The following is a 65,695-nucleotide window of genomic DNA, read 5'->3' on the forward strand; positions in this document are numbered from 1 at the left end:
AAGGATAACTATATTGTGTGGCGGAATAATATTGGGAACACAAGAGTGAGGATATTACTGCGCCACACAATATAGTTATCCCTCTTACCTGCTTAGAAATGCACCACGTTTTATTTTGTCTCTCCATACTTGGTCGTGTGACTACTCGTGTAACTGTATTTTAATAGGGAAAACATGGAGGTGTTTGGTCGCTTATAACTTCATCTCTGTTTGGATCCTTTAATGCAATTAGTTCAATACTGAGTGCAAATGCCAAATTAAACTCAAAAGAAAACAATGATCAAGGTTTACAAAAATATACAACAATAGGAGTTTCTCAGACTTCGCCCTTTATGTACAATAGTAGAGGGTCCCAGATATTGTCATAGTATTTCAACTTATCAATGTTGCGATACCTGATCCTTTCAAGGCTTAGAATATTCCCCATTTCCCTTAACCACATTTCATAGCTAGGAGCAGTGTCACTTTTCCACATATGCAGAATTCTTTTTTTCGCCACAACCTTGCCCAAAGAAACAGCTTGAGCTTGATGCGTATTATCCAAAAGTAGAGACCCTGTCCCTCCCAAGACCGCAACAGGCGGGTCTGGGTGTAAGTTCTTCTTAAAAGCTTCTTAAAAAACATTGGAAAATATCAGACCAGTAAGATGAAAACTTTGTGCAAGACCAAAAAGTATGAGCAAGTGTTCCCTCTGAAACTTTACATCTGTTACAAAGTGGGGATGTAGATGGGTCAATCTTATGCACCTTGGTCCTACAATAGTACAGACGGTGTAGTGTCTTAAACTGTATCAAGTTATGTCGGACATTCACTGAACAATCATTAATATTTGCCAGACATTGTTGCCAAAACCCCTCACCTATTTCCTCATTTAACTCACTGGCCCATGCCTGTCTATGTGAAGAGGATTCCTTAGGCATAATTATTTTTTAACCAAGGACCAAACGAAACATGCAGGAGATGTAGTTCACCCCTACCTTCAGTATTCCCAGAGAAATTCCACACTAAGTTTTTGTATTAGGTAGGTGGACAGGCTGCCCCTGCTTTTGTGTCTAGTTTCTGGAGCCTGTGTTGTGTTGCCTACAGAGACCTTTTTTATATATACAGTGTACAAGGAACACATGTCAAAGTGGTCGTGAGGAGATGATTGCTGAATGGCTTGTGTTATGGGCTTGTAATCGCATAGATGAACATGATCTCAGGCGTTTACTTCCCCTGTTGTAAATAGTTTTACCAAGTTGCCTTTTTTTGTTGTAAAAAATGTGAATAAAAAACCCCATGTAAAATACTTATTGAAACAAATTGTTTTTAATTCAGACGCATTTCAAAGTGCAAGGTGTGAGTAAAGTGTTGCCACTGTTTCACATCTTACAAAAGGTACACCGATAATAAAAAATAAATGGGATTACAAAGAATCTGTGCCCTGCTGATTTTGAATAGATCGATCAAGTCATTGATCCATTTAAAAAAAAAAAAAAAAAAAAAAACGTGGTAAAAGAATGTCTTCTCCAAATTGTGTCCAGGCAGCCAATTGCCATCTTAGACCCTGTTTATATGACAACGCTGGTCGTTTTTGTCTTCACCACATTCACACCTTTAACGATACCGGTTAAAAAAACATTTGCGCTTACACACAGGTGAAAACGCCAAGTTGCACAGAAGAAGCACGCCAGTGGGTGTTCCCGACCGTAGCTATGCAAATGCCCTTCCTCGTCAATGTGCACGCTCAAAATCTAAACAGCAATGTAAGCAGGGCTGCCAAGTCTCACGCTTTGAGCTTGACAGTCACGCAATTTGACCCATTCTCACACAACACGCCATACTTGACATTTATCACGCTTATGTTCCCCTTTCAGTATATATTATTATTTTCAGGATATTAAACTTTGGTCCTTGTCTTACCTTGCCGTAGTTCGAGCAACTCTGATTGACTGACCGCAATAACCAACCACGGAAGGCAAAACGCAATATAAACCAATCAGAAGCAACTTAAAGCAGGTCTTGGCATTGAGCGCTGAGTCCCACATTAAAAAAGTTCTCCTACTTGCTAGATTTTGTTCACTGATTATTCGCTGTTTCTCCTTGAGTTTCCAAGTTAACATGTAGCCTACTGTTGTAAGGCTGCTATAAGTCTATAATTGTCCTATATTTGTTGCAGAGCTGTAACATTTATTTGCCTCTCCTCTTGGTCAGTTAGCCTAACACTTGAAAAAGCGACTCTAATCAGAGCTGCCAAGTGTCACGCTTTGAGAGTGACAGTCAAAAAATGTTTCGCCTGGCAGCCCTGATGTAAGATATGTCAAGCACATTCTACATCGTGGATGTTTGCACAACCATTGAGAGCTAATGCACAGTATTGCTTTTCAGTTTCTGTCTTGTAATGTTATTGTATATGGCCCCGTAGAATAATATTGAATGTCTATCAGAACTGCCCGCCGCCGAAACACCTGAAGCAACCCTGTATTTCCCATGCACGGTTAATATAGGTGACTATTTTCGCCTACATTATTTACTGAAATGTAAAGGAGGCCAGCGTGCCAGTAGCTACTGGTATCAGACACTACAAATGATTTAGGGTAGGCTTTTTTATTTACTTGGGCTCCGCAAAGCACAGGGCAGTCTGTGGGGCAGTGTATTTCGAGGCATTTGTGAGATGTTTCGTTTGGATTATTAAGTTTCATGTCGTTGAAAGTGTCGGGATTTCCACCAGCTGTTTGTGAGAGAATTCGTTGAACATGCTCTGTCTGTGCTGAATTAAATCGAGTTATTTGCATCGCGGCCACAAGTAGGCCTAGACTAGGCTATATGCTGTGTGCGTATTAGACTATAGCCTAACTCCTGCGCAAACAAAATGTGTGCGCGTAGGCTCTGCGTTAAGTTTTTTTTTTTTTTTTTTTTTTAAAGATATTTTTTTGGCCTTTTATGCCTTTAATCAGATAGGACAGTGTAGGGTGACAGGAAACGAGTGGGAGAGAGAGTAGGGTGGGATCTGGAAAGGACCACGGGGCGGGAATCGAACCCGGGTCGCCGGCGTGCGGTGCAGGTGCCCCAGCCATTCGCGCCACGACTGGGGCCTGGCTCTGCATTAAGTTGATTACGGCTACGTGTTCATTAACTCTTCTAGCAGGGGGAGGTAGTGGATTTAAAAGTAGCCAAGAGACTATTTTGGCGCAGGTTATTGTTAATGCGTTGTCGCTGGTCGTCGAAATCATGCTGAATTGCAACGTTTTGTTCCAGGATTGTCATCAAATGCAGCAGTGCAGCAGTGAGGCAGCACACACACGGCTCCGTGATCCAGCATTGTTGTTGTTCTGCCAAGGGTCTAGTCAGGTGAGGTCAAGCGCGGGGGCTGTACTAGAGGTTCGAGGTGGGGCTATGTCGTCATAAAAACCCCAGATGTGCCTTTACACGGCAAAACGAAAACGGGGTTTTCAAAAACCATCGTTTTCAGCCTCCAAAACGGCGCCGTCGTGTAAACGAAAGGCCTAACTGATGAAAAAAAAACAGTTTTTGAAAAAACGTTGTCGCGTAAACAGGCCCTTAGATCCAGGTTGAAGAACTGTTGATTTCAAGGCAGTGCTACCTGAAAGGTTTGAGTTATGTGCCTTGAAGACAAAGGTGGGGGCCAAAAAGACCATCAAGCACCTGAGTGATGTATAAAAAAACATGACCCCACATTAGACTTTGTAATGTTCAGACAGACTGAGACAGACCATGAACACGTATCTATTTAAACCTATATCGCAATACAACCCAGTCTTTCCAAAAAACTGCTATCACTGCTAGCCTACAGTCCTCAGGACAGAGGAGCTATGTCTAGATCGAGCTGGATTGGACTGGATCCACATTAGGGCGGACACACCTCTGACTCTCTCCTGCTGCTGCATCACAAACTTGTAAATGCCATTGGCAGCTCGCCTTAGACAGTACACACACACACACATACACACACACACACACACACACACACACACACACACACACACACACACACACACACACACACACACACACTTAACCACAGATTAACTCAGATGTACAGTTATGCACCACTGGACTTGTATTTCACCCATATATTTGCAGATAATCTGAACTGAATTTTCACTACTTTAACCCAGAACCACTAAGACATACATGTGAGAGCGGTTTTGTTCTGACTCCCTTTAACATCAATATATCTATTTTTAATACCACATTCTCTCTGAAGTTCTTGGTTCGATCTGTCTTTTCTATAACATATATTTGGCTATTTCTGCATTAGGGAGAATAAAGTCAGCCATGGTGTATAACAGGAAGTACATCAAGTTATTCATTTATCTTCAGTACAGGTAGAGACCATGAATTTCAGATGTCAACAGGTAGGCAAAACACATCCCTCCTCTGGGCCTCCCATCCAAAGCAGGTGGGATGTGGGGATGGGTTCCCAGAGAAAATCAACAGGGAGTCCAATGAGAGAATGACGCTTTATTCATCATTTCTCAACGAATGACTCTCGTGTCCTGGTCATGAAACTATAGATAGCCACGTAATATATTTTGTTTTCCACACCTTTTAAAGGATTTGAAGCGGATTGTTATTGCTTTTACGCGTTTGGGTAGCTTTGCGCAATTACGCGCGCCATGAGTAATTGTTTTCATTATTTAGAATTATTTAATAGGCCTAAGTTGAAAAGTGAAGCCTAATATCATATCTCATTGTTTTAGGTTGACATTTGATAAATAATTGAAAAGCATGCAATTTCCATGGACTTTACTTTAAAAAAAAATGTAGGCATTGAGTAGATGCACAAACGCTTGTTAGGACGGGAAGATGGGGAAGACGGGGGTATTCACATCCACTTAAGGCTGTGTGAATCTGGCATCAGGCCATGTCAGTTCACATGTGATTTGATGGAGCAGCCCCGCCTACCCACCAACTGAGAGGAGGCGTGTTTTATTGTCGTTTTGAACATGCTTAACCAGAAGACGCCAAAAGAGTCGGGGTCTGACAGGAGTTGCTGATAGGCGTCGAAGTTTAGGTTTGGCTACAGATACTTCGAGAGTAACTCAGAGTGACTAAGTCCAGTGAAGGAGGCTGTAGCCTAGCTTGCCCAGCCTGCTAGTTGTCGTTGTCGACATTTCATCACTCACCAGCTTTATTAACTTCATCATTCTGCAAGCTACACCATGTCGCTGGGTGGTAAGTGCCGTTGTATTGCGTATTCTATGGATCAAAGCCGCATGCCTTTGTCCCCGCGGTTACGTGTTCAAAAAGTTAGAACGGACACTGATCACGCCAATGTATAGTCGAAGATGGGCAAGCCTCGTTATTCATTATGAGTAGGCTAGTTATTATATCGTTATTGGGCAGTGAGTTGTCATTAGCCCAAGCTGTGGTAAATGCGAAAAACGCGATCTTTTTGTCAGGACCGGATTTCGAAGCTACTAAGTCCAGGGAAGTAGGCTAGTTTGCCCATTCGGCTAGTCAACTTCGTTGTCGACATTTTATCGCTCACCAGCTTTATTAACTACATAATTCTGCAAACTAACCATGTCGCTGGGTGGTGATTGTGCCTTTCGTTGATTATTCTACGGATTAAAGCCGCATGCATCATGTGTACTCGTCCCCGTGATGTACAAAAAGTTGGAACGCGGGGGCGGGTCAAGCCCATCGACAGTATGTACCTGAAGATGGGCAAACATTGCTATGATTAGCTTATGCTATGCTATGTATAATAGTCCGCTAAGATGACGGCGTGCTTTTACATTCTGTCAGACTCATAAGCTATCAGAGCAGCCTTGTCCGTTCTCTAGTGGATTTCATTGAACGTGAAAGCAGACGTAGATCTGCGTTCTGAACTTCTGATTTTTGGATGCAAGGGTTCGATATGTGTGATGCACTACAAGGCTATTTGTTTCTTAGCAGAAGCCATGAAACGGTAAAGGTCAAATTATTTATTTAAGAAGACATTTAAGAAGTTGGGTTTTTTTGTTGACTTTGCCTCGCGTTCGCCTCCAGTTTGACATGTCAGGATTTTACGATAATGGTAGCAATCTCGTGATGCTGATATTGATTTAATTTCTGCGCGTATTTCTCTGAACACAACAGTAACGATAGACATGTCTATGTCAGCGCTTAATTCGTTAAATAAGAGGTACTGGAGTCCGCGCGTCTGTCTAACTATACGAACACAGCTGTCAAAATCCACTTTTATGTCTCTGAATAAAACATACATTTTTATATTTGGTATTGCTAATGCGTTTATCCCAGTTAATTTGTCTCATTTGGACATCAGCCTACTGACTGTAAAGGTGACGCGGCGCAGTAGGCTGAACGGAGTGTGATTTTATTCCAGGCCTAATTATTGCCGGTAAACGATATCAGTTTATTAAAGAGTTCATTAAAGAGGGGTTTTTTTTTTTTGCAAATTGCAAGATTGCAAATTGTTATCTCAAAACCAATTCTATTTCACCAAATATAAATGTAGTGCAGGCCTTTACCGTTACAACGCACAAATAGGGAGCAGGGAATCCCAAACGGTAGGCTACGCGAGCTGCTTGGGGGTATGAAAAGGGCTATGGCGGAGGTGTGTTTAAAAGTTTTTTAAATCGTTTGTAATTAATTCATGAATAAATAAATAATTTCGAATCAGGCCATAGGGATATGGAAACATGAAATCAAAGAACATGATTTGTAAACTCATAGGCTATGTTTTCATTAAAAGGGCGGCTTATTAAACATGATACCTGGAATATGTTAGAATGTGTTTCTTTTTAATGTGTCAGATGGTGGGGATACGCGAGCCAAGTCAGGATGTAGAAGGTCCACGGGGGAAAAGTTTGGGAACTGCTGGCCTTTTCAATCAAATTATCGTATGCTGAAATCGTTATAGCCTACTCGCTTAGGACGTGATTAGACAGGACGGGGTTAGGCGTAAACAACCCCCAATTTTTACCTCCAGCTTTTCAAAGGCCTAAGGAGAATAAACATTAATTAAAAAATATTAAAAGGAGTTTCAGATTAACATGTTCACTTTCAAAGTGTCCTTATCACTGCAATATCTGTATAAAAAAAGGATAGGGCACCTTATAATGTATGTTGGGGGTGCCAACTAGTTTGAGGGTTATGTAAAGAATAAAACATATTCAGCGCACACTACAAAACAAATCCCCTTAATTTCACCCTTTATAAATGCCTTACTTTTGAAAGGAGAAAAGCCTTCTGAATTCCCCCATTGTTTTTTCGATTTCCCCCTTAATTTCCCCTCTTAATCAAGAACTCCCAGAATTACATCTCAAAACAGCATGTTACATCGAGATGATACTCTTGTGATCTCCATTGCGGCAGATCCAATTTACGTTATGCTGCCCCATTTAATTGGGAACGTATTTGAGCGCACACAAAAGGGAGAGAGCACGGCAGATTTCAGATGGCTTGTCATTGTTGACAAGTGATGGGATACAAGGAGGTTTTATTTGTCACATGCATATTGCATATGATTACTAAAGTAACGAATGCACTGAAATTGTCAATATATTTTTTATTAGAAACATGCAGCCCACCAGCCAATTTTCAAGACCCAATGTGGCGCTTGAAATACAGGGTCAGTCTCAAGACGCACTAGTTATTTTAACTATTCACTTGGTCACCTTGAGTGATTTAATGAATAATCAGTGGTGTAGTGGTCCCTGGAGAAGTGGGTATACTCTCGGTTTTCACCTTAATAAATAAATAAATAAATTGTCCAGAAAAAAAGCCCTGTTCTCGAAACAGTGACATGTAGACCAGGGGTGGGCATTCCCCCCCCCCCCCCCCCCCCCCCCCCCCAAGGGGCCACATGAGAAACTGGTACTGTTGAGGAGGGCCGAACTCAAAACACAGAACTCAAGTCTGAACTCAATTCTGTTCAATTATATTCTGTTCTTGTTTAACATTAAGTAAATCATATGGTTTTGGTTACTATAGTAAGAACAGGTGAAAATGTGAGGGAGACATAGCCTAATAAAAACAGCAATATGTATGTCCAGTATTTAATCCTCATTCTAAAAAAAAATTGACATTGATATGTTTTTTTTTCCCCAGTTTACAAAGACTGGTACAAAGAATAGTAGCTACTATTGCCTAGGCTATAATTGGGCTAGCTAGGCCATGGAAATGTGAAGGAGTCAGTACAAACATGTGCCTCCATTTGATCAACACTCAGCAATTTGTCAAAGACCATCATTAAATGGTACTATAGCCTACATACAGAGCAAATGTGGAGCAGACAATAGTAGGCTATGTCAGTATAATCAACATTCACAAATAAAACTTTTTTGTGAATGTAGGGTGTTTTTGCTTTAATGCACTGATTGGTCAACTCGCTCTGCTGTGTGTTGATCCGGCTGCTCCAAGCAACCTGTGGGTAACGTCGCTAGTTCGCTAACATAAGCTTTGCAAATAAACTCAGACATATTTTGGTTACAATTACGGGGTATTCCGATTGTAAACTGTCTGTCAGTAACATTTTGAAATCAACTATTCGTATCGCCACCAAGCAGCAGTAAGAGTTCGACATTCTGGCTACCGTTGCGCTGGTAAGCGACGCAAACAAAACTTTGACAGGTTGTCACCGCCGATGCAACTGCATTGTGTCGATGCGAAACTACTCACCAGCACATCAGTGAGGGTGTCGTATGCATCCACGCACAAACGTATGGGTGTAAGAAAGCTTTACAAATAAAAGCAACGATGTTGATTTGCGTGCATTATCTCTATGATAGGCTCTTGGCTACTGTTTTTTCATGGACCTTACGCGGGCCGGTCTGGGAAAGGCATCAAGGGGGTTTAGAAGTGGGTATCCGCGATGTTGACTGAAAAATAAGTGGGTATACGCCGTATACCTGCGTATACCCTGGACTACACCACTGTGAATAATCATATAGCCTAGTTAGTTGGTCGGTATTTCACCCAGACAGAACTAAAAATATTCTTTTTTGCACTTTCAAAGTGAAATTGCCCTTGGGCAGCAGGTTGTCTACTCCTGGCATAAGCCTAGAATGCTATTCAAATAGCTGGAAACCGTTATGTTGCATCTCTACTTAGGCCTAATAGGGCTCGGGCACACGCGTCGCATTCTAGGAATATATCCGCCATGTTGGTAGCGCACCAAACGTAATAATCAATTCATTCAGACACAGAAGACAAGAAGCAGAAAATGTATAGTATTAGCGATTATTTTCCTCTTGCGATTGTGGGTTGGGCTGTTACACCCCACTACACAGCAACATACGACCAAGAAGGCAAAAACTTAGTAACAGGCGGGAGTAAATCCATAGTAATCCATAGTAAACTAAGGAGTGAGGCTGCCAATATGGCTGCCCGTAAAGTTTCACGTCATGATCCCAAGCCCTAATTCCATGAACTTTGCCCTGGTGCATGACCTGGTGCACAGCTGTTCAAATCTCTACTCTTTATCAGGAGAATGTCCAACTCTCATTAACCCACTGGGCTGAGAAAGGATATTGAAAAAAGCCTGTTTTGAAAATATTGTATATTTATAAATGTTGTGCTATTGGAAGACATTAGCCTGCATTCCCTTAAATACCAAATAGCACTGTCAACACGTTGGCTGATTCTTTAAAGAATTAGGCTACCAATTCCTGCCATTGGCACAAAGTGAATCAAAAGTTTGATTTGATATCTTTATCATTCTTCATAAGATGGTTGATGAGTCAAACCTTTATAAGGTGGTTGTAAAGAAGTTCCTAACAAATATTTCCACTTTACAGCGAGAATCGCAGCAGTCGTCCGGGATGTCTGGACCACACTGAGATGCTGCATCTGTAGGGTGCCTCATGATGCAGGTAAAATAGTTTGTGATTCAAGCAACACATTATTGTGATTTACTGCTGCCAATAGTCACCTTAACAAAGGCTGATTTATACTTGTTTTGTATTGTTCATCTGTATCACACACTAACTACATTATTAACAGATATCCTTTTTATTCTTACCACAGATGGGACATTGCAACTCTCTGTTGAGGAGACTGACCCTTATCATGGAAGCTCAGTACGGCCCTTTGTGGATGTAGCCGTCATTCAACCCGAAATAAGTCTAATAACCATTCCAATGACTCCGAAGCTGATTAGTTAAGGCAAATTAAGCTAAAAAAAAACTTGCACAGTACACCTTCAAGCTGCCTCAGCCTGGCTACTTGTTAGAGCCATAGATAATAATTAATATTTGTTTATTTTTTGTATGAGTATTTTTATAATGTATATATCATATATCATCATAAAAAGAAAGAATAATCTCATCTAGAGTTAATGGTAAATTGAAAAATGTTAAAATTAAAAAGGACTAAAAAGGACTTAATTTGATAGCGTGCGTAAAAACGCATTTTGGCTTGAAGAACGTTAGAAGAGAAATGGATGGACTGGAGAGCACGGTTGCACACAGTTTTTTGACCGTGCTTGTCGTGTTGAGAAATCATACTGGAAAAACTGTAATAGGAGGAAACCTTTAGTTAATTGGTTATGTAAATGGAAATTTTGCAAACCTTTTTGTAACCCACTTTCCCATAAATGGGGTTCCCCTAAGGAATTTCTGGAATATCATGTAATTTTGATTAAGCCTATTCCAGACATGGAAAGTCAGGGAATTTAACCATGTTTGAGGCAAAGTCATGGAATATCAGGGAATGTTGTTGTAGCATTTTAAAATCTACTTGCCAAAGTATATTAAGTCTAACACAAATATATCCATGCAGAATTTGTGTATATCTGGTCATAAGCTTTGCTGCTTGCTTGAGTAGTTATGGTTAGCCCAACTTCGTTTATTCCATGTCCATTTGTTCCTCTTAAGGCGGGGATCACATTAGCCAGTGGCAAGCGTAACGCAACGCTCAGACCATAATAATTATCCAAAACATTCTATCTCCTTCCTAAGTTCAATCTTTGTTGCTACGTTCTTAGACAAATCTGATTGGTCAACATACCGTTCCGCAGCCGAACCATAGAGAAACCTGCCGCTTGCCGCTGGCTAGTGTGATCCCCGCCTAAATCAAGTTGTTCTGAAATCTTTGGCCAGTATATTGTACCCTTCATTGTGAGTCATGGAATTTTTTTTTTTTTTTTCGGTCAAGGAAGGTCATGTAACTCTACATTTCACTTAGAGCCTGTTCACACTAGTCATTAGAATGCGTCTTGGGCAAATCTGATTGCAAGTGTCTCGTTCTAAAGACTGGTGTGAACAATGACCAAAACGGTTTGGAATCAGATTGTTCTTAACCACATGTGGAGGTAGTTTAAGACGCATGTATCCACATATGTTCTGTAGTGTGAACGCTCAATCCGTCCTTATGCGTCTTCGTCCATGATGATAAACCAATAGATAAACATTCTAAATTCTAAAGTTACATTCTACAGGTAAATCCGAATGCAAGTGATCAGCTGAGACGCATATTAGAATACTGGTGTGAACGAAATGCGTCTTGGCTGATCACTTGCAATCAGATTTGCCCAAGACGCATTTAATGACTAGTGTGAACAGGCTTTTAGAGTTGGGAACCCTGCAAACCCTGCAAAATCTGACTTATCTATGTACTGTATAGCCCTTGTTTTTAATGGCTGCTCTGTTCTGGATTTTATGAATGGTATATCCATGGCTTTCCATGTTAGCTTATGGAAGGACAGGGGCTCCCAGGGAAAGAGTGAGTGGAAGAGGTTAGCCTCTCTGTGAGTCCTCTCAAGTGGCTGTTTAGTGGGCTGCTGTTTTCTTTGCCATCTTTGCCAGTTGATACATTTGAGCCCTTTTATATTTATTGAAGATGTATAAAAGAATATATATTTAAAATATTGACATATCAGTGTGGTACATAACTGAAATTCATTTGGATCTAAATCAAAATAATTACAATATGTCAAAATCTGTATATCTAATATATTAACGATGATCTTCCCCTGTTGTAAATTATGTTTGATAATGTGGCCTTTTATACTTTAAATAGATGTTCATTAAAAAAAATAAACAGATCAAATACTTTGTGAAACAAATTCTTTTTATTCAGATGTGGCAAATTGCACGGTACAAAGTGTGAAAAATAGTCAATATCTGCATTGTTTCACACCCTACAAAAAGGTACACTAGTTAATAGGAAATGGAATTATAAAGAATGTGTGCCCTGTTGATAACAGAGATGACAAACTAAAGTGGTTTTCTTCACAATAAAAACATAAACAATTTGTTGTACTGGTTTATTAGTGTACATAAACAGTTCTTTTTGTAGGTTTGAATTCTCAATTGTAGTCATTATTAGGCACTTTATTCAACCTAACTCCTAAAACATTCTGAATGTACACTACATCAAGGCCATTAACGCATCTGAAGGGCAGCTGTAAAAATGCTAGGGACCTAAAACAGGAAATGGAGGGACTTTGTCTATTGTATGAATGTAGTCACAGTGCCAATGGAAGGGTAGTAGACTTGAGTCACAGTCGGCGCAGATGGTTAGAACAGGCTATCAACATCTCCCATCTCAACAACTACTGTCTTCAGCTGGGTGTAGTACTCAATGGTCACCTGACCGTTCTCCCTGCCAAAGCCTGTTTTGGGATGGAAAAACAAAGTCAGCCATGGTAAAAGAACTTCTACTACATCTTGTTTCAGGCAACCAACTGCCAACTTCAATCCACAGCTTTTGTTTTGTACCTGACATCTTGTAGCCACCGAAGGGGACCTCCACTGGGCTGACATTGTAGTTGTTGATGAAGCAGGTTCCCGCCTGCAGGTTTTCGGCCACACGGTGAGCACGGGCGACATCCCTACAGGTGAGAGATGATGGAGCAGAGATTAGAATGCACTTTAACACAACGACTTCAGGGTACTCTAATAGTTATCAATGAGAAGCCAAGGAGGAATGACGGTCAATTGGCTTTGAATAAATATGGAGGAGCGAGTAAATGGTCTATCCCAGTTTCTCCTCTACTGGGTCATTGTTATGAACCATTGTTAGGAAAACCACCCGTTTCTCCCTTTGAAATCGGACCGCTGGAATGCTGGCAGGGATCTGAGCGAACATTGAGAATGATTGTTATGTAATGAAGGGAGTGTAGGAGGGAAACGAGGAGGGCGTGTATTGAGGAAGAGTATCTCGTAGGGCTCGCGTTTTTCCCGCTGATTTCAATCAACCGCGTCTTGCACCAGCCAAGGAGGATCTCTTTGTAGTGGTCATGGTCATTCTATATATGTATCTATGGTCATGGCCTCCTGGTTCTGCTCCAATTGTAATGTAATATCCCCCCAGGCATGGGCGGAGGGTGGTCCTGATGTTTAGGAAGGCTGCCTGACCAACTTTTATATTTCTCTCGTTGTTGAGTAGCCTGATGGTACTCACAGTACGTACAGACACACCTGCAGGCGCGCCTGGCCTGATGATAATGATCAATAGTGAGAACTGGCTGCAGCTACTGCTGCAAGAGCTGCGTTCATTCTGAAATCATCTATTTAAGCAATAAGCTCTGAGAGGCTAGATCTTGCAAGATTTCATGAAACAAAGGCACAGCAACGAAAAATGTTACGATGTATTCTTCTTAGATAATCATTCTTCCGCCAAGAAATACATTTCCTCCATATGAATGGTTGCCATGCAACATCAAGACGCAGCTACTCTAACTTTTGTGCAAGTTGTGGTAGCGCATTACGAACAAAATGCGTTCAAGGTGTATGTTTGTGATGGATCTTACAACGGCATCGAAAGCGATTCAGCCAATCATAATCAAGGACCGGAACTATCCATTTTAGAAAATAATATTCACGCGTCATGCAGTGGCGGTTCTAGACTGAATTACTCCCCAGGCGAGATCCTCCACGAGCGCCCCCATGAGTGTTTTTTGACGCACTTTGCGTCAGTCGGGCTCATATGGGTTAAGCGCTCGTGCCGCCCCATACAAGATGCCGCCCCGGGCGACCGCCCGGTTCGCCCGTACCTAAAACCGCCACTGGTGTCATGTACTGTAAGAGTGGCACAGACTGCCAGAGATGCAGAGGGTTGTAACGGTCATGAACACGATTTATGTGTGAAAGCAGTACAAAATGTCCTTCATGTTAAGTGATGCACTGATCTGGTTGATTGACTGTTCAGTCATTGCTTGAGCATATACACTATTGACATGAACTCATGTATATATCCCATGCCCAGTTTTTTCCCAAAATGTGTAGTATATTGCAGCATATATTGTAGTAGTGTAGTATATCGTCAAGTATTAGTATGAATAGATCATGGATCACTTAAATTAATCACTCTCAGGCTCTCTCTTACACAAAAGATACCGGATGATGAATCAAACTGAAACATCTGACACCGCTCTAGTCATAACACTAACAAATCAATGGCTTCAGGGAGCGGTTATGATGGCATGGAGTGTTTATGTGGTTTTCACTTTTGTATGATGAAACCCAGATATACAGCACGTGTCTTACTCAGGGTAAAACAATGTGACAAGGCCTGTAGATGCAGCTACACAAACAATGTGCATTTTAAGGGAACCTACCTAGTGAAGACGCCAGAGGCTAACCCATAGGTGGAATTGTTGGCTCTCTGCAGAACCTCGTCCTCCGTGTCGAAGGGCAACACGGACATGACGGGCCCAAAGATCTCCTCCTTCACACAGGTCATGTCGTCTCTGCAGTTGTCTATAAGCACAGGATTCATTAAATCCATCATTGCAACGGAAACATTTAGAGAACGCTGAAGAACATGTTTTCTTCTCTGAAAACATTTACCACTGTGTTGGCAGTTAGCAGTTGTTGATGACAAAGCTGTGTCTGATCAAGTTGAATAAATAGTAAATATCATGTATCTATTTCTTATCTTCATAAAATCCATCATTATAAAATAGGGGCCAAACAGGACCCAAACATGCAGCAGATTAAATGTAATGGAACTTTCTGCCGCATTCTAAGTATATCTTGTTGATTACTATTGTTGACGGAGTACAGCCGACAAGACGACACATAGTGAAAATGTTACCCACCCAGCACACATGGAGACATGAAGTAGCCCCCCTTCAGTTTTGGATCACTTGGCATAAACGGCTCTCCTCCACAAAGCACCTTGGCTCCCTAATGTGTCCAATCACAATGAATAACACGCAGAGATGAAGTGACCAAACATAATTTCAATTTCAAATAAAACATATTTCAGCCCAACATCACAGCGTTTGATTGCCAAAATCACAGAGTTATGCCAAGATAGCAATGGGTTAAAAAATAATAACAATAATCATGCACTAACTCCCCCCACTTCACTGCATCATAGGAAGCCACACTCCCTACAGCCCACCACCCTCTGGATCATCAGTATGCCACTGCCCCACACACACAACACACTGGCACTTTTTCCATTTTGGAGAGACTAAGTATCTGTGTGGTACTGTACCTGTTTCTTAGCCCCGTCGATGTAGGCCAGCACCTTGTCGAACTGTGGCCTGCTGATCAGGGCGCCCATGCGGGTACCCTCCAGCTGAGGGTCTCCCAGAGGGATGGCCTTGGTCCTCTTCACCACCTCCTCCAGGAACTGCGGCATGATGTCTTTCTGGACGTACACTCGGGTACCGTTACAGCACACCTGAGAGCAGTAGGCAGCAGAAAATAACCTCTGGTCAAAATTCCCATGCCTACATTTCTGCATTTCATTAAGTTTGTTTGACTTTCAACTACTTGAAGTCAACTAAACTCAACAGCATCAAAAGCACATGGTATTCTTGTCCATTCAAGAAATTATATAAAACACTTAAATTGCAATGAATATTGTCATTCAAAATCTCTCCAATCATGAAAAAGGAAATGTCATTGTTCAGAGCTTCTCCAGCATTTCTGTTAACTTGTCCAACTTCACACACCTGGCCCTGAGTCAGGAAGTTAGCCATCAGTGCACCTTTCACAGCATTCTCCAGCTCACAGTCTTTAAAGATGATCAGAGGAGACTTCCCTCCCAGTTCTAAGGTCACCTGCTTTACCCCTTTAGAGGACATCTCCATGATCTAAGAGAATGGAGACACACAGCAAGGTTTTAGTTATTTTAATGCAGTTCTACTGTAGTCGTGATGCCCATCTGTAAATAACACAAGAAATACTCAACAACAACAATCTAAATGAAAATGTCGAGATCTAAATACAATTCCCAGCTGAACTAGTAAACTAACTTCACTTACACCACCACACTTGGAAACCCCCTTTCTGTCCAAAGTAGATCATTAAAAAAGCTTCTGGCTCCCTCTTGTGTATGAGAGTGGTGGTGAACCACTCTACAGTAGATAATACATGTAAAGGTATTCCTCCCATGAAGAGTACTTTACCTTCTTTCCGGTCGGGACGCTGCCTGTAAAAGACACCTTAGCCACTGTTGGATGGTGGCATAACAGGGTCCCTGTCTCTGCCCCACCTTGGACCACGTTAAAGAGCCCCTCTGGTACTCCAGCTTCCTTATAGATCTCTGCCAGTATGACTGCTGTGACTGGAGTCATTGGGGAGGGTTTGAACACCATGGCATTACCTGAAAGCAAGATACAGAGACATACAATTACAATTAAAACTGGGCCTGTAGTCCCTGCAGGCTTACCGTACTTAAAACAAACCAAACTATGCCTTCAAGACCAAGGTACCCACCAAACAGTTACATCCCTATAGAATAGAATAGGATAGAATAGAATATATACTTTTTTGATCCCGTGAGGGAAATTCAGTTCTCTGCATTTAACCCAATTTAACCGAATTAGTGAACACACAGCACACAGTGAACACACAGTGAGGTGAATTACACAACCCAGAGCAGTGAGCTGCCTGCACAACCAGCGGCACTCGGGGAGCAGTGAGGGGTTAGGTGCCTTGCTCAAGGGCACTTCAGCCGTGGTGGACTGGTCGGGGATCGACCCGGCAACCCTCCGGTTACAAGCCCGATGCGCTAACCAGTACACCACGGCTGCCCCTATAGTTACTAGAACATGCAACATGAATTCCAATCACAGACAGATGGGCACTTGTGATTACATTTCTTAGGGGAGTTTAGAAATTATTATCATATACAGTATAATTATTATTATTATAATTATTATTATCATATGAAACCAAACCAAACCAAATTATTTTGCAACATTATAACAAGTTATTCTCTGTTGCAGAAAGAACTATATGTCTTTAAGCTAATAACAGCAGGAGACTATAGTGATGTTGTGACGGAGCATACCACAAGCCAATGCAGGGGCAGACTTCCAGGCTGCGATCTGGAAGGGGTAGTTCCAGGCACCAATACCCGCACAGACACCCAGAGGCTCACGGCGGGTATAGGCAAAGGAGCCACCTGGGAGCTGGATGTGCTGGCCTGGGAAATGACACGAGGACCAATGAGAAATACAGACACACATTTTAACATGTAATTTTTTTTTTTAAATAGACATTAAAATAGAAAGTAAAACCACTAGTACACTCTAATTTGAGCAAATATCTATTAATGTGTATGCTTTAAATAACAATATACAGTATATTGTCAGGAAGCAGACTGTATATCCAGTAAGATATTGTAATACTTAGCTACTGAGGCCCATGAGCTAAAGACAGACTTCATCAAGATAAGAGTAAGCTCACAAACAAAAATGCAGTCATTTGCACTCGGTTGCAGTGTGAAATGCTAACTTTAAGGCTACAACGTCTGTTGGGGAGGATCCCAACTCTTGCATAATTCTGGGGTGGGAGGGTGCGAGCAGCAAGAGTTCAAACCAGATGTAAAGCATGTGATGGACAGATAGGAGTAACCAGTTGAAAATGAGGTCGCTTGATAATGCCCTATTTCTTAATACTGTCCGATTGGTCGGGAATATAAAGTGCATATCTTTGTGTCTGGCAAAAATCCAGGTCGAGAGAGATATTTCCCTGACTGCTGTAAAATGTTGCTCAATCCTTGAACGTGGCTTCTGTTCTGCATGGTCAGCATGAGAGGCTAGTCTTGATAACTCCCCAGCATGCACCCAATACACGTTGCAAACCACCAACACGAAGTTAAATACTTATACTAAAACCAAAACTATGCGCAGCCTATTCAGAATTTTCAGGCGATTTAGCAAAGTTTATTTAGACGTCTATTTAGACTTTTGAACATGTATGTCCCCTTTTCATCCACTATAGCCTTATGCAAATTCAGGAGAACTTTAAATAGAGCAAAAGTCATCTTATCCCAAAAGACTTTTGTGCCTGCTTGAACACTTGCCAACCTCTATCCTTATTGAAAGATCAGAGAAATTACTACAAGATTGAGATGTAGAGGGATGAGTGAGTGGAACAATGAAGCGAAAGACATGAGCCCATGAGCTAAAGACAGACTCCATCAAGATAGTGTAAGGGGCGTACTCATGCTGGGCACGGTTCACTTGTACTGTGCCGGAGCACGGTTCTCTCCCAGTCTTAGTCCACACTCACACTGCACCAAGGCACGGTTGAGCTGATGTGCTCTAGAATCTTTGCAAAGGGCGCAATCCGTGCCTGGGTACGTTACGGCGTGATCACACTGGTCAAACGAACGGGACTCTGGGGTTTATACGTACTCGGGAACAGTACGGATGGCACAGTGGGTGGACACCCTATTACACAAGTCCATGAGCTAGAGAAGTTTGACTCTTTGGACACCTACCTGACAAAGTTGGGGCAATGCCAGCGTAGTATTCTATGCATTGCCATGCAATGTCTATATCCACTTGGGCTTCTGTGATGGATTTTCCATTGTTGACCACTTCCACTCTGGCTATCTCATCTCTGCGCTCCTGTTGAGAACAGTGGCCAATGAAGAAGCATGTGACACTGCAGCTGACCATTTTACAATAAGGTAAAAAAAAAAAAAAAATCTTCAAAAAATGTCTTTCATTATGAAGTACATCAGTACATTTTGAAGACAAATAACAGTAAACTCCATCAAAACCAATACACTATGAAGTAAGGTAACAAATGAATGGCAGAGTGGAGCCTATAGGCCCTAGACCCATAGACTATGGGCTATAGTATGTGCAAATATGTGAAGGATTCCTGCAAATGTTTACCCTAATGATGCGAGCTGCTTCCAGCATGATGCGGGCTCTCTCCATGCCAGCCAGCTTGCTCCATTTTAGGAAGGCGGAGTGGGCGCTCTTGATGGCCTGGTCAACCTCCTCCTCTCCACAAGGCACCAGGTCACAGAGCACACGGCCTATAGCAGGGAGTGACCATCAGAATGAATAAGCCAGGCAAGATCGTGCATTCCTGAAATCTCATGATCTGTAGGCTATTCTAAGACTTACAAAAGACAACAGATATGGATATGGCCTGGGTTTGCGCAGTGAGAAACACGAGGTACCATATTAGCACTTCAAAAGCAAAGCTTTCATGTGCCTTGTAATGATTTCATGAATCAAGCTTCTGTGATTCTTTCCCTGGTCATCAAAAGCAATTCTGCCCTCAAGTCACCTAGTCAGCTCAGCTCACACAACCACGCCCACCAGACAGACAGACAGCGTGAAACAGAGTTAATCAATACATAGACTAAGTCATTTCGCAAAAGGTTATAAATCCCACATGGTGAAAATCCCATCACCTAGATCGCCGCAAACATAGATATGAAGAATTAATGAATAACAAGCCGTTGTTCTTCAGTCTTTTAAAACTCGGTCTGTGTTAGTGTGATTTTATGAAGGCTATGAGTAACAATGTTAATCTTACCGGTTGCAGGTTCGTAAACAGGTTCAACATTCTTCACTTCCTTTGGTTTTACCCTGCTACCATTCCAGAAATTCAGCGGCTCCTTCACCACTAGGGTGCCCGTAGAGACGTTGCAGAACTCGGGGAGCTGAAGAAGAGATTTCTGGGCCATTTTCTGTTAGACGAAGACACCTATAACAAAAAAAAATGTGATTCAAGAGGACTTGGGTGTAATAACACGGTAGATAAACGCAAGTCCAGTTCACTATAATAACACGTTTAGAATCGAGTGAACACATAAGCAACGCAACCAAACATTTCACCTTAAGTGAGTATTTGCTTACTGTTCAGCTTTAATCTAGGCTATATCTGGGTAACTGGGTTGGTTGTATGAAAAAAAAACATTAAAAAGGTAGGCTATATGCATAGAAAAGCATTAGTTTCAATTCTTCAAGCTATAGCTGCAACATTGTTAACATGCAGGCTATCAGTCATAGCCATAGTCGAGGTATAACGCAGTCCGAGTCCCAGGGCCATAACCGTATTCAGGAGCGGACGTGACGTACGTATTACTTGGATGTGATTGGTCGATGACCTACAATCGTGACTGCATCCGCCGCAAAATTAATCCCGCGGTCTTTTCACCACAGCCAAAACGCAGAAGCAACGTGGATTTTACGTGCCTACGTTTATGTCAAACACATCGTGATTGGCTCATGAAGGAGCAGATACGTGAAACACGCTGCACATAGCCATATGGAGAAAGGTAGGAAACATCGTTTTTTCTCGTCCCTCAAATTTAATAATAGTTTGTTTTTTTATGTCGATCAAAATAATATTTACTGGTCAAAAGACTTTCACATGTGTAAATGCTGGAAAGGGCGATCTTTAGCCCAATTCAAAGTAAAATGACTTAGGTGTAAGTAGGTTAGCCAACAATAACGTTATCCTACGTTATCCTACGTGGTAATTAGCTTAATAAATTATTGTTCTCGTTGGTTATATGTTAACAATAACGTTATCCTACGTTATCCTACGTGGTAATTAGCTTAATAAATTATTGTTCTCGTTGGTTATATGTTATATCCAACTCTTGGCTCTAACAACATATTAAAAAGCTGTGTAACACACTGAAATGTAAACTCTCAAATTGTAGATAGGCCTACATGGGAAATGAATGGCTAAATGCAATGACTATTCAATATGTTTGCATTTGAAATTTGTCTCATGTAAAAAGACGTGCAAAATACTGCAACATCTACTTTATAGCTATAAACAAAGTCCTTTAAGTGTCTCTGCTATAAATCAGTGGAATACTGATACTGGGGGGTGTTGATTTATTAATTGATTAATTTATTAATGTGACTGCTGAGCCTGTATCTTGTCATGGTTTTTCTTAAATTAAATCTAAAACATTACTATTGTTAAGTATTTTGCTAATTGGTATTATCTGTTAAGGGTCAAATAATTTTGCCTTGTTTTTCTGTTGTTTCTGTCCAGTAGGTGAGTGTTGATCATTTGTTTGGTACCTATTCCCCCAAGAGGGGTGCCAGTGTCCTGATGCTGACCAGTGCCACCGGTTCCGCCACTTGGTTCCTGCTGGAGCCTTAGCACCAACTGGATGAGGGGACTCCTCTCTGTGTTGAATTCCCGGCTGTCTAAGGCTTTGAAGTGGTATGATATGGGGTCACTAATCCTCAAATGCTGCCAGAAGGCTCTCTTTTCAATTTTATTCAAAAGTATCTGTCAATGTAAAGCACACAGAAGGGTGGAATATATCTTATTATGCCATAAATGGCACCTGCTCCTCACAAGCATTCCAAAAATATATGATTTAGGCTACTTAATGTGATCTGTCTTGTTACACCCTAAAAACTACCACTACTCAAAAGTGTCCGTCAATGCAAACTTAATGTGATCTGTCTTCATGTTACAGGAGAGTGGTGTCAAACTACAAGACCGCCAGCATGTAAACAAGGCCTTGTTTGTCCTTGTTTGGCTACTCACCACTCTTCTAATTCCTGAAGAGGCTGAAGCATGCTGGCCTTGACACCTCAGTCCTTGCTTCCATTAACAGCTGTGTTATGGTCTACTGCAACGGGTGGATAAGGAGGGCAAATGACAGGTATTTTACATCACTTTTACATTACTTTTACTGTCATATTTAGAAAATACTCAAAAAGGTAAAACTTTACTTTTTTGATATCAAAACTTACACCTGGCTTGACATAGTTGGATTGGCGTTAGTGAAACGAGTTGCGCAAGGATGACCAGACAACGCTATTCGCTTTATCACTTATCTTGGATGTCTTAATTCTGCTTTTGTGAAACCCCACTGCTGTTGTTGTCTGTTGTTGTTGTTGTTGTTCTGTGGTGTATGTGTTATTGTTGTGTGCACTGGTAGTGACGTTGTTGTGTGTTGTTTTTTGGTGGGCTGATGGTTGTTGTAGACTGTTTTTGAAAAAGAACACTAACTGTAGGCATATCAATGCTCTTGGATGGGGATTTTTGTTGTTGTTGTTGTTGTGTGATCGTTGTTGTTGTTGTGTGATCATTGTTGTGTGATCGTTGTTGTTGTGTGATGTGTGATGTGTGATCATTGTTGTTTTTGTTGTTGTGTGATAGTTGTATGATTGTTGTTGTTGTTGTGTGATCGTTGTTGTTGTGTGATTGTTCTTGTGTGATGTTGTTGTGTGATTGTTGTTGCTGTGTGTGATCGTGTTGTTGTTGTTGTGTGATTGTTGTTGTTATTGTGTGATCGTTGTTGTAGTGTGATTGTTGTTATTGTGTGATCATTGGTGTAGTGTGATCGTTGTTATTGAGTGATCGTTGTTATTGTGTGATCATTGTTGTTGTGTGATTGTTGTTGTTGTGTGATCCTTGTTGTTGTGTAATCCTTGTTGTTGTTGTTGTGTGATCATTGTTGTTGTTGTTGTTGTTGTTGTGTGATCATTGTTGTGTGAAAGTCGTTGTTGATGTTGTTGTTGTGTGAACGTTGTTGTTGTGTGATGATTGTTGTTGTTGTTGTTGTGTGATCATTGTTGTTGTGTGATTGTTGATGTTGTGTGATGTGTGATCATTGTTGTTGTTGTTGTTGTGTGATCATTGTTGTGTGATCGTTGTTATTGTGTGATTGTTCTTGTGTGATGTTGTTGTGTGATTGTTCTTGTTGTTGTATGATTGTTGTTGTTGTGTGATCGTGTTGTTGTTGTTGTGTGATTGTTGTTGTTATTGTGTGATCATTGTTCTAGTGTGATCGTTGTTATTGTGTGATCATTGTTGTTGTTGTGTGATCGTTGTGTGATTGTTGTTGTTGTGTGATCATTGTTGTTATTGTTGTTGTAGTGTGATCCTTGTTGTTGTTGTTGTGTGATCATTGTTGTTGTTGTTGTTGTTGTTGTGTGATCATTGTTGTGTGAAAGTCGTTGTTGATGTTGTTGTTGTGTGAACGTTGTTGTTGTGTGATGATTGTTGTTGTGTGATCATTGTTGTTGTGTGATTGTTGATGTTGTGTGATGTGTGATCATTGTTGTTGTTGTTGTTGTGTGATCATTGTTGTGTGATCGTTGTTATTGTGTGATTGTTCTTGTGTGATGTTGTTGTGTGATTGTTCTTGTTGTTGTATGATTGTTGTTGTTGTGTGATCGTGTTGTTGTTGTTGTGTGATTGTTGTTGTTATTGTGTGATCATTGTTCTAGTGTGATCGTTGTTATTGTGTGATCATTGTTGTTGTTGTGTGATCGTTGTGTGATTGTTGTTGTTGTGTGATCATTGTTGTTATTGTTGTTGTAGTGTGATCCTTGTTGTTGTTGTTGTGTGATCGTTGTTGTTGTTGTTGTTGTTGTTGTGTGGTCATTGTTGTGTGAAAGTCGTTGTTGATGTTGTTGTTGTGTGATTGTTGTTGTTGTGTGATGATTGTTGTTGTTGTTGTTGTGTGATCATTGTTGTTGTGTGATTGTTGATGTTGTGTGATGTGTGATCATTGTTGTTGTTGTTGTTGTGTGATCATTGTTGTGTGATCGTTGTTATTGTGTGATTGTTCTTGTGTGATGTTGTTGTGTGATTGTTGTTGTTGTTGTATGATTGTTGTTGTTGTGTGATCGTGTTGTTGTTGTTGTGTGATTGTTGTTGTTATTGTGTGATCATTGTTCTAGTGTGATCGTTGTTATTGTGTGATCATTGTTGTTGTTGTGTGATCGTTGTGTGATTGTTGTTGTTGTGTGATCATTGTTGTTATTGTTGTTGTAGTGTGATCCTTGTTGTTGTTGTTGTGTGATCATTGTTGTGTGAACGTTGTTGTTGTTGTTGTGTGATCATTGTTGTGTGAACGTTGTTGTTGTTGTTGTTGTTGTGTGAACATAGTTGTTGTTGTGTGATTGTTGTTGTTGTTGTTGTTGTTGTGTGATTGTTGTTGTTGTGTGATCGTTGTTGTTGTTGTTGTGTGATCGTTGCTGTAGTAGTGCTTCAGTGATGGTCTTTTCACGTTCTGTGTGTTTTGTTTCCCTCTGTTTGCAGGCAGTGTGCTGTGAGGACTGCTGCCCTGATTCATACGGAAGAACCAAGCCCGCAAGATGGTGTTATCAAGCACACAGAAGGGGGGAATATAGCTTATTGTACCTTAAATGACAAGTACTCATCACAAGCATTCCAAAAATATATGATATAGGCTACTTAATGTGATCTGTCTTCGAGTTACACCCTATAAACTACCAACACTGTCAAAAGTGTCCGTCAATGCAAACGGTGGCATCCTCCTGGCAGATGGTGTTATCAAGCACACAGAAGGGTGGAATATAGTTTATTGTACCTTAAATGACAAGTACTCATCACAAGCATTCCAAAAATGTATGATTTAGGCTACTTAATGTGATCTGTCTTCGAGTTACACCCTACAAACTACCAACACTGTCAAAAGTGTCAGTCAATGCAAACGGTCGCGTCCTCCTGGCAGATGGTGTTATGAAGCACACAGAAGGGTGGAATATAGCTTATTGTACCTTAAATGACAAGCACTCATCACAAGCATTCCAAAAATATATGATTTAAATTACTTAATGTGATCTGTCTTCGAGTTACACCCTAAAAACTACCAACACTGTCAAAAGTGTCCGTCAATGCAAACGGTGGCATCCTCCTGGCAGATGGTGTTATCAAGCACACAGAAGGGTGGAATATAGCTTATTGTACTTTAAATGACAAGTACTCATCACAAGCATTCCAAAAATATATGATTTAGGCTACTTAATGTGATCTGTCTTCGAGTTACACCCTAAAAACTACCAACACTGTCAAAAGTGTCCGTGAATGCAAACGGTGGCATCCTCCTGGCAGATGGTGTTATCAAGCACACAGAAGGGTGGAATATAGCTTATTGTACTTTAAATGACAAGCACTCATCACAAGCATTCCAAAAATATATGATTTAAATTACTTAATGTGATCTGTCTTCGAGTTACACCCTAAAAACTACCAACACTGTCAAAAGTGTCCGTCAATGCAAACGGTGGCATCCTCCTGGCAGATGGTGTTATCAAGCACACAGAAGGGTGGAATATAGCTTATTGTACTTTAAATGACAAGTACTCATCACAAGCATTCCAAAAATATATGATTTAGGCTACTTAATGTGATCTGTCTTCGAGTTACACCCTAAAAACTACCAACACTGTCAAAAGTGTCCGTGAATGCAAACGGTGGCATCCTCCTGGCAGATGGTGTTATCAAGCACACAGAAGGGTGGAATATAGCTTATTGTACTTTAAATGACAAGTACTCATCACAAGCATTCCAAAAATATATGATTTAAATTACTTAATGTGATCTGTCTTCGAGTTACACCCTAAAAACTACCAACACTGTCAAAAGTGTCCGTCAATGCAAACGGTGGCATCCTCCTGGCAGATGGTGTTATCAAGCACACAGAAGGGTGGAATATAGCTTATTGTACTTTAAATGACAAGTACTCATCACAAGCATTCCAAAAATATATGATTTAGGCTACTTAATGTGATCTGTCTTCGAGTTACACCCTAAAAACTACCAACACTGTCAAAAGTGTCCGTGAATGCAAACGGTGGCATCCTCCTGGCAGATGGTGTTATCAAGCACACAGAAGGGTGGAATATAGCTTATTGTACTTTAAATGACAAGCACTCATCACAAGCATTCCAAAAATATATGATTTAAATTACTTAATGTGATCTGTCTTCGAGTTACACCCTAAGAACTACCAACACTGTCAAAAGTGTCCGTCAATGCAAACGGTGGCATCCTCCTGGCAGATGGTGTTATCAAGCACACAGAAGGGTGGAATATAGCTTATTGTACTTTAAATGACAAGTACTCATCACAAGCATTCCAAAAATATATGATTTAGGCTACTTAATGAAATCTGTCTTCGAGTTACACCCTAAAAACTACCAACACTGTCAAAAGTGTCCGTGAATGCAAACGGTGGCATCCTCCTGGCAGATGGTGTTATCAAGCACACAGAAGGGTGGAATATAGCTTATTGTACTTTAAATGACAAGTACTCATCACAAGCATTCCAAAAATATATGATATAGGCTACTTAATGTGATCTGTCTTCGAGTTACACCCTAAAAACTACCAACACTGTCAAAAGTGTCCGTCAATGCAAACGGTGGCATCCTCCTGGCAGATGGTGTTATCAAGCACACAGAAGGGTGGAATATAGCTTATTGTACTTTAAATGACAAGTACTCATCACAAGCATTCCAAAAATATATGATTTAAATTACTTAATGTGATCTGTCTTCGAGTTACACCCTAAAAACTACCAACACTGTCAAAAGTGTCCGTCAATGCAAACGGTCGTGTCCTCCTGGCAGATGGTGTTATCAAGCACACAGAAGGGTGGAATATAGTTTATTGTACCTTAAATGACAAGTACTCATCACAAACATTCCAAAAATATATGATTTAAATTACTTAATGTGATCTGTCTTCGAGTTACACCCTAAAAACTACCAACACTGTCAAAAGTGTCCGTCAATGCAAACGGTGGCATCCTCCTGGCAGATGGTGTTATCAAGCACACAGAAGGGTGGAATATAGCTTATTGTACCTTAAATGACAAGTACTCATCACAAGCATTCCAAAAATATATGATTTAGGCTACTTAATATGATCTGTCTTCGAGTTACACCCTAAAAACTACCGGTGTTCAAAAGTATCCGTCAATGCAAACGGTCACGGCCCACTGGCAGATGGTGTTAATAAGCACACAGAAGGGTGGAATATAGCTTATTATAGCTTAAATCACATCTACATTCTACAGGCATTCCAAGAATATATGGTTTAGGCTACTTACATTTATCTGTCCCCATGTTACACCCTAAAAGCTACCCGTGTTCAAAAGCATCCGTCGATGCAAACGGTCACGGCCCACTGGCAGATGGTGTTAACAAGCACACAGAAGGGTGGAATATAACTTATTATAGCTTAAATCACATCTACACTCTACAGGCATTCCAAAAATATATGATTGAGGCCACTTAAACTGATCTGTCCCCATGTTACACCCAGAATTGGTAATGCCTTTTTTTCTGTTACTGGTAATTTAGGCCCATGGCATCTTGAGGCCTTTTGGACAGAGGAGAGGACGACCGAGCTGGTTAACCTCTACACAAATAGATGCACGTCAAGTGGTATGTATAACTGAAAGTTTTTTCTGTGTCAATCCTTTCTTGAAGTTCAAACATGGAACCTTAACATTTGTTTTTAATGACACTACTGTGTACTGTCTTACAGATGCTTTGGGGAGTGAGACCGCCGGTATACCCACCTACAGTATATTGATCCTGACATCAGTGCCAAATATTTCTTGATAATAATAATAATAATAATACCTCAGTTTTTTATAGCGCTTTTCTGGGTACCCAAAGACGCTTGATGGCAATTGGTCGAAAAAAGCACGGTATGACCGGCATTCTATGTTTTCATTTTCCTTTTTTAAAGATGGAAATGATGCAGACTACTGTGTCTGATTACACTTTAACACCTTTCTACCTCAACACTAATTCAGGGTGTATCATGGCCCAAATATGCTGAGGAATGCAGGCTGCCTTGGTGGGCTTAGGAGTTGCCTTTCACTTCAGTCAGTGACGGTACGTTAATATTGAATAACCAACTCTTACTGGTACAACTGCATGCACACAACTGTTACATCATGATTTGGCTTGTCATAAGAGAATGATCAAAAACAATAATGATTGCATAGCCTAAGTTGGCCATGCCTGTCTTGCTATTAACCTATGCAAATCTCTGCTTATTTTATTTTGACAATTGAATTCATGTTGGACAAACAACTCATTATTCATAGGTTCAGTAAGTGTATGTAATATTTTGTCTGGTGAGTGTAACTTTGTTTCTGACTCTTTTGTGATTTTGATACATTTTCATGCTTTGTTTGCCATTTTTAAAGGAAAAGGTCCAGGACGTAAGGCTTTTACAGCTGAAAAGCTGAGACAGCTTGTGCAGTCCTACAATGCACATGTCAATGATCAGCTGTTTGTTGAGGCAGCGGCAGCAGATGCAGCACCAACACCACCAGCAGCAGCAGTGGCAGGAGCAGCACCACCAGCACCACCAGCACCACCAGCACTATAAATGCCAGCAGCGGCAGATTATAAAGAAGGATAACAATTAATACATGAAATTAGAGTGGGAAGTTGTGCTTTTATGTTTCATGTTTATGGTTTTATATATATATGCACCTTACTTGAGCGTCTCTACAAATTCATTATACTGCAATGCAATTACAATAAAGGCATTAATTTGTCATTTCAGTTTGTATTACTACATTCATTTAGCCTGGGTGCCAGCCAAACTTAGCCCTTTCCACAACATTTCAGGTCGGGAAGTTCGGTCTGGAATTGCTCCATTGTGGCACAAATATGCTCGAACCAGAGCTGTTCGGACCAATGTGTGTGTATGTTTGTAAAAGACATAGATTCATCTGAATGCTGTAGACTGTCTTAGTAAACATACATTCATGATTTGCATAGACAGGCAGACCTTGATTGCACCTTAGGGTTACGTGAGTTATGTTCATATAGACTGCACTCTGGCTATGGTCAGACAGTTTTGCATGCGCACAAGTTGATGACTCGGACCAACCACCTCAGAATACAAATTTTCTGCTTGTTTCTCATGTTTACATGTGTTGTGATAAATAAACATGATTTGCAGGTCAGTTTTGACCTACAGTATGTGACAGCCTTGAAAAGTACCATCCAGACAGCTATTCGGTTTAGTTTTCAGACAGTTTTGTATGCACACAAGTTGATGAACCATTAAAATAAATATTTGGATGTGTGTTGTGCGAAATTTCAATGATTTCACTGAAACCCAATTTCACTGATCGTACATGCAATGGGGGTTTTGATCCACAAGACAGCTTTAGAAATTGACGCTAGAGAGCATATTTTTCACATAAATCGATACACAAAAGTTCTTAAATCATACCCAAATCATTAAAACATCCATATTTTGACTGTTTATGATACACAGAGGTGTGCTGTACTGAAATAAACCTCATTTCTGATCATACGTGCTGTGGGAATTTTGATCCACAAGACAGCTTTAGAAATTGACGTTAGAGAGCATATTTGTCACATAAGTTGATACACAAAAGTTCTTAAATCATACCCAAACCATTAAAACATCCATACTTTGATTGATTATGATACACAGAGGTGTGCTGTACTGAAACAAATCCAATTTCACTGATCTTACCTGCTGTGGGAATTTTGATCCACAAGACATCTTCAGAAACTGATGTTCAGAGAGCATATTTTTCACATAAGTTGATACACAAAAGTTCTTAAATCATACCCAAACCATTAAAACATCCATATTTTGACTGATTATGATACACAGAAGTGTGCTGTACTGAAACAAATCCAATTCCACTGATCTCACCTGCTGTAGGAATTTTGATCCACAAGACATCTTCAGAAACTGATGCTCAGAGAGCATATTTTTCACATAAGTTGATACACAAAAGTTCCTAAATCATACCCAAACCATTAATACATCCATATTTTGATTGATTATGATACACAGAGGTGTGCTGTACTGAAAAAAAAACAATTTCACTGATCTTATATGCTGTGGGAATTGTGATCCACAAGACAGCTTTAGAAATTGACGTTAGAGAGCATATTTTTCACATAAGTTGATACACAAAAGTTCTTAAATCATACCCAAACCATCAAAACATCCTTATTTTGACTGATTATGACACACAGAGGTATGCTGTGCTGAAATAAACCCAATTTCACTGACCTTACCCGCCTTGGCAAGTTCGATGGTCAGGACATACTCAGAAACTACAATTCAGACACCCATATTGGCCAGATAGGCCTAAGTAGGTGTCACACTCATTGTTTCATGAAATGTTGACATGTGGCACATATTTTGATTCAGGGAGTGATAGCCAACTTGCTTGTCAAATTTGAGACCTCCAGCTGCTTGTGTGTTGACAGGAGGCGGAGCCAAAGATTGGAAAATCTAGATTTCTAGGGGGCGCTATAGAGTCTGTGAATATGTGAGATGTGGTTTTACTTCGCTCATATATTCTATGTCATACATAGATGTCACATACCAAATTTAGTCTGTCTATGAGGTATGCAAGTTAGAAATTCTAACCCTAGGTATAGATGGTCATAATTTGCATAGGTCAGACAGGCCTTGATAGGATTACACCACTTAATTCAACAATGTGCCAGCATGTGGCACATATTTTGATACAGGGGATGATAACAAACTAGTTTGTCAAATTTGAGACTTCCAGCTGCTTGTGTGTTGACAGGAGGCGGAGCCAAAGATTGGAAAATCTAGATTTCTAGGGGGCGCTATAGAGTCTGTGAATATGTGAGATGTGGTTTTACTTCGCTCATATATTTTATGTCATACATAGATGTCACATACCAAATTTAGTCTGTCTATGAGGTATGCAAGTTAGAAATTCTAACCCTAGGTATAGATGGTCATAATTTGCATAGGTCAGACAGGCCTTGATAGGATTAGACCACCTAATTCAAGGATGTGCCAGCATGTGGCACATATTTTGATACAGGGGATGATAACAAACTAGTTTGTCAAATTTGAGAGTTCCAGCTGCTTGTGTGTTGACAGGAGGCGGAGCCAAATATAGGAAATATTGGATTTCTAGGGGGCGCTATAGAGTCTGTGAATATGTGATGTGTGATTTTACTACACACTCATATTTTGTGTCATATACGGATGTCACATGCCAAATTTAATCAGTATGGGGGTATATAAGTTACAAATGCTAATCCTATGTTTAGATGTCCTTGATTTGCATAGTTATACAGGCCTTGATAAGGTTATACCAGTTATTATATATATGGTATATTTATATATATACCAGAACTAAAACCAACATGTGGCATACATATTCATAAGGGGGTGAAAACAAAATAGTTTGTGACATTTGAGACCTTTAGCTGCTTTTGTGTTGCCAGGAGGCAGGACAAAATAAGTCTACAATGAAAGTCATATTGATGTATTTTTTTTTTTACATCAAACATTATGTCAAAATTATATCATGAAAGTCATATTGACATATTTTATTTTTTTTTTATCAATATGACATCAAAAATGATGCCAAAATGATGTCAAAAACTTAAAAACAACACAAATTGGTAACAAGTATTTTTATTTTTGTAGACAATCACAAAATATCACAATACAAAATTGAGCCTTCTGTGAAGGATTCAAGAAATTGTCACATACAGAGAACTGGCATTATAGCGCCACAACTTTCCTGTGCAGAGGTGTATAGGATAAAGAAAGTATTTAGAAATAATTAAACAATAAGGAAGGGGGGTCATTCTGTGTCAAATCAGACAAAATCCAGGAAAATAGTTGCTGTGCTTCAGATTTTTTAACTCAAGGTTTGTCTACCTTTAAATCAAATATTTGTACTAAATTTTATAATTTCATACAGTAGGCCTACATTTTTTTCACAATTGATTTTGTATCCGTTTTACTCTCAGACATTCCTTATTGTGGAGGCCATCTTTGGGCATGATAATTTCATGTATAAAGTGCCAATGATGTACCATGTTTCATTCGTTGATAAATACACTTACTTGGTTCCATTGTATATCCATGTCTTTTCATTCTTGACCCTGTGGTAAAACAATGATTTTGACTGTATCTACGGTACAACATTGGCACCTTGTACACTAAATGCCCATACACTGAGCTGTGCTCACATACCTGTTAAAATAAGTGCCTACTAGCTATTCTACATACCATTTTAATCCTATGAAAATTACCAAAAAACACACCCTTCCCTTGCTTAACCTTTAAAATCTTCAAGCCCATTACATATTGAAAACATTGGCATTAATAACACATAATATGTAAATATGTACAAACTGACATTCATACCCTTAATGTTACTGATTTATGCACTTTTCCCCAAATATAGGACCTTGCCGAAAACGAGCCTGCCGTAATAATATGAAGATATAGGATTTGAACAGAAATATTTCACGGGCCTTGGTTTTGGGAACCATTCTACTGTATATATAGACATTATTTTAGCAAAACCTGAGATACTGATTTGACACAGAATAATCCAGGGGGTACAAAGTGCAGTGTGTGTACTGTAAGTGCAGTATGGCAAGTCTATGTAATGTAGTTTAAAGAGTTATGTGTGTTCGGGATGCGGATGGCTTGAGGAAAGAAACTTCTCCTCAGTCTGTTTTAGCCATGTGGAAACAGAGATGTACGCTTGGCCTCAGTGGTTTAAACAGTCCATGGTCAGGGTGTGAAATGTGTCATGAAATATTCTGGGCCCTTGTTGCACTCTTCGGGTATAGATGTCCTGCAGGGTAGGGAGAGGTGCTCTGATGGTAGCTTTGACAGTAAATGTCAAGTGTCTGTAAAAGAGAAAGAAAGCATATATTACAATTTACCCGGTCCATGAATATAATTAATGCAAACTACTCCGCTCGTACATATGACAAACAAATTAGAGCATGCTCAATAACATACCCCATAGCCCTCACCATGGAACAAAAAAAAAAACATTCAAAATACAAAAACACTTACACCATGTTGAGGGCAGCAGCTATGGCTACCAGACATCATCAAGTAGTGCCTAATTCGCCGGCATAGGCTATGTGACACATTCAAAGTAAAAAATAAAAAAAGAACACATTTTAAGTAGCCTAACTCATATGTTTTTGGAATGCCTGTAGAGTGTAGATGTGATTTAAGCTATAATAAGTTATATTCCACCCTTCTGTGTGCTTGTTAACACCATCTGCCAGTGGGCCGTGACCGTTTGCATCGACGGATGCTTTTGAACAAGGGTAGTTTTAAGGGTGTAACATGGGGACAGATCAATTTAAGTAGCCTAAATTATATATTTTTGGAATGCCTGTAGAATGTAGATGTGATTTAAGCTATAATAAGCTATATTCCACCCTTCTGTGTGCTTGTTAGCACCATCTGCCAGTGGGCCTTGACCGTTTGCATTGATGGATACTTTTGAACACGGGTAGTTTTTAGGGTGTAACTCGAAGACAGATCACATTAAGTAGCCTAAATCATATATTTTTGGAATGCTTCTGATGAGTACTTGTCATTTAAGGTACAATAAGCTATATTCCACCCTTCTGTGTGCTTGATAACACCATCTGCCAGGAGGACACGACCGTTTGCATTGACGGACACTTTTGACAGTGTTGGTAGTTTTTAGGGTGTAACTCGAAGACAGATCACATTAAGTAATTTAAATCATATATTTTTGGAATGCTTGTGATGAGTACTTGTCATTTAAGGTACAATAAGATATATTCCACCCTTCTGTGTGCTTGATAACACCATCTGCCAAGAGGACACGACCGTTTGAATTGACGGACACTTTTGAACACGGGTAGTTTTTAGGGTGTAACTCGAAGACAGATCACATTAAGTAATTTAAATCATATATTTTTGGAATGCTTGTGATGAGTACTTGTCATTTAAAGTACAATAAGCTATATTCCACCCTTCTGTGTGCTTGATAACACCATCTGCCAGGAGGATGCCACCGTTTGCATTGACGGACACTTTTGACAGTGTTGGTAGTTTTTAGGGTGTAACTCGAAGACAGATCACATTAAGTAATTTAAATCATATATTTTTGGAATGCTTGTGATGAGTGCTTGTCATTTAAGGTACAATAAGCTATATTCCACCCTTCTGTGTGCTTCATAACACCATCTGCCAGGAGGACGCGACCGTTTGCATTGACTGACACTTTTGACAGTGTTGGTAGTTTGTAGGGTGTAACTCGAAGACAGATCACATTAAGTAGCCTAAATCATACATTTTTGGAATGCTTGTGATGAGTACTTGTCATTTAAGGTACAATAAACTATATTCCACCCTTCTGTGTGCTTGATAACACCATCTGCCAGGAGGATGCCACCGTTTGCATTGACGGACACTTTTGACAGTGTTGGTAGTTTTTAGGGTGTAACTCGAAGACAGATCACATTAAGTAATTTAAATCATATATTTTTGGAATGCTTGTGATGAGTGCTTGTCATTTAAGGTACAATAAGCTATATTCCACCCTTCTGTGTGCTTCATAACACCATCTGCCAGGAGGACGCGACCGTTTGCATTGACTGACACTTTTGACAGTGTTGGTAGTTTGTAGGGTGTAACTCGAAGACAGATCACATTAAGTAGCCTAAATCATACATTTTTGGAATGCTTGTGATGAGTACTTGTCATTTAAGGTACAATAAACTATATTCCACCCTTCTGTGTGCTTGATAACACCATCTGCCAGGAGGATGCCACCGTTTGCATTGACGGACACTTTTGACAGTGTTGGTAGTTTATAGGGTGTAACTCGAAGACAGATCACATTAAGTAGCCTATATCATATATTTTTGGAATGCTTGTGATGAGTACTTGTCATTTAAGGTACAATAAACTATATTCCACCCTTCTGTGTGCTTGATAACACCATCTGCCAGGAGGACACGACCGTTTGCATTGACGGACTCTTTTGACAGTGTTGGTAGTTTTTAGGGTGTAACTCGAAGACAGATCACATTAAGTAGCCTAAATCATATATTTTTGGAATGCTTGTGATGAGCACTTGTCATTTAAGGTACAATAAGCTATATTCCCCCCTTCTGTGTGCTTGATAACACCATCTTGCGGGCTTGGTTCTTCCGTATGAATCAGGGCAGCAGTCCTCACAGCACACTGCCTGCAAACAGAGGGAAACAAAACACACAGAACGTGAAAAGACCATCACTGAAGCACTACTACAGCAACGATCACACAACAACAACAACAACGATCACACAACAACAACAATCACACAACAACAACAACAACAATCACACAACAACAACTATGTTCACACAACAACAACAACAACAACAACGTTCACACAACAATGATCACACAACAACAACAACAACGTTCACACAGCAATGATCACACAACAACAACAACAAGGATCACACTACAACAACAATAACAACAATGATCACACAACAACAACAATCACACAACGATCACACAACAACAACAATGATCACACAATAACAACGATCACACTAGAACAATGATCACACAATAACAACAACAATCACACAACAACAACAACACGATCACACAACAACAACAATCATACAACAACAACAACAATCACACAACAACATCACACAAGAACAATCACACAATAACAACGATCACACAACAATGATCACACAACAACAACAACAACAATGATCACACATCACACAACATCAACAATCACACAACAACAATGATCACACAACAACAACAACAACAATCATCACACAACAACAACAATCACACAACAACAACAACAACAACAACAATCACACAACAACAACTATGTTCACACAACAACAACAACAACAACAACGTTCACACAACAATGATCACACAACAACAACAACAACGTTCACACAACAATGATCACACAACAACAACAACAAGGATCACACTACAACAACAATAACAACAATGATCACACAACAACAACAATCACACAACGATCACACAACAACAACAATGATCACACAATAACAACGATCACACTAGAACAATGATCACACAATAACAACAACAATCACACAACAACAACAACACGATCACACAACAACAACAATCATACAACAACGACAACAATCACACAACAACATCACACAAGAACAATCACACAATAACAACGATCACACAACAATGATCACACAACAACAACAACAACAATGATCACACATCACACAACATCAACAATCACACAACAACAATGATCACACAACAACAACAACAACAACGACTTTCACACAACAATGACCACACAACAACAACAACAACAACAACAATGATCACACAACAACAACAACAAGGATCACACTACAACAACAATAACAACAATGATCACACAACAACAACAATCACACAACGATCACACAACAACAACAATGATCACACAATAACAACGATCACACTAGAACAATGATCACACAATAACAACAACAACAACAACAATGATCACACAACAACAACAACAAGGATCACACTACAACAACAATAACAACAATGATCACACAACAACAACAATCACACAACGATCACACAACAACAACAATGATCACACAATAACAACGATCACACTAGAACAATGATCACACAATAACAACAACAATCACACAACAACAACAACACGATCACACAACAACAACAATCATACAACAACAAGAACAATCACACAACAACATCACACAAGAACAATCACACAATAACAACGATCACACAACAATGATCACACAACAACAACAACAACAATGATCACACATCACACAACATCAACAATCACACAACAACAATGATCACACAACAACAACAACAACAATCATCACACAACAACAACGTTCACACAACAACAACATCAACAACGACTTTCACACAACAATGATCACACAACAACAACAACAACAACAACAACGATCACACAACAACAACAACAAGGATCACACTACAACAACAATAACAACAATGATCACACAACAACAACAATCACACAACGATCACACAACAACAACAATGATCACACAATAACAACGATCACACTAGAACAATGATCACACAATAACAACAACAATCACACAACAACAACAACACGATCACACAACAACAACAATCATACAACAACAAGAACAATCACACAACAACATCACACAAGAACAATCACACAATAACAACGATCACACAACAATGATCACACAACAACAACAACAACAATGATCACACATCACACAACATCAACAATCACACAACAACAATGATCACACAACAACAACAACAACAATCATCACACAACAACAACGTTCACACAACAACAACATCAACAACGACTTTCACACAACAATGATCACACAACAACAACAACAACAACAACAATGATCACACAACAACAACAACAAGGATCACACAACAACAAGGATCACACAACAACAACAATCACACAACAACAATGATCACACAATAACAACGATCACTCAATAACAACGATCACACTACACCAATGATCACACAATAACAACAATCACACTACAACAACGATCACACAATAACAACAACAATCACACAACAACAACAACACGATCACACACAGCAACAACAATCACACAACAACATCACACAAGAACAATCACACAACAACAACGATCACACAACAACAACAACAATCATACAACTATCACACAACAACAAAAACAACAATGATCACACATCACACATCACACAACAACAACGATCACACAACAATGATCACACAACAACAACAACAACAAAAATCCCCATCCAAGAGCATTGATATGCCTACAGTTAGTGTTCTTTTTCAAAAACAGTCTACAACAACCATCAGCCCACCAAAAAACAACACACAACAACGTCACTACCAGTGCACACAACAATAACACATACACCACAGAACAACAACAACAACAACAGACAACAACAGCAGTGGGGTTTCACAAAAGCAGAATTAAGACATCCAAGATAAGTGATAAAGCGAATAGCGTTGTCTGGTCATCCTTGCGCAACTCGTTTCACTAACGCCAATCCAACTATGTCAAGCCAGGTGTAAGTTTTGATATCAAAAAAGTAAAGTTTTACCTTTTTGAGTATTTTCTAAATATGACAGTAAAAGTAATGTAAAAGTGATGTAAAATACCTGTCATTTGCCCTCCTTATCCACCCGTTGCAGTAGACCATAACACAGCTGTTAATGGAAGCAAGGACTGAGGTGTCAAGGCCAGCATGCTTCAGCCTCTTCAGGAATTAGAAGAGTGGTGAGTAGCCAAACAAGGACAAACAAGGCCTTGTTTACATGCTGGCGGTCTTGTAGTTTGACACCACTCTCCTGTAACATGAAGACAGATCACATTAAGTTTGCATTGACGGACACTTTTGAGTAGTGGTAGTTTTTAGGGTGTAACAAGACAGATCACATTAAGTAGCCTAAATCATATATTTTTGGAATGCTTGTGAGGAGCAGGTGCCATTTATGGCATAATAAGATATATTCCACCCTTCTGTGTGCTTTACATTGACAGATACTTTTGAATAAAATTGAAAAGAGAGCCTTCTGGCAGCATTTGAGGATTAGTGACCCCATATCATACCACTTCAAAGCCTTAGACAGCCGGGAATTCAACACAGAGAGGAGTCCCCTCATCCAGTTGGTGCTAAGGCTCCAGCAGGAACCAAGTGGCGGAACCGGTGGCACTGGTCAGCATCAGGACACTGGCACCCCTCTTGGGGGAATAGGTACCAAACAAATGATCAACACTCACCTACTGGACAGAAACAACAGAAAAACAAGGCAAAATTATTTGACCCTTAACAGATAATACCAATTAGCAAAATACTTAACAATAGTAATGTTTTAGATTTAATTTAAGAAAAACCATGACAAGATACAGGCTCAGCAGTCACATTAATAAATTAATCAATTAATAAATCAACACCCCCCAGTATCAGTATTCCACTGATTTATAGCAGAGACACTTAAAGGACTTTGTTTATAGCTATAAAGTAGATGTTGCAGTATTTTGCACGTCTTTTTACATGAGACAAATTTCAAATGCAAACATATTGAATAGTCATTGCATTTAGCCATTCATTTCCCATGTAGGCCTATCTACAATTTGAGAGTTTACATTTCAGTGTGTTACACAGCTTTTTAATATGTTGTTAGAGCCAAGAGTTGGATATAACATATAACCAACGAGAACAATAATTTATTAAGCTAATTACCACGTAGGATAACGTAGGATAACGTTATTGTTAACATATAACCAACGAGAACAATAATTTATTAAGCTAATTACCACGTAGGATAACGTAGGATAACGTTATTGTTGGCTAACCTACTTACACCTAAGTCATTTTACTTTGAATTGGGCTAAAGATCGCCCTTTCCAGCATTTACACATGTGAAAGTCTGTTGACCAGTAAATATTATTTTGATCGACATAAAAAAACAAACTATTATTAAATTTGAGGGACGAGAAAAAACGATGTTTCCTACCTTTCTCCATATGGCTATGTGCAGCGTGTTTCACGTATCTGCTCCTTCATGAGCCAATCACGATGTGTTTGACATAAACGTAGGCACGTAAAATCCACGTTGCTTCTGCGTTTTGGCTGTGGTGAAAAGACCGCGGGATTAATTTTGCGGCGGATGCAGTCACGATTGTAGGTCATCGACCAATCACATCCAAGTAATACGTACGTCACGTCCGCTCCTGAATACGGTTATGGCCCTGGGACTCGGACTGCGTTATACCTCCCATAGTCCGTAAAAGATGGTCACTAGCCTGTGTTGATGGAAATAGCTAACGTGCAGTTTCTGAATTCACAAAAGTAGATGCTATGTCCCACCTTTCCTCGTTCAGCATGCAGTTGGTACTCCTTGCCGAAGATCAAAAAAGCAGGACCGTGCACTCCGTTGCAGTGTGAAATGCTCACTTGTTACGAGGTTAGTTGTTGGGGAGGATCCCCACCCACACTCTGTGACGGGAGGGTGCATAGACAGTAAGGAGGGTGCGAGCGAGAGTTCAATCAAGTTGGAAAGCATGTGATGGACAGATAGAGTAACCAGTCGAAAATTAGGTTAGCCTACTTGATAATGCCGTATTTCTTAATACTGTCCGATTGGTCGGGAATATAAAGTGCATCTCTTTATATGGCATAAATCCAGGTCGAGAGATTTCCCTAACCACAGTAAAATGTTGCTCAATCCTGGCTTTCCGCATGGTCAGCATGAGAGGCTCTTGACTCCCCAGCATGCAAAACTATGCACCCATTTTCAGGAGTTTCAACCGATTTTGCCGTTTTAGACAGAACATGCCCTTATCATCCATACCCAAATTCGGGAGAACCTTCAATAGTGCAACTGCTTGGGTGCTTGACTATGTAAAGCCTACGTAGTATAATTGTAATAAAGAGAACGAGGCGAGCATGAAGTTCACGTTCACAGCTTTTGCACTTCAAATCATCACATACATCGAAGTAACCACCAGGGTAAGTGCGCCCTCTGATGGCGTGGTGGAATGACAGACAGCACATGAATACACAACACTATCCCTCTTGAAAGATCAGAGAAATTATGTAGCCTATGATTGAAGGAATGAGTGAGTGTAACATTACTGGCTGTATGAGAGCCAGTATGATGATATTTTTCCAGTGGCGGTGCTGGCCATGAGCTCTATGAGCTGTGCGGCTATGGACCTTTATTCCAACTGCGTTCCTGAAAAGGGCATTCTCTGCCAAGCCTTAGTGGACACAGAATCCACCATCTCTCTAGTACACCCAGGAGCACTGCCATGGACTGAGGGACCAAGACTGCCAGGCTAGGCAGCCACCAAGCTCCCCGACTCCTCACCTGTATGAAAAAGCGTGGACATATCACCCCGGTCCTCGCATCGCTCCACTGGCTCTCCATTTGCTACCACATTTTTGTTTGCCTTGAGATGGGAGAAATACAGATTTCAATGTTGGACTTACTGCTTTCAATGATGTAAATTATTTTTACATCATTGAAAGCAGGAAGTCCTATTCATGGGTTTCATTGAAATCCATATTTCTCCCATCTCAAGGCAAACTGAGGGAATGATGCACGACCATTCAAAAACATGACTGGTTTTCTAAAGATACAAAGCTAAGAGTTTACCAAAGATAACAATGTTGTCCGATTTCAATTTAATATTTTTTTCTGAATTTGGGGAGGCCTCGTTGTGGAGGCTAAGTTTTCCATTTATTCCTATGGGAAAAGGTTGTGGCTTACACTTTCATCAATATTGTATGGTGCACAATAAAGTGCTGGTGCATATTAAGTGCTAGCTAGTACATATAAAATTGCTGGCACATATCAGCTTATGAGTATGGGGCTCTGGTGTACATTAAAGTGCAATGCACAGTAAAGTTAGCCTGGCAAGCCGAACACATTAAAGACATTGTTTTGCCGATAGGTTTACAGTAAAGTCCTGGACTGGTGCATATTAAATACAGTTCACGATAAAGTGCTGGTGCATATTAGAGCAAACACTACAAATGCCATCTCAGGTTGGTGTCAATGTGAATGCCTAATACTTGCATGAAGTCCGCTGATTAATGTTATTACCATGTATGGTCAGTGGTCACAGTTGTCGCACCAGTCTACAAAACCTGTCCACAGCATCTTTGTGGATGAATGAGCTGGAGTTCAACAATGTCAAGCTATTTTCAATTGTTTCCGATTATTTATTTTCCAAGAGGAAGATGGATCAAACATAAATAAAGAAAAATGAATGTGTATGCAGCTTGTGTCAATGCATCCATAATAGTTTATTATTAGTGTGCTTGCAAAAGCACACTATTGTTCTTCCTATTATTATTATCAAATTTATTTATCTTGCAGAACATTTTTGTCTCCCTATCTTGTCCTAGGGATTTGGAGCTAGAGACGCCGTTCCACTTCTCACGCGTGCGTCCTGATGCGAGGATGGTGGCTTGTATAAAGCTTTTCGATACGCCTTGTCGTTCTCCCGTTATTCCAGTTTTTCCGGTCGATTTTTCCCCATAGGAATGAATGGAAAAGCGACTTTTGAGCGCTGATGCCCACACATTTTTCCACCTGTAGCCCAAACCGTAAGACATAAAGTCATGAAATTTGGTATGCTGATAGAGGAGACTACCCTGATTGACACCACCAGGTTTCATGCTCGCCACTCTCACGCTCTAGCGCCACCAACTGGTCAAAGATGGAAAACATGTTCATGCCCGTAACTTTTGATCCGTATGGCCGATATTGATAAAACTTATACCATTGGAATCCTCTGACTCAGCTGATTCCAACGCACCATGTGATGTAATTTTCCGCCATGATGGATTTTCCGCCATTTTGAATTTTGTTCAAAGTCAAAGTAAAGCTACCCTGGCCGCATAGTTTATCCGATCGTCATGAAACTTGGCACGCGTGATCTACAGACCAAGGTGGATCAACCGCCTTGATTTCGTCTTCATACGTCCAAGCGTTCGCCTGTGATAACCAATTAAATTCAGCGAGCGAAGCCGCCAAACAGGAAGTGCGCCTATCTTGGATATGCTGTGACGTATGAAAGCCATATTTGGTGGGATGACTTGAGACCCCATTCAAAGCACCCCCAATAAATTTGGTGTTATTTGGTCTGTCGATGGCTCTATAATTAGCAAAAACATGAGTGTTGGTGAATGTATACTATTAATCGGAATAGCTCATCTTAAATTGCTTTAGGTCATGCCAAAAGGACATTTCAGAGTGATTTAAGATACAATGTTGATATTTTTAAAAAAAAATCTATTTATTGCCATTCTTGTAAAAGGTACTGATGCGTACGCCACAGCACAGCATTGTCCCAAGTTTGACGCATACAGTTCAATGACATCATGATTTCAATCTCGATAGTACTCAATCCTCGATTGACTGACATGGGATGGTCCGCAGCGGTTCACCAATGGTGTAATTCTAGGCTCTGTGCCAAGCAATGCTCTCTGTTTGCCAGCCAATCAGCAACTCGCGTTATCGACAGTTCTGTCGACAGTTTATCGACAGTTTTCTGCCTCAGGCCAATCAGCATCTCGGATTGTCGACAGTTTATCGACAGTTCTCTGCTTCAGGCCAATCAGCAGCTTGGATTGTCGACAGTTCTCTGTTTCTCAGGGCCAATCAGCAGCTCGGATTATCTACAGTTTTTTGAACTACGGCGGCAACGAGAGTGTTTTCACTGAGTGAGTAAAACTAAAATTAAGAAAATATTTCGAATGTATTTGCGCAACATTGTCACCCCAGAGCACTTTTACAATGTACTAACATGGAATTTGTCTATGTAGGCCTATTACGGTTTTGGTATTTAAAGATAGATAATTAGTTAGCTATTTATGCTAATTCGCGAATAACTAGCATTATCGAACGTCGACACGTCAGGCGTCCTGTTTACACATGTAAACTATATTTACATTTCGAATTTCTACTCCAAACTGTAGTAATTACATCTACACAGTCTAGGGAAGCTAGCCAAATAGTCTGATCAAAGATAAAATGCATTTTGAGAGCTCGCCAGCATGTAATGTAATGTAATGTAAGGCATTGCATTGGAAATGAATGGGGTTGTATTCGATGCTACAGTGTAAACATGTGACGATCACTGAACACACACAACATATAATTATGAAAAGACCATACAGTTAGTATCTTTAGACCCTTAAGATTATAATATCACCACGTGAAATCAAAAGATAAAGTTGAAGTTTAAGTTTTATGCATTAACAATAAGCCTGTTTTTTAATTGCTGTAAATGCATTAACCCTGGGGGTCATTATTTACCTGTTGTGTCACGTTATGTTAATTTGTTATGTTATTCACTATGTTTCAATAGTGAATGTGTAGTACTAGGATATCATTAGTCTTATGTGTGTTATTCCTGGTAATATTGCAATTATATGTAGTTTAACCTGTAATGCTCGCTCAATGCAGTGCTCGTTTAATACTGTGCTGTGTCATTTCACTGTTTTGCTCCAGGCGTTGCAGCAGAGGGACGACCACTGGCACCAGCGGCGGCAGCGGGCTCAGCAGCGGCGGCGGAAGCGGTGGCAGTGGCAGTGCCAGCGTCAGCGACAGCGCCGGGCCCAGCAGCAGCGGCGGTGGATCGTCCTCCGACAGCAGCAACTGTGGTGCCTACAGGCCAGGTGCCGACAGCAGCAGCAAGGGTGGCGGTGACACTGGCAGCAGCACCGGCTGTGGCAGCATCGGTGCCTGTTCTGCCAGCGCCGTTACGGCTACTGGCGCCATTACCGCCTGCCCCCTCAGCTGCTGTCCTGGCCGTGCCACCAACAGCTGCTGCAGCTGCAACAGGACCTTTTCGTGCTACACAGCCTCTCCTCTTGGACCTCTCACTGCCCCAACAGACTGTGAGGGTGCTCCCCATCCCTAACCCCCCCCAACGCTCCCTCGGACAACGCCAGCCCCACACGTCCTCCCTCTGCCGCTGGCCGCCGCACATCACGCCGGCCCTCAGGTGCCTGCACTGCAGCTGCTGGACAGGACAGCAAGGACAACAAGCAGTGCAGGCAGCACCTCCTGCTCAGCCTGTCTCTTCATACAAAACTGAATGGGCGAGGAGGAAGAGGGCTGAGCAGAGGGCAGCGGCACAGACAGGGACAGTCACCGACAGACACACCCGCTACGGTACATTTTTGTTCTGCCGTGGCGGGTAAGAGTGTGGAGGCCTGGCTGAGGGAGATGAAGGGGAGGGACCAGGGTCGAGCCCCAGACTGATTTAGCACTCTTGCTTGGGCAGGTGTATATAGTTGTTTGCAGTGGGGACCACAAGGACCGGGACCTTGCCGCGGTGTGGAGGCTTTCAACAAACACCGGTCCATCCACCCTGCCACAACTCTTCTACAGCACACTGACACTATTTAAGAAAAAAAATGCTGTGTGTGTTCCTCCCTGATGTGCTGTTGTTGTTCTGCACCTGTGCTTTGACACCTCACACTGTCTATGCTGTCACCTGTGCTTTGACACCTTGCACTGCCTTTGCTGTCACCTGTGCTGTGACACCTTACACTGCCTACTGCCTACTATGTTGTTGTTGATGTGCTGTGTACTGTACAAAAAGAACCTAATTGTATGCCATGTGTATTCCTCCCTGATGTGCTGCTGTTCTAAACCAGGTTGTTGTTGCTCTGTACCTGTGCACCACCTGTGCTTTGACACCTTGCACTGCCTATGATGTTATGGATGTGCTGTGTAAAACAAAAAAATAACTAATTGTATGTCTTGTGCGTTCCCCCCTGATGTGCTGCTGTGGTTCTGCAATTATATGTGCTGTTGTTGTTCTGTACCTGTGCTTTGACACCTTACACTGCCTATGCTGTTGTTGATGGATGTGCTGTGAAAAAAAACAGAATTGTATGCCATGTCTGTTCCTCCCTGACAGGTCGCTGTTCTAAACCAGGTTATTGGTGTTCTTCACCTGTGCTTTGACACCTTACACTGCCTATGCAGTCACCTGTGCATTGACACCTTACACTGCCTATGCTGTCACCTGTGCATTGACACCTTACACTGCCTATGCTGTCACCTGTGCTTTGACACCTTACACTGCCTATGCTGTCACCTGTGCATTGACACCTTACACTGCCTATGCTGTCACCTGTGCTTTGATACCTTACATTGCCTATGTTGTGATTGATGTGCTGTGTAAAAAAAATAATAGTAATAATTCTATGTGATGTGTGTTCCCCCTGATATGCTGTTGTTATTCTGCACCTGTGCTTTGACACCTTACACTGCCCTGTGTTCTTATTGATGTGTGTGCTGTGTAAAACTGGCCATGCACCCTTCCAGGGGCCAGTAGCAGATCCAGATCCAGCCGAGCCAGTGGCTGGGACCAGTTATTTCCAGGCCCAAGCTGTTGTTTGACCCCTTTTTACTGAGGATTCTATTTCATGGACCTTTATTATGCATTAATTCAGTCATATGACTTCATATTTCTAATAAATTGTGTTGTTATATACTGTTATCATTGTTGTCGTGTCCTATGAAACAAATAAGATCCTATATCAATTTTAAAGCAATAAACAGTGTTTATATAGATAATAATAATAATAATACGTGTTTATATAGCTAATCATAATAACAATGATCATATTTATTGTATAATTTAGTGGAATTAACACAGGAGATAAAAAGACATACTGTAAATGAAAAATATATGTATTGCATTAACTATAGGTTCAACACAACATATTTAATCATTTTAAGAATTAGAACATGTATATAAGGTTTCCATATTATACATACGCCGATTTTACAGCAGGCTTCCATCGGGATTCGAACCTGCGACTAGGAGTGCAATTGCATGCTAACCACACGTCTTAGGTCACGTTTTTGTGTTAAGTGCGCATGCGCGCACATAGCGCGGGAAAAGAGAAGAATGCTTGGGGTCTTATGTCTCGAGACAGGGTAATTTTTAGAGATGCTATGGTCCCAAGGGACAAGTACGGACTTACTCGCTGTTGAATATAATGTGTGTTCAGTTGTTATATATAGTAGACAATCACACGATGTTTCTCAGTGACGGTGTGTTTTGGATCATTTGTATTGACCTGAGCATTCTGGGTATTTCACTCAGAGGATCATATGACACCCCCACAAAGCAGGCGAAATACCGGAAGTAGAGTGGTGTGCGTGAGGCAACGAGGATTTTAATTAGAATGTAGTCCTATGGAAATCGCAGTTACACTTTCAACAGTAAGTGTGTTTAGACTTCGAATTTCGTCACATAATTTATATCATAGCCACCTAAGAGTTTACCAAAGATAACGTTGTTGTCCATTTCAATTTAATAAATGTTTCTGAATTTGGGGAGGTCTCCTTATGGAGGTTATGGGGTTATGTTTTCCATGTATTCCTGTAGGAAAAGGTTGTGGCTTACACTTTCATAAAGTTTGTATATTTACACTTCAAATTTCGTTACACCATTTATATCATAGCCACCCTAAGGTTTAACAAAAATAACAACGTAGTCCAATGTTATTTTAATGCATTTTTCGAAATTTGAGAGGTCTAGTTATGAGGGTAGGTTAGCTAACTGCAGTTCAAATGCTAATCGCGACTAGCATCGCTAGTTGGTTTTAACTTTACCGAGGCTGTTTATACTGAATTGCAACTGCTGTTATGAAGACAGTTTGGAGCCTGACAGACGTGAAGGCAGTGAAAGGTAATGAAATGCATGGTCCAAGTAGCCTGGGAAGCCGTCTAGTTATGAGGGTAGGTTACCTAACTGCAGTTCAAATGCTAATCGCGACTAGCATCGCTAGTTGGTTTTAACTTTACCGAGGCTGTTTATACTGAATTGCAACTGCTGTTATGAAGACAGTTTGGAGCCTGGCAGACGTGAAGGCAGTGAAAGGTAATTAAATGCATGGTCCAAGTAGCCTGGAAAGCCAAACTATGTTAACTGTAGCCTAAGTTTAATATGGAACGAGTACGTGTTGCTGATATCATTTCGCAACTCATCGAGCTAGCAAGTCAAGCTAGTCTACATCAGGCAGTGCATAGATAATATTATTACACTTTTTTACAGTCAATGAAGCACCAAGTGAAAGTCAATGTTTGCTTTATATCCAGTGGCAGTGGTGCTGATGTCGTTTGAATAAGTACAGTAAACTTAGTCAGAAGATCTAAAAATATTTGCATTCATGCTAGCTGTATGGTCTATGTGCCACCTATGAATCCCCCTGTTGCAAGCTGCTGCCAAGTAGGCTGGTCATGTCTAAAGCGTGATTATTTTCAATAACTACTCCTCCTGATTGATTGTCATTGACACCGTCAGGGTATGGCTTACCAAGACAGGGAGAAAGTAAGCTGTGTATGGCAGGTGCGTGTGGTAGGCTAGGCAAGGCAGTGCTATTCCATGTAAACTGCAGTGGTGGACTGCGTGATCGCTGGTCAGGCCACCCCCAACCAGCAAAATGTGACGTGATATATATCTATATGTCTATATACTGTATCTATCTAGGATATCTGTATATATCTATGTATCTATCTATAATCTGCACTTTTTACTGCTGAACCGTGTCTTGCCCGTTTCTCTTTACTCCTCTCTCATGTCAATCTCAAGGGGGCTTGTTCAGTGGTCCCCAACGTGACGCAATAGAGTACATTGAGGGGGAAAGAAGAATCATTGCAAACCTCAAATCATTGCAACATCAAATAGGCCTACAATGGATAACAGTTTAGATGAGTAGTACCTAATGCAAATTTGTTTAATAATGCAAACCTTGCAATACGGCCTTTAACATATGTGATATTTTGGATACCCATTTCATTGCAGAGGATAGGGTAATTGTGTTTGAAGGGGACGTGACTTAACATAGGCTATAATTAACTATTTTTACGACTTGATTCAAAGCAAGGTCGGGGGCATATATATTTTTTTTACAGTTAAGAGTTTTCCGACACTCAATGTGTCGCTACCATGGCAGGATTTTTCTGCTTGGCTTTCGTTATGAAGCTTGACTTGACCTGTCATCGATGCTGCCCCGTCAGTGCAAACTACGCATATCCCTGCTAACTTAACTGGAAAGCTATACTGGACGCGTAACTGAAGCGTTCCGTTCGCGACGCGTACAATTCATTTTAGATGACTGGTCCATCTCCCACATCTGTTATAGCTACTTTAATAGTGGAAGCTAATTCAACACTTCAGTTCTGCACCGGATGTAGCTCCCCTGTACGCTCATGATTTGTAAAGCAGGCAACAATTCTGTTACCCTGAACATCTCATCTCCGGTAGCATTGTCCAGTTCTTTGCCAAATAAAATGATCTGAAATCTCATCATCCACGTATCTCACGTTAGCGATCAACTGGCAAGGCCAACTGGTCAGTGGAGTTTTTCCATTTCTTATGCAGCATCTGGCCCTAGCATCACTTTAACCATTTGCAGGCTAGAATGTTAAATTGTGTGGCTTTTTTAAATTTAGCAAACAAATCTGAAAAACGAGCCACACGCACGATAGAAAGCATAGCATTCAGTGTCTTTGTTCTGGTGCAGCACATTCCGAGGTTCATGTGGAAGCGAATGCACTCTCTTTAAAAACATATCCATTGCGTGCACCTGCATTCTGCCGTCTGCTGTCAATACAGAACAACAAACAAACAAACTTAATGTTAACGAAGTTGTTAACATTACGCCCTGAAGTAAAGTAAACTGTAGCCTATTGTTGTTTGTGCTGCAAAGAAAACTTGAATTGATATAATTGCAATATAATTATTATGGCCAAATTTCTTTTTATGAAATGATATATCAAAGCAGGTAGAAGTAACTGTAGTCACTTGACATTTCTGAGGATTTACATATTTCCATCAGGGCAGTGGTATAGAAATTCTTCAGTGGAGGGACCACACTAGTTAATCACGCCATCAACACCTTCTTACCTTTTCTTCTGTTATTACTATTCTTTAACTTTATGGTAGAAAGTGAGTCCAGCAAATTGAGAACCTAGGATCCTGTTTATGTTTATGAATGTGACTCCAGTATATGTTGAGACATAAGAGTGGAAAAGGGGGTTACATTTATATAATGCAAATGATTATGTTAACAATGTCATCGAATATGTTGTACAAACAAGAAGAGCGAAATGGTAAACTTTTAAGAAATCATCATCCACATCATAGTATGATGCTGTGTGGGGTTATGGACTTGACAGTTTTGCATGGAATTGCCCATGCAGTATATACATATTTAAGCAATATAGCACGAGTGGGAGTGGGTTGTTGCTAGATATTCCCACGGGTGTTGTTCGGCCGTAGCCTCCGGCCTCGAGGCTACGGCCGAACAACACCCGTGGGAATATCCAACAACAACCCACGATCACGAGTGCTATATTGCTTTTATACAACAATTCTACCACTTCTTTTTTGTGCTAATTTCCCATTATCATGTAAACGTTTAAATCGCTAAAACTGTCTTGTTTGTAGAACTAACTTCTCTCCGCCACAAATTTCTACTTCATGCAGGACAAACTGCCGTTACTAGTTCTAAATGGATGGTTGCTATGGCCAAAGGCCAGTCGTTAGTTCTAAAAGCAAGTTGCTATGGCCAAAAGCCAGTCGTTAGTTCTATCTCTCCCGTTGTCAAGCAATGTAGAATCTAGCCTAATAAACGTTAGCTCGCATTGCGTCTGGTTAGGACATGCTTTTAGCTTTGAAACATCACTATTTTACTTAGCCTACATGCCATCCAACTAGCTAATATCCACCTCCGTCATATTCTATGTTCTGAGCGTCTGTATTTCAGCTTGGATGCAACGTGACAGTTCGGTTTACACTTGACAATTTGACATTGTATCGCGGAGTGATTTATTATTAGCTGTGAAAAGTCCGAGTGGATTATCGTGGGATATCTCAACTCATGGAACGTCTCTCGGCCAATCAGAAACAAAGAAACCGCTTCATAGAACCCAATTGTTGTATAATAAGATTTGACACATTGCAGTTTTTTAATGCTGGGGTTATTTATAAATCAAAGAATTGTGGGTAGATGTGGGTGAACTGTGCAACATGCAGTTTGTGGACATGAGGCAGACGTAACAGACAGATATTTGTGTTTGAGGGGGTGATGTGTATGTGTGTGTGTAAGTGTGTGTGTGTGTGTGTGTTTATGTGAAAGTCTTCGTTGCTGGTCAACTCAGCGACATGCAGTTTGTGGACAAGAGGCAGATGTAACGGACTGACGTTTCTGTTTGAAAGAGTTGTTTGTGTGTGTGTGTGTGTGTGTGTGTCTTTGTTGCCGGTGTACAGTATTTCTGAATATGAATGCTGTCTGGACAGGAAATGGCACAGCTTTTATCACATGCAACCAATCCAAAATCGATTTCATATTCAGAAACGTTAACCAGTAACAGCCTGGTTGCTTTGACATATCAAAACCAAATTTTATCCTATTACATCATTTGAACAGGTGAGTCGTCCTGTTTATTTTACCATCCATTTGAGGCTATAACACATTGCAACTTATTCAACAGTGAGTAAACTGCGGATGTTCCCGCATAACAGAATAGCTATAACATTAGGCTACCCGTATTTGTTCTAGAAACATGCCTAGTTCCTTAGGCTCCCTCCTTCCTTCAGTGGTTACGTGTTTCATGCTGGCTACACGTGAACAACTCATACTTAATTCAACACAAGGTCTACAGACCTTAGAGGTGTACATTTCATTTTCATACATCAAAGCGTTAGCCCTTGACAGCCAATCAAATTCTATGTTGAAGCGTCCAAACTTTGGTAAACTTTTAAGAAATCATCATCCACATCATAGTATGATGCTGTGTGGGGTTATGGACTTGACAGTTTTGCATGGAATTGCCCATGCAGTATATACATATTTAAGCAATATAGCACGAGTGGGAGTGGGTTGTTGCTAGATATTCCCACGGGTGTTGTTCGGCCGTAGCCTCCGGCCTCGAGGCTACGGCCGAACAACACCCGTGGGAATATCCAACAAACAGGAAGTGAGGTAAAATCTCGGAGACGCTTTGAGGTATTGAGACCATATTTGGCGGCATGATTTTGGACACCATCCAAAGTAGCCTCAGTAAATGTGTTGTAATTTGGCCACTAGGGGGCGCCGCAATTAGCAAAAATGCATTTTGGCTCATATCTCTTTACGTCTTTGGGATGACATCTACATTTTTACATTGGAGGTGCTCTGGGCCATACCACTGATGAATCTAGGCAACTTGTCAGGTCAGTGTAAGAATTCGGCAATCGAGGGCAACGCCGCCAAACTCGAAGCAGCTTCGCGTCTTGGCCAAACTTTGGCGCTTTGACCTGAGGACAAGCGGTCGTGTCTCCTACCGGGCGCTGTCGTGGCGCGTCTGAGCAAGCACACTTCGCACTTTCCCACCGGGAAATGCATTCTAGTTTTATTATTATTATTATTATTATTAAAAATGTGACAGAACAAATACAAATGCAACTCTTTACATACCTGGGAAATGTTAACATAGATTAAAGTGTCTAATTTAGACCAAAAAGACTTTACACCAAGTGCTAACTAAGATTAGAAAGTTATTTTTGGTTAAGGCAGCAGAGCAACAATACAAAACCTTGGTGATCAATATGGTTACAAACCTTTAAGACAAGTTAACAACCTGCCAGTATCATGGTCATAGTTAATGCTGAAACATTGATCGAATAAACAAAACAAAAAAAACTTGTGCAAATCTACACTATTCTCGGCACTTTGCTACATACATGCACAATATCATGGCACGTTGAGAAGGCATAAGTCATTGCTGACATACTGTAGATATTAAAAAAGGCTTTCCACATCTCCCATCTCAACTACCACAGTCTTCAGCTGAGTGTAATATTCAACAGTCACCTGGCCAAGCTCCCTACCAAAGCCTGCGGTCAGAGAAAACAGATGAAAAAAATTAATGAGGAGAGACAAGATGGCCTTTCACAAATGACATGGAATATGATGCAATTGCTGTTCTGAGTTCTGTTTCAGTTGGATAAACGCATACGTACCTGACATCTTGTAGCCACCGAAAGGCATCTCTAGGGCGTTGGTGTTGTAGTTGTTTATGAAACAGGAGCCCGCCTGCAAGGCCGCGGCCACACGGTGAGCACGGGATATATCCCTACAGTGAAGGAAATAATATCAAACATTCAAGCCTCTCTTTAGTCTTTACTCCCCAAAATGTTTTCAAAATGTTGCAAAAAGTGTTCAAAATCAATAAGAATTAATTAGAACTAGTAACAGCAGTTTATTCTGTTCATTGAGAAATTAGACGATGTGTGGCAGAAAGAAGTAAGTCTACAAATAAGCTAGTTTTAACGATCAAAATGTGGAAATTATAGCAGCAAGTGTGGCAACAGTGGTATAATGGATTCCATGGCGTTCGAGTGTCAGAATAATGCACTTCGAGGTGTAACAGACACTTTGCTTTGCATAGAGTCCGTATTACCATCTCAAACCTGCATTATTTTTCTGATACTCAAATGCCGTGGAGTCCATTATCCTTTACATAAAACATTACGGATGGAGGAGTATCTTAAGGTAAACCAGACAACTGAGGTGGTACCTGGTGAAGACGCCAGAGGCCAACCCATAGGTGGAATTGTTGGCTCTCTGCAGGACCTCTTCCTCCGTGTCAAAGGGCAATACGGACATGACGGGCCCAAAGATCTCCTCCTTCACACAGGTCATGTCGTCTCTGCAGTTGTCTATAAGGACAAGCAGACATTTCCATTCATATGCAATGGAATGTTATTTCTCTTTAAGCTCTCTCATATCCTTTTAGGGCCTTAAGTTGCATGCTCGTTCAAGTAAGGCAGAGGTTCAAGGTTCAGTTAGGTTACTCACCAAGGACACAAGGAGACATGAAGAAGCCCCCTTTCAGTTTAGGGTCGCTGGGAGCAAATGGTTCACCCCCACAAAGCACCTTGGCACCCTAAAAATCAGGTCACACATCACAAGACATGGAGACAAAGAATAAAGAGGCTCTGAACAAGTGGTTTAGTCCGTATCTTAGTAGCTGAACACAATCAACAAATACAACCACTGAAGTGTTTTGATGTTAAGCAAACAATGCCCGTTTCATTTCTGACCATATTTATTATAGTGTGTCCATTTCTAAGGGCCACCCTGTCACAATATATTGGACCTGAAAAGTGTTTCAGACTGATGACACACTACATAACTGAAACACCAATCTCAGCAAAGGAATACTCAAACCGAAACTCAAATTGTCATGAAATGACACTTGCTTACTCCACTGTCCGTGTGGAACTGTACCTGTTTCTTAGCCCCGTCGATGTAGGCCAGCACCTTGTCGAACTGTGGCCTGCTGATCAGGGCGCCCATGCGGGTACCCTCCAGCTGAGGGTCTCCCAGAGGGATGGCCTTGGTCCTCTTCACCACCTCTTCCAGGAACTGCGGCATGATGTCTTTCTGGACGTACACTCGGGTACCGTTACAGCACACCTGAGAGCAGCAGCAGCACACAAGTCGTGCTTTCAATATCATTCATTCTGCTGATGTGTTTACCATGTGTGCATCTCAGATATTTGTCTTAAAAAAATAATACATATACCGTAAAACTCCAAACAATAGCCCGGGCTTTTATTTTGCCAAATCGCCAAAATGCACCGGCGTGTATTTGAGACAGGCGTCTATATGAGACAGGCGTTTAATTTAGTGTTGTTAGTTGAGTGTAGGTTTATTGTAGGATTAGAAATAACTACCCAATAGCATAAGCAGTCGGAAAGCATGACAACAGGAGGTTACCACATTATATTACGGTAGGCTACTTTATTTAGCCTATAATTCGAATGTGTTTCACAAATCAGATCATATTAGAATTAGCCTACTATTAGATATGTCTTAAATTATTGGCAGCTTAAAATAGGCCTAACGAAACGATGTGACAGCGGGCTGAACAATTCAAGTTACCATCGAGCCTGTAAACTTGTTGCCCCTGATAACACATCAACAATAAAGAATGAATGCTACTCTGTAAAACAACTGATCCTATTAATGCTATCACCGTGATCCTCAAGGCTAGGCCTACTACAAGTTGATTTGCGAATTCCTCCTCCTCGTCGCTCTCCTCCACTTGCCTGCTTTGCTTGCGCAGCTCCCGATGCGCAGGGCTCTCCCTCTTTGGAGACAGACGTTACAGCTCAGCCATACGCACCCTCTTTGGATCAACCGAGAAATATCTTGCCGCTGCTTCTCCCGAATTTTGTTAGGCAAATTTGACAACTATCAGCTTAAATGTCATTTAAATCAAGTCTTCTTCTTTTCCGCCACGGTATTGAGAGAAATGCGGAGAAACGCGGAGAAACGAGAGAAAGTGAAACTAAACAAAGAAAGTTCGTGATAAAATATGTTGTCTAGTGCGCAATTTTAAAAAATGGCATTAATTAAGTAATGCAGGACATAGGCCATTGTCGAAAAAAGTTAAGCATTTGGATCTCTGGCTTTCACCTCCGCAGTCATGTAAGGGATAATCAACGACGCGCCGTGCGTTTATAGGAAAATAATGCACGTTCGAAGTGGTAATAAGGACCCGACGCCGCAGGCACCTGCTGGCGATCTGACGCGTATAAGAAGAATAAATACCCGAAACTAAAAAAAAACAGACCAGGCTTCTGTTGGAGACCGGCCTGTAACCCCAAATCTGTAGCCACACCGGGCGTTTAAAAGAGACATGCGTCTATTTGGGACTCGGCTATTGTTTGAAGTTTTACGGTATATGTATGTATAGATAGATAGATAGATAGATAGATAGATAGAGAGAGAGAGTCTACTGGACAATTGAAAGGAGGATTCAGGTGTTCTGTCTTCTACATCTCCATTTCTCAAGGTCCCCCTGAAAACAATCGGTTTTACCCAGCTCGAGTTGCTGCAGCCAACTGCTAAAGCAGCCAGGCAGCTACTGCGCTACACTCTTGGGCCACGTTCATGAGCCCCCATGTTCATGCACCCATGTTCCACTCATGTTCAAGAGTGTAGCGCTGTACAGTATAGCTGCATGGCTGTGTCAGAGTTCCCCTTTAACTCTGACCTAACCGCAAGAGACTTCAGACCTCAGTTTTTGCACTGATTCCAGTATGCATTAACAAATTGTCCAACTTCACACACCTGGCCCTGAGTCAGGAAGTTAGCCATCAGTGCACCTTTCACAGCGTTCTCCAGCTCACAGTCCTTAAAGATGATCAGAGGAGACTTCCCTCCCAGTTCCATGGTCACCTGCTTTACCCCTTTAGAGGACATCTCCATGACCTTGAAGAAAACATTACTCCATTTACACAACACATTGTGGCATAATAGCACACAACATCCTGAAGCAGGTTATAGGTAAAAAATCAAACTATACTGAGGACAAATACTGAAAAGCTGGCAGGTGTTTCACAGAGGTCAATTACCAACATGTTTTATCTGTCTGGAAGTCTGACTTTCTATTACAAAATCAGTTAGGTTAGCACACCATTTTATATGACCATTATCTAATCAAGACCTGGTCAGTATCAAAGGTTTGTCCAGTATCTAAGTGCATGTGAGAAATGGATGACCCAAGCTGTGTTATTGGGTCATCAAATAGTGTTTATCACCCTCTTGGTGAGATGCACAGAAATGCTGTACACACAAAAGTCATACAGTACAGCTAAAAACCCACTGTATTTTACCTTCTTTCCAGTCGCGACACTGCCTGTAAAAGACACCTTAGCCACTGTTGGATGGTGGCACAACAGGGTCCCTGTCTCTGCCCCACCCTGGACCACATTAAAGAGCCCCTCTGGTGCCCCAGCTTCCTTAAAGACCTCTGCCAGTATGACTGCTGAGACGGGAGTCATTGGGGAGGGTTTGAACACCATGGCATTACCTGAAAAGGGAAACAATGCAGGGTTATGAGAGGTTAGAAAAACACTGTGTGTTTTAACAGGGGCAGACTAACGAGTTCAAAATACTTGCAAACAATCAGAAAAGAAAACAAATTTGTTGAAGGGGTGGGCAGGAGTTGAACTCTGAGCATAAAATATTTCGGAACTGGATCAACTGCATGAAATGCCTGGATGGTTTCTGGTACATGAATTTAGATAGATAGTCATGCTGTTGCTTCTTTTGGGCTTGCTTCAGACCTGTTGTTTCTGAGTAGATTCCATGCAGCGCCTACACGTGCACAGAGGGCATTTTAACCGATGCCTCTGCGCTTTTAACTGTAGGCTCCTCTAACAAGACCACCCCAGAAATGTAACTTCGGGAGTTCGGGGAGTGGAAGCTAACTATTTTGGTCTTGGGTCACTTCTTTTGGGCTTATTTTGAGAGACCTGCTGCCTGTTTTACCTCATGTGACACTGCAACACTGTCTACCATTAGAACACAGGAGTGATGGTTGCTAGAAATGGGCCTCTGGACACCTATATATATATATTCCGTTAAAAATCAGCCATTTCCAGCTAGAATAGTCGTTTACCACACTGATGTCTAGACTGTATTTCTGATTAATTTAATGCTATATTCATGAAAAAAAAAAATCTTCACAAAATGAGGACATTTCTTTTTTTGACCCCAAACTTTTAATTGGTAGTGTATGTGAAAGGATTACTGTACATGAATTGATACATAAATGTCAGAATAATCTTAATGTATCTTTCTGGGTTAACCCCTGAAAATGAATTGAACTGAAGATAAAGTTGACACGAACTGAAGATATGGTTGACACAAACTGCAGAAATGGTACAAGGTCAAGCACAATCAAAAAGTGGGAACAGACAGTCATACCACATGCCAGAGCTGGAGCTGCCTTCATCACAGCGATTTGGAAGGGGAAGTTCCAGGCTCCAATGCCCACGCAGACCCCCAAGGGCTCCCGACGAGTGTAGGCAAAGGAACCACCTGGGAGCTGGATGTGTTGGCCTATATAGGGAGCAGAAACACAGTTTGTTTGTTTGTTTGTTTAATGAGACAGACAGAGAAATACAACAACTCCAAAACAGTGTACACAGATCTAAAAGAAAAGAAAAAGCAGTTGAAAATCAGTAAATAAGAAAAGTTTTTAGAAATATTTCAAACACTTCAAGATATTAAAATCTAATGAGTGCCCGTCAACTAATCAGACAAAAAAAAAAAAAAACATCAGTTTGGTGTGATAACATGAGGACATCACATGTGGATAAAGGTTAAGAAAATATATTTATTACAGAAATGTACTGAAAACAGGAAGTGCAACCAGAAAAGAGTGATAAGGCTCTTCTCATTTGTCTTTTTTTATCTGTCCTCCCTTCTTTCCTTCCTCAGTCCTCCCACTCGTTCCCACTGATCTATAAAGAACATTGAATAGACTATCCCATTGTTGCCGCCCCATTATTCTTTATAGATCAGTGGGAACGAGCCGGAGGACCAAGGAGAGAGGAGAGAGGTTGAGAAGGGGCCATAGTAAGAGGCAAAAGTGTAAATATGTAAATCTGAGTTATATGTTGTAAAGGAGAGAAAGCCAAAAGAGACACATGTGGTGAATGAGAGGGACCATTGAACCCTAGTCAGGTAGCCTGTTTTATAGCACCAGGTACAGCAATCAGGTGACAATCAGCACATGTGCCTTAGCTCCACCCAGTAAGACAGAGAGACAGGCAAGGAGGGAGACAGGCAGAAAAAAAGGGGGATTCGACTTGATGTAGCCGCCTGCCTCCGTCTGACTTGCTGACTTGCTGACTTGCTCGTGATTAGTTCTGAGATTCTGATACGTTTTCAAACCAGAATTGTGCATAGGTCATGGTTGAAAACATATCAGAATCACAGAAATAACTACATTATGTAGTTGTCTTCAGATGGCTGCAGGTGGCTACATCAAGTCGAATCCCCCCTTACGGCAGGGTCATAACATAACCCACCTGACAGAGTCGGGGCAATCCCAGCGTAGTATTCTATGCACCTCGCAGCCGTCTCAACGTTCACCTTAGCCTCTGTGATGGTCTTCCCATTGTTGGCCACTTCCACTCTGGCTATTGCATCTCTATGCTCCTGTTCAGATTACGTAAATGGGGTGATTTTAACAACATAGACTGTTGTTAAAACCGAGCAAGCAAGCAAGAGAGAAAGAGAGAAGCAATAGAGAAAACCACAACATAATCCTATAGCCTGATCAAAACTCTGCGATGCTTGTCAAGTTTGTAAATGCAAAAAGCATTTAAGTTTGTAAAAATCTAAAACCATGACTGGTTTATATACATTTTTATGTTGGAAAAAAAAATCTGCTTGTCTTACTCTTACCCTAATGATGCGAGCTGCTTCCAGCATGATGCGGGCTCTCTCCATGCCAGCCAGCTTGCTCCATTTAAGGAAGGCGGAGTGGGCGCTCTTGATGGCCTGGTCAACCTCCTCCTCTCCACAAGGCACCAGGTCACAGAGCACACGGCCTGTAGCAGAGTATTCAAACAATGGCCAGCAGGAACTTGCCAAGTCATATTTTGTGAAAAGAAAATATAAGACTTCTAGGCCAACTCTTACCATGGCATCTACAACATGATAAGTTGCATTCATACAAACAAAATCAATGGACCATCTTCCTTCATAAAATAACCATAGACAATGTTGATAAGCAAGCCCTTGTTTAGTGTTGCAGATCAGCTGAATTGAGGACAACTCAAGCCTGCATCTCTCTGCTGATCTTAACTTATATTATCTGAGGATCCTGATCCTGATCCTGTTAATCATTAATCATTCATCTGATATTAATGATAAATCCTTCACTAAGAATCCCTTGGTCTAACCAAATTAGATTGTGAGGTTATTATTACTGCCATATTACTCTCAACGTTAAATAGCATCGTTAGGGTGGGCCTACTGCCATCCAGAAAACGCACCTTGGAACCATAGCACCTTGGCAAGGCTACAGCGAATAGATTATCTACCGAATGGGATGGCGATGTTTACCCACCTGTTGCAGGTTCATACACGGGCTCAACACTCTTTGTGTCCTTGGGCCGCACCCTTGCGCCGTTCCAAAAATTCAGCGGTTCCTTGACCACCAAAGTGCCTGTGGAGACATTTCTGAACTCGGGGAGCTGAATAAGGGACTGTTGCTGAGCCATTTGAGCTGCAGAAATAGAAATAGAAACGCAGCAAACATGAGATGGTAACATTTTTCTTTTGGCAGCAAACATGAAACAGTAACATTTACCCGTTCAAACATTAAACAGTTGTTTGATGAGTCGGTAAAAAGTGACCAGACTGCAGAGTAAAGTCGCTTGACCATTCCTGCATCAATAATTATTATTCTTAATCTTAAACCTTTTTATGCAGTCAACATAAACACTTTGCACTGTCGGCAACAGTTTTGTGATAAATAGATCTACCCTAGTTCTCACCTTAATTACTTTGAACGTCTATCCTTTTCAGTGGATCACAAAGTGTGCATGTAGCGGTCCCCACTTGTCTGCGCCCTGAAGCACGGAACGAATAGGCTACTGTATGAAACGACGTTACGTAATCTGAATGAATATGGGCGGGATATCGGTCTATGGGTTCACAAGGAGTGCATGTGGGGTTTTGATAGACATTGGCGTAGCCCATTGTGAATCCATCTGGGTCGTTTTCCGGTGGTTTATTGGTTCTTGCCAGAGACAACAAACTCCACATATCTAAATCCTGACACAGCACTTCAATTAAAGGAATCTGTGGCAAAGTTCTGTGCCTAGTCATGAAGTGCTACACTTTGAACATACAAGGCTGCCTTTTGTGTTTTTCAGTGAATGGCCATAGCCTACACATAAGAAAAAAACCTCCCATTTGCCCAGGGCCTGGATGTGTCACATTTCAATTGGTGCAGACAGAGAAAATAAGGGCTGGCAGCAATTATATCTGTGATGCCAGGCCTAATGGGTTGATGATGCCCAGAATAGCATGCTGAACTGGTCCAAGGTGGTCTTTCAAGTTGGCCTACGTGGTTTAGTGATGAGCCTTAGTAAGTTAACTAAATTAAGAGGTAAATCCTCTTAAAAAGAATAACATGTTGGCTTTTTTTTGGTAAAATGAATTGATACTATATTATAGTAAATTACAATGTAGATATAATTTCATAAACCTCTACGGTCACAAACACTAAATAAACAAGAGTATAAATGCAGAACACATTTGGACACTCATAACACACAAACCAGGACCAGAGCAATTGCCTCACTCCCTCTGAGCAGCCACAAGACCTGCAAGACAACTTTGCAGCCTGAGAAGGGAGCTCCAGGAACATAAGCAGTGGGTATGTATGCTGTTAAAGAAAAACACACACACACACCAAAGATTTGTCTTCAAAAGGATGTCAAATGGCCTTTATTCTACTTCTGCAAACAATCACATAGAAAACATCTCTCACAGTTGTGTTCTCTCAGTTGTACCAAAGACCTTGTGCATCTAATGAGTGCTACTCATGTTCTAAGGACACTTTCTATTACACAGGCATTGCAGATACCAAAGGAAATCAAAAGGCAACTACTTTAGAGAGGTACTTAGAATTAAAATCATAGGTTTTTGTATAAATTATGCACATAAATGTGTGAAGGTTAAATAAAATCAGGTAAGGAAAAATGGGATGGGGGGGTAGGTGAAAAAAAAGCTGCCCATTCTGAACACAACTATTCAACTCGTAACCCCCACACTTCTCAGGGGACGGAGTCTGCAGTTTCTGAAGATAAATCAGATCGGCAGAGCTCCGTCCCAACCTCTGGGTCGGGTGGGTCAACTGAACACGAGGCCGCGCTCCCCCTGGGAAGTCACAGGTGAACCTCAAGAGAACTTGGCGGCCTGAGGAGGAGGCCCCAGGAATCCTCCAGCTTGCTTTGTGGCAGCACGAGATGGAGCAAGGCCCAGCATCTTCTGGATGTTCTGCAAGATCACATACACAATGTTTAGAAGGAGGATTTTATCAATGCAAAAAAACATCTAAAAACGTCAGAGCTTATAGCATGGGAAAGTTATCTGAAATGTTTTAAGCCTTTATACAACAACAACAAACTCTATTTTCCTGCGGTGTTCCTCTGAATTGGGCCCACAACACCTCCAGCTAGAGCAGCCAGGCAGTCACAGTGCTACACACTGGGGGCATGATTTTACAGATGCAAAGTCTAGCACCGTAACTGCCTGGCTGCAGCAACTCAGCTACAGCTACAGTCGGAAGCACAATGTTTCTCATTACTACTGATTGTACTCTGTGACCTCGAGAAACAGAGATCTATTAATGGCCAACTACTGTATCGTAAAAGAACCAATTTCCGCCCTTTCATTTGAAACCTTACATTGACCTTTCATACAACCTTACATTTTTCAGTAGTGAGAAGTGTGTAGATTTGGGCAAAATCTGGCTGGGCTCTTACCGGGAGCATTTATTGCCTAGAATACCGATTCTGTTTACCGTGCTCGGAATTTGGTACTGGGCTGGTGTGAGCCCTATTGCCGCCGCCCACTCACTCAGCCCATCAAGGTGCTGACACATTCAGATTAATTTTTGTTCTCCCGAGACCCCTACTTCACTTGGTAATGAGCTTCGATCAGTGGAGAACTACTACATAAATCCTTGGTGAGAAAACACGAGAGGGAGACAAAATTAACGTTAGACCAAGTTTCTCGTCGCAAAGTCACAATTCCACTGGAGCTCCAAGCGGTTTTGTACGTGCAGCCTTTAAAAACACTGTTTATAGCTCTCAGAGTCACTGTACAATGTCATTTTTGGTAAAAAGATCATTTAGATACCATTATGTGGGTGCTTGTGTTTCTTTAGGAATCCGCCATCTTGGTTTGTATAGAAATTAATATTCAGTGCCACAGACGCGTAAAAGGGCGGAAATAGGTAATTTTCTGATAGCATCTTTCTTACGAAAAACGTGCCCACAGGGACTGCTGAAACGGGAGGATTACCTGTCGAATGGACATGGTGCACAGGATGTACAGAAAGATGAAAGAGCAGTCTGTGTAGTCTTCTCCCAGCAGATTACGGTGAGAAAGGCCTTGAATGTAGGACAGTGGGACAAAGGGAAGTTTGGCCACAACTCGCCCATCAAAGCTGGAAGAATAAACAGGGTAGAACTTAATTATGTGGTAATTAGCAACACTTGGCCAACAATTTAATTGTACAATTTAAGAGATGTTGTTCACAACAAAACTGGATTTTAAGCAAGTTGAATGGAAAGTTGAATAACAAACCATGATATCTACCTCAGTGTATGACAAACAATCAACAATTGATAAGAACTAAAAATTTAACTTTACTTACATAGAGTTGAACATTCCCATCAAAGCTGTGAAACAAAACCCAATAGCAAACATGGACTTCATCCGCACCTGCAACAGCACAAAGTTGCTCCAAATTAAACACTGACTGACTGACACTGACTGAAAGTAAAACTCTCACATCAAAGTAAGGGAACAACTGTTGAAAATCTATTATTCCATTTAACTTATATCTTACAGAAGGTCAGAGCACACGGCAGATAAAGAACTTTGGTATGTTGATTCCAGTTGCTAGCAATGAAATTCCAACAACATGAGGTTACATGTTGTTGGAACAACACAAAACATTAACACGTAAATTCTTCATTTCAAGAACATTCTCAATTTTGTATATAGGTGCAGGTAAAAAAAACCTCTTTACCATGGACAGATCTCTGTTGTTATTCTTCAACTTCTCCTCTTGTCTTTCTATATAAATGATGGAAAGCACATTTCAAGGCAAGATACAGAATGTCAAAATTGATTAGCTAAATGATGCCATCTGGAATCACTTAAGACAATGACTCTTTCATCTACTTTGTACAATTACATGGCGCCTACAGTCATAGTACAATTAAAGGAGAACATTGTCCGTTGTCCGTTGTCCGTTCTCAACATAGGGCCCCGATGTTTAAAGCTAGACTTGAGCCTTGACGTGTCGCGCACCGAACATCTTTTAGTAACGGCGCGCGACAACCTTGCACCACAACTAGGAAGAGATTGAAGCCAAGCTCACAGAACCAATGTCCTTCTACAGTCATCAACCACATAAACCACATTCAGGCATCATCATATAGCCTATCCCACATCTTAAATAAGCCCATTCATTTTAAAAACGACTGTAGTCATGAAGTTTGAATAATAGTCAGTTTGAGAAGTGGGAAGTTAACTTGGCTAGACTGCAGCAAGAGTTGCAGTTCGGATGACTGATTTGTTTACAGTCGTGAACTAGACGTTGGATAAGTTAACGAGGTTACCAGTGAGAGTTGCAACAGGAGGAATTAAGGGGAAAGAACTAGGACCGAGGCACATAAGCATTCCAGCAAAAGGTAACGAAGAGGGAGGGTGCTACACAGCTATAGTTCCCCTTTAACTGTACATCACCCACAGAGGCATTGCCATACCAATTTTTTTCTTCTGTTGGCGTCCAGCAGATTCTGTGATAGTTTCCTTCTTCTTTTCCACTGAAATTGGCACAATGAAAACAATCAATATACCTTACTGTTGACGGTTGTAACATTCGACTACTATTCACACAACAAAACAGGTTGACTAGTCTGCTCTGGATTGCAATCATTTAGGAAATACTATTGATCTAAAAACTACACATCTACAATTGATCTATGTTTCTAAATCAGTAAACCTTATCTTCAGTAAATTAAACAAAACAAAATTGATGATGCCATGAGGGAAAATTACATACATTTCAAACTAAATTGGCATGGTCTGTGGCTACTGTTAATGTCAACAATGTGCAGGTTTGGTTTATTGCCTTGAGCCTGCGCTCGGAGCAAAGCAAGGACATACAGAATATGATTTAAAGAAACAATGTCCCAAAGCTGAGAAGCGCCAGGGGTTGAGGTGATAAAAGTTCAGTCCCAATATTCTGCTTCTGCTGCATTGCTTCCAGTAAATATGTGAATATTTACTTTAGCATCATAGCTTTATCAATGTTTTTTCCCCTTGTGTAGTCAATGGCTTAATTATTAATGAAGACGTAATGTTCTGACTTTATATTAGTTAAGACATCTTGATTGTTTAAAAAGTCTGTCCTAATCTCAAATAAGACACAGTGAGAATCCTGGTCTACCATACTAATAATATCTGAAATGTTGCTGTAGGATAATGCTATATGCAAGATTAGACAAATAAATAAGTATACTATAATACAAGTGCAATACTGTCGTCCAGACTACTGAATAAAGAATGGGCGATTCTAGTAATTAGGGCAAATCAAAGATCCTTCATTACTACCCTCTCTGGGGCAAATGGATTATTTAGAACCTAGGACTAGGAGTTCTACTCGATCTCCAGGCCTAGGTCCAAGATCCATCACTGGCGAGGGCAAGGGCATGCTTTGCCCAGTAAAAGCTACATTTCGTCGAGTAGGCTACTTACATTTCTTGCTCTGCTTTTCAACTTCCGCCTTTAACCGCTTGTACTTGTCCGTTCGATACACCAACACCCATGTGATACCTGCAATTTGTGTGGACATATAAACAGATCTTACTCACAGTTAGTTATTTCAAACATTTCGTAGGTTGTTAAGTCAAAAAAACAGGTAGCCACAGCTAGATAACAGCAGAGAGCTAACGTTAACCTAAAGGGCACATGAGCTTTATTTACAGATGAACACTTACCCTCGGCTAACAGAGCCGTGCAAACCGAAATGAACACAATAAGAATTGTGTCTGGAAACATAGTACTCATTTTGAGATATGTTTGATATACCTATATAGATATTAAATATTAAACCGTGAGCGTGTGGGGATTTGGTATGAAGCCGGAGTCAGCACTAAACTTGGTGACGTGTAAAACATGCGACATAAAATCTTCTTTGGTAAATCGGGCAAATCACTCAGAGGGATTTGGACCAATCGTAAGTATACTGCCATCTACAGAGTTGGAATGTCAGGGCCGTCAGCCCTTTGTTTCAGATAAAGGGATTTCAGATGTTTGAAAACTGTCTAGATTGACATTGGATATCTGTCAGATTATGGGCACCAAAATCTCGCATGTCAACTAGATGATACATGCTCAACTGCATTATGTCTGCATACCGCATGTTCTAAGTACTAGTGAAATCGTCCTCTCTCACTGAGTCATTGGACTCACTGGAACTTTTTTTTTAAATTGTATTCCGTTGGTGCTCTTCTGAATTAGCTACATCTTTTACGAGATAATTATGGACGCCTTGATTAGATCCAAATGCACATATAGATTAGGATTAATCTGTCTACTAATAAGCACAAAACATCTCCAAAGTATATGTCAGGCTATTTTTGGCATTTTGAGAAGGATATAACGTGTTTCAGTCTGATAAATCAACAGCATGCAAACAGTGACTAAACTAGCGCGTATTGTTAGAGATCATGGACAGATGG

General features: G+C 40.8%; 4 protein-coding genes and 2 long non-coding RNA genes across 7 annotated transcripts; 3 read left to right on the top strand and 3 right to left on the bottom strand.

Annotated features, from left to right (window-relative positions):
* Positions 1-12,003: 12,003 nt before the first annotated feature.
* LOC134102647 (4-trimethylaminobutyraldehyde dehydrogenase A) lies at positions 12,004-39,830 on the bottom strand. Its single transcript, XM_062556818.1, has 12 exons — positions 39,675-39,830; positions 19,701-19,871; positions 19,046-19,191; positions 18,643-18,772; positions 17,206-17,340; positions 16,319-16,515; positions 15,863-16,003; positions 15,400-15,588; positions 14,996-15,083; positions 14,513-14,654; positions 12,672-12,784; positions 12,004-12,565 (listed from the first exon to the last, which is right to left on the bottom strand). Exons 2-12 carry the CDS (start codon positions 19,849-19,851, stop codon positions 12,471-12,473), a joined length of 1,527 nt encoding a protein of 508 aa, XP_062412802.1. The 5' UTR covers positions 19,852-19,871; positions 39,675-39,830; the 3' UTR covers positions 12,004-12,470.
* Positions 20,347-24,280, top strand: LOC134102649 (uncharacterized). 2 transcript variants are annotated; one of them, XR_009941540.1, is made up of 4 exons: positions 20,347-20,445; positions 21,180-21,353; positions 21,616-21,804; positions 24,195-24,280. It is a non-coding gene; the product is annotated as an uncharacterized LOC134102649 (long non-coding RNA). The 2 variants fall into 2 exon arrangements; XR_009941541.1 differs by having other exon boundaries at positions 20,350-20,445; positions 21,183-21,353.
* Positions 24,303-28,484, top strand: LOC134102648 (uncharacterized). The gene is made up of 4 exons (XR_009941539.1): positions 24,303-27,349; positions 27,453-27,618; positions 27,727-27,808; positions 28,126-28,484. It is a non-coding gene; the product is annotated as an uncharacterized LOC134102648 (long non-coding RNA).
* A 423-nt stretch (positions 39,831-40,253) lies between the features above and the next one.
* LOC134101593 (uncharacterized) lies at positions 40,254-45,819 on the top strand. Its single transcript, XM_062555300.1, has 3 exons — positions 40,254-40,316; positions 42,757-43,040; positions 43,831-45,819. Exons 1-3 carry the CDS (start codon positions 40,254-40,256, stop codon positions 44,240-44,242), a joined length of 759 nt encoding a protein of 252 aa, XP_062411284.1. The 3' UTR covers positions 44,243-45,819.
* A 5,922-nt stretch (positions 45,820-51,741) lies between these two features.
* On the bottom strand, positions 51,742-59,795 carry LOC134102650 (4-trimethylaminobutyraldehyde dehydrogenase A-like). Its single transcript, XM_062556819.1, has 12 exons — positions 59,702-59,795; positions 59,272-59,430; positions 58,605-58,750; positions 58,226-58,355; positions 57,117-57,251; positions 56,021-56,217; positions 55,476-55,616; positions 53,625-53,813; positions 53,193-53,280; positions 52,912-53,053; positions 52,355-52,467; positions 51,742-52,228 (listed from the first exon to the last, which is right to left on the bottom strand). Exons 2-12 carry the CDS (start codon positions 59,423-59,425, stop codon positions 52,134-52,136), a joined length of 1,530 nt encoding a protein of 509 aa, XP_062412803.1. The 5' UTR covers positions 59,426-59,430; positions 59,702-59,795; the 3' UTR covers positions 51,742-52,133.
* An 841-nt stretch (positions 59,796-60,636) lies between these two features.
* Positions 60,637-65,129, bottom strand: tmco1 (transmembrane and coiled-coil domains 1). Its single transcript, XM_062556820.1, has 7 exons — positions 64,952-65,129; positions 64,710-64,787; positions 63,716-63,775; positions 62,974-63,020; positions 62,596-62,663; positions 62,241-62,385; positions 60,637-61,211 (listed from the first exon to the last, which is right to left on the bottom strand). Exons 1-7 carry the CDS (start codon positions 65,019-65,021, stop codon positions 61,113-61,115), a joined length of 567 nt encoding a protein of 188 aa, XP_062412804.1. The 5' UTR covers positions 65,022-65,129; the 3' UTR covers positions 60,637-61,112.
* Between the last annotated feature and the right edge of the window lie 566 nt (positions 65,130-65,695).

Source organism: Sardina pilchardus, chromosome 15 (genome assembly GCF_963854185.1).
Source record: "Sardina pilchardus chromosome 15, fSarPil1.1, whole genome shotgun sequence".
Taxonomy (NCBI): Eukaryota; Metazoa; Chordata; class Actinopteri; order Clupeiformes; family Clupeidae; genus Sardina; species Sardina pilchardus.

Coding starts and splice junctions, on each gene's coding strand:
- LOC134102650 (XM_062556819.1), bottom strand. CDS start 59,425: ATGGCTCAGCAACAGTCCCTTATTCAGCTCCCCGAGTTCAGAAATGTC. Junction 58,356..58,604: donor AAGCAGCTCGCATCATTAGG/GTAAGAGTAAGA, acceptor TAATCTGAACAG/GAGCATAGAGATGCAATAGC. Junction 57,252..58,225: donor GATTGCCCCGACTCTGTCAG/GTGGGTTATGTT, acceptor CTCCCTATATAG/GCCAACACATCCAGCTCCCA.
- LOC134102647 (XM_062556818.1), bottom strand. CDS start 19,851: ATGGCCCAGAAATCTCTTCTTCAGCTCCCCGAGTTCTGCAACGTCTCT. Junction 15,589..15,862: donor ACTTCCTGACTCAGGGCCAG/GTGTGTGAAGTT, acceptor TACTGCTCTCAG/GTGTGCTGTAACGGTACCCG. Junction 12,566..12,671: donor CGGTGGCTACAAGATGTCAG/GTACAAAACAAA, acceptor ATCCCAAAACAG/GCTTTGGCAGGGAGAACGGT.
- LOC134101593 (XM_062555300.1), top strand. CDS start 40,254: ATGAAGTTCACGTTCACAGCTTTTGCACTTCAAATCATCACATACATC. Junction 40,317..42,756: donor ACATCGAAGTAACCACCAGG/GTAAGTGCGCCC, acceptor GATGGTCCGCAG/CGGTTCACCAATGGTGTAAT. Junction 43,041..43,830: donor AACGAGAGTGTTTTCACTGA/GTGAGTAAAACT, acceptor GTTTTGCTCCAG/GCGTTGCAGCAGAGGGACGA.
- tmco1 (XM_062556820.1), bottom strand. CDS start 65,021: ATGAGTACTATGTTTCCAGACACAATTCTTATTGTGTTCATTTCGGTT. Junction 64,788..64,951: donor CACGGCTCTGTTAGCCGAGG/GTAAGTGTTCAT, acceptor CACAAATTGCAG/GTATCACATGGGTGTTGGTG. Junction 63,776..64,709: donor TGAAAAGCAGAGCAAGAAAT/GTAAGTAGCCTA, acceptor TGCCAATTTCAG/TGGAAAAGAAGAAGGAAACT.